The sequence below is a fragment of the Lepisosteus oculatus genome, chromosome 3 (assembly GCF_040954835.1).
Source record: "Lepisosteus oculatus isolate fLepOcu1 chromosome 3, fLepOcu1.hap2, whole genome shotgun sequence".
Classification (NCBI taxonomy): Eukaryota; Metazoa; Chordata; class Actinopteri; order Semionotiformes; family Lepisosteidae; genus Lepisosteus; species Lepisosteus oculatus.
The window spans coordinates 23,461,016-23,533,104 of record NC_090698.1 but is presented as its reverse complement, the minus strand read 5'-3'; the positions used below and the strand labels follow the sequence as shown (position 1 = coordinate 23,533,104).

Sequence of the window (72,089 nt, the reverse complement as noted above, 5' to 3'; positions counted from 1 at the left end):
ATTAAACAAATGTGTATTCAATATTTTAAAACATTCACCAACATACTGCTCAATTGATCATAATGATCTTTGGCCTACATATTGCTTTACATTCCTGTCACACTCCATTTAATAATGACATTGTACCGGTATTTCTACATTGTTCCTGGCACTATGTAAACTGTGTTACTGTACCCTGTAAGATACCGCATTATATTACAGCTTAACTGATTGGATTTCTGTGATTTTTTTGTGGACATGGTTTTGTGGGAGTGCTTTTAAACGTGAGAACAGGAAGCATTTCTTTACCTATCAGGTTTTGGAAGTGATCCATGTGATGCAGCAACGATCTTTAAATTAACCCTGCTGTGAGTCTTCAAGATCAGTAAGACACACACGAGATAGACACACATTAATTCAAAATAAATTCCATGAGAATGTAGCTGCTTGAAAACCTTTGCCTCACCCTTTTGTTTTGTTTCCACTCAGTTTTGAGGCTGTTTAGGGGTTATATGGATGATGACAAGGTCCCGTGGCCATCAAGCATCTTAGCTGAATTGTGGAATGTGTTACATGATACTTGGATACTGGACATTCCACAGTCACATTAATAAGCCACATGGTGCATGGAAACAAGTCAGGCTCTGTACAAAGCAAATGACTCACATACCAAATAATTACATGTCCAATCTCTTTGTTTTGTTTGTGCATATTTTCTAATATTGGATTTAATTTAAGGAAAAAAATGTTTGTGCAATTAATGTATATAATGACTATCTTTTTATTGTGCAGGCCTTCTGACATCACATTGTCACTGTACTGCAGCACTGGCATAACTATTAATGTCAAGGTCCTGTGTATGTCAATGATAGAGTGTGAAGACTTTTTTCCACACAACAATAAATGCAGTGAATTCTTCCCATCAGGAGAGCTTGTTTGCTTTTGCTTGCTTACTTCAGCAATAAGAACCATATTAGCAGGGGATTAAAAAACATCATTGCAACATTTAGGATACACAAAAGACTGCCAGAAAAAACACTGGAAAGTAATTTACTGACCTTGGTAGATTATGTCTGTAATCCACAGCCAACAGTAACTGTCAAGCTTTTACAACATCATTAAGAAAACGCAATTTGATGTTGTAAGAATCTCAATGCATTAAGTAAGCTAGACAGACACTAGTAATTCAGTCACATTTACTGTAGCTAAATGAAAGTTATAGCACGCATGATGGTTAATTACTTAATAACACTTAATGGTTTAATTTTCTGGTGTCTTGCAGACCAACGAAATAGTTAATAGCCCAAAATGTTTGCACTGTGAAGGTGTGAAAATGTGATAATATTTATTATTTATGAATTAATTGGTATCTTGCGAGTGAAGCTTGAGTGTCAGCAAGTACAGACATGGAATGCCATGCCTGCTTGAACAACTTGCTTGCTTAAAATTCTTGAGTGAGAATTAAAGTGCAACTGTCTTTAAGGTATTTTAACCCATATTTACAAAAGTTTGAACTTGCCACTGTTCTTTTGAATTTTACCATTTGAAAGGCATAGACACCAGCAATTTTGGGGAATTAAAGGTTAATTGTTCATACAATAAACTGTAAAAGAATGAAAAGAAAGAGGAAGTATACAAAGTAAATATCTGCAATAGATAAGGCCTTCCTTCCTGGTTGCAAATAAACTGTTTTTAATTTGTAGATAAGCAGAAATACTTCTGAACTAACCTAAAATTCCCTGGATAAAAAGGTTTTCATTTTCACTGTAACATCACAGATTATTATAACTTTCTTATGGCTCCATGAACTTCTCACACCAACTAGATGTTGCCACAGATGCTAAACTGACACCAGAAAAGTATCTTTGTAAGGACATGTACACTATTTATTTTCTCTTTTAATTTTCTATTCTTGTTACTCTTTCCATTTCTGTTTGTACAGTTTTCTCACAGCTAATTTTTGTGTTCCAGTTCAAACCCAATTTGGAAAGTATTAAAATGCCATTTGTACATGACTTCATGAGGGATTATTTTTAAAAGGCTATTGTAAGTATGATTCAGGTCACAAGCAGATACTTCACGTGTTGTATCCTGCTTACTAGGAGCAGACTACATTGTTTTTGTATATAAGTTCAAGGGATATGTGTTATGATTACCATCATATTTCCATTGTACCAGCTGGTTATTACATCAATGCAGGTCAGGAGCTGGACTGGGCAGTATGTTATCACAACACAGGGAACATACTTTTGATTCTATTTTAACTCTCAGTGACGTAGCTGTTGCAGATGTACTGTACAATTCACATTTGTTCTATTTTGATACAAGTGGACACTCAGTCGTTTTAAACCAAGGTTGGAAATGTAGGGAACATGAGCATGATATTCAATTTCATAAACATCTCTGCACCTGCAAAATAGTATCACACAAGTTTCTAAGCTCTGTTCCATCAAACAGCCTGTTCCTAAAGCATGAAGTAGTTGCTAATGTATTCCCTAGGAAAGGGACTGACCGTTTCCGGGCATAAACCAGAGCAATGAGATACAAAGATGTATTAGATCTGAATGTTCCCAATTCTACCTCTCCCAGCCACGATGGCATGGACGTTTCTTTATGGATCAAGTCAAATAAAGATCTTTAAACTAGGATCACACCTTGCCCAACTTCGAATGGGAATGATCGACTTCCTTCTCTGAAAATGTCCCCTCATTAGTAGATTTAAGCTTTCCACTCTTCCCCTGGAAATCTCCTCCTATATTTCAATCTCTTTGGATACCTTTTTCAACTTCTGCGACCATTCTCACATTCTCTTTTTTTCTCCTCCTTTACTGGCTAACTTGTCTTCTATTCCTCCTCTTACCATCATTTTCCCACAGACCTACTGTAAAGAAAGCTCCATAGATGGAAAACTGTGTTTTTTTCTTCCTTTCTACTTCTGAGAGAGGAATGAATCTCCTTTGTTCCTTGGCTGTGTGCATACTGCTGGAGCTCCCCACTCAAATCTCTTATGTAGTTATAAAAACTTCAGCTTTAAATTTGGGATCAATCCTTACCTTTTCTATAGCATTCAGTTATGATTTTAAGTGGTTAAAATAGTTAATGATGACTTTTAACCCAACTTATACAGACTCCTAAAAGTGAAGATGACCTTTTTTTAAAAAAAAAAGCTAGTTATATTTAAGGGTGTAGTTGTGACAGAACCACCATTCAATAGTGACCACAATTTGGTAAATGTTGGTGTATACTTTAAATCTGTAGAGCTTCAGACTAAAATTAAGGTTTATAATTTTAGAAAAGAGGCTGGGAGGGAATGAGGAAGAGTTCGTAACTGGTGAATTGAGAAAACAGATGGCGTTTTGGTTAATTCAGAGTCAATACAAGAAGGATGGTTATACTTATACAAAAATAGAAAATGAAAGTCTCAAAACGTATTCATCCCTAAAACAAATAAGTTCAAGCTGAAGAATGTATGGCCTGAATGGTTTAATGAAGAAATTTTAAAAAATCTAAAGGACTAAAGGACTCTACAAACAATAGTGTAAAAGATTGCCCAAGATTCTAAGATTAAAAAAGAGTCACAGAGAGCTACAACCACAGCTGTTGCAGAATGTCAGAATTACAATTGCAAAGAAAGAGACAGAAGCAAATATTACAGCTTTATATCATATGTAATATCTTAACTATATATAATATCCTCTTTTATTGCTTCCCCACTTTGTCTGTAGTAATACTGTATGTCTTTTCGTCTGTAGCTTCTTCAAGTGTTTCCTATTTTAAATTGATAGTTCATGTCTTTGTTATCTGCATGTAACACTTTGCATTTTTTTTAATCAAACACAATCTGCTAGTTCTCAAATTGTGTCTCAAATTTTGACTGTTTGAATGACTTGTCCTGTCTTTATAGTTTTGTGCTTACCTTGAAAGCTGAAATATTGGTATTTAATTAATTTGATAATCTTTCTATTTTTTCTTCTTTAGTCATTACACCAGAATCTACATCATTGAATTAAATAAAAAGAACTGCAGTCCTAATACAGATTCTTGAGGTACACCACTAATTACATAAAACCAATTTGAATATTGTCAGTCTGAATGTATCCATTACTACTGTGCTTGTTCAAAGAACGCTAACAAGGAGGTTAAGTAAGACTCACATTTTCTAAATCCATGGTAAGTATCCTACAAAATGTAATTATCATACAGATTATTTTATAGTTTAGTGTGAATTGTTGTTTCCATGACATGTACAGGTATATATAATAGAAGTAAAACATATTGGTCTACAAGTAATTGGTTGATTTTGTTACCTTTTTTAGATGCACACATTTTGTAGAAACAGGACCTCATTAGAAGTTTTCCAGTCAGTAGTTCTGATCCTTTATTCACATCACATCATTATCTGAGGCACCTTTCTTCATCTCTGGTTGCTCTTTTTCTGATGTACAGTAGTACTGAAAAAAAGTTTACTTACGTAGTTTAGTCTCCTTTGTGTTATTCTTTTCCACCTCTCTCTTGGCCTTTCTCATTTGTAACCTGGCTTGCAATTCAATTAACTTATTTTCTCCAACTGCATGTTGCTGTTTGCTTGCTCTCTCCTTAATTCAATCAATTTATGAACCCAATTTGGGGACATTTTCTATGCTTTGTTATGCTCTTTGAGGTGAGGAATCTGTTCTGTGCATCACGCAGAATCTTGCCATCTGAATGCTGTTATCCATTCTCCACTCATTTCTTATCTGTCTCATTCTGCATCTTTCAAACCGTGCCCCATTCCCTCTTAGTCTGCTTTCCTGAAATTTTCATTTATATGCTAGATTTTACCTGTATGTTCTAGATTGTACACTTCTAAAAACACTGTAGCCAATTTAATTTTTGCTGATGGCTTGGAGGAGGTAGCAGAAGGAGACAGACTGCAATACTCATCAAACAAAACTTTAAAACCCACAATTCCTACAGAGCAGTGCTAGTGACTAAGAATTGCAATCCTCCAACAAGGGGAAAATTAACTCTAGGTTTGGATCTCCACAGTCACATGTTGTGTATTTTATTTTAACGGTGAGACATGATGGATTAGTATTTAGTATTGCTGCTTTGCAGAGCTGGGGCCAGTTTCAGTTCCTGGGGTGCTGTCACTGTGGAGTTTGTGCGTTCTGTGTGTTCTGTGTTCTCCCTGTGTACACATTGGTTACCTCTAGGTCCTCTGCTTTTCTCCCACAGTCCAAAGACATGCTGATGAATTCATTTATTCCTGAGCCCTGGTGTGACTGTGTGCGTGTCTGTGTTTGTGTCAGTCTGTCTGCCCTATAATGGATTGGCATCCCATCCAGGCTGTATCCTACCTTGGGCCCATTGCTTGCCAGGATAAACCCCAGCTTCCCCATGTCCCTGTACTGAATAATGTGGTTAGAAGATAGATGGACGACATGTTAATGCAGTACTATACTGTTCTGTGTGTAGACTCTTTTGTAATTATCTTGTACTGCTCTTCTGGTAAGGGTGTATTACAATAGCATTCTTCTATCAAGGGCATGACTTGACATTTCACTCTTACTGTAAACTATTTCAACATAATGGGCAGTGTACTTTCTTGATGTAACTTTCATCCTATTTTCTGACTGAGCATCTCTCTCAAAATTGTGTAAAAGCATTGTGGTCACACCAGTCAAGGTTCATTAAATGATTTGCTAAAGTCTGCTTTGAATATAATTTTCTGCTAAATGGGAAAAAAAACTGCTGAATGGATTCTGTTTTGTGGAACATGATTTTGAGAATCCCATCTATTTTATTAATTATATGCACTTTTGGTAAATGCTCAAAGATGATATAATAATTTCATATTGAAAATTAAGGACATATTGTAACCCTTTTCATCTAATAAAAATATTCCCCTACACTCTTAACTAAGTTTCGATATTACTGTAGGTACTAGTAAAACATCTGGAGATGTTTGGTTTTAATTTGAAGCATTTGTGTTTGCAGGAAACATTACAATTTTAAGAACAATTGAAACAAAATGAGAACAAAGAAATAGCTTTTTGGCAACAGATAAAATCAGCCCATCTAAAGGATTAACTAGCATCCTTCGTTACACATCTTCACTCAGTCATAAGTTCAAATACTGTAACTGTCAACATTAATGTTTTTTCAATGGTTTTTGGTTTAATATGGCCATATTTCAAAGAACATAAGGGAAAGTCAAAGGTTTAAAAGTATATAAACATTATACGACTGAATAATTTATGTGTAGAATATTTATTTGTCCATATGCATATCACGGGGCATTAATTTTTTAGCAGACGAAAAACTGAAATGTCTTGCAGGACATAAAGGCATTGAGATTTGAAACAAAGTGTACATAGTCAAAGTGTACATAGTCACATAAAGAACCAAGTGAAGTGAGGCGATTGATGTGTTGGATTTTGGAACATGGTATTTTGGTATGTTTTGCTTCCAGCTGCTACAGAAAAAGCTCTGGGAAAGAAAAGGATTCAGGCCTGGGAGACCATGCCAGAGTAACATTGGGAGATTCCGCCATTAATGCGTGGTGAAGAGTTCCTGTACCTTCCATGTGGCTTGCAACAAAAGCTTTAACCTTGGTGTTTCATGGCATCAGAAGTGCATTTTGTGCCTGTAAGTCACAAGGAATGAGTAAAGAAAAGCAAACAAGTTGCATCTTTAGAAAATCATTTTTAACAGTACAGAGGTTTTTACAGTTCATGCCTAGCTTGCCAGCGACAGTACCTGATAATTTTACCTAACATAAAAAAAGACATATTTACAGCCAATGTGCTGTGGACTTACAATATAGCAGGATGAAGGCTACCCCAAAAATATAAAGGCAGTCTGGCTAACATCTACAGGGATTTGTTTGCTCAGGTGGACTGATTCCTTGCAGTAGTTTATCTTTATACTTCCAATCGTTACATAACTAGGACTGTAGTTCTAGACGTTTGTGCCTTCTGTTGGTTTTACAACTATTTTTTCTTAACGATTCAAAACCTCGTCACCGTCGATGTAGCTGCAAAAATGAACATATGTGGTATTTTGTCGCTCCAGGCAATAATAATCGCGAGAGTGCTGATGAACGTGAAACTGTACTTCATTGCAAAATTACCAGATTGCTCATCGTTATCTTCTGTCATGAAGCTCTAATCAGTGGCATGGTTGCGAGATTTCACTTGGGTGGTTGCAACGGCTCTGTTTCAACTGAAATATCACCTCTCCCCTCAGAATTTCAGACGCCCCCCTACAGAAGTTATTTGTATATGAAGAAGATTCATATACACTTCTGATTAATTGAGCTGTCTGATGTCATGGGTGGTGGTATTTCTTTGTGCTTACAAGTAGAATAAATATTCATAGACATTTATATGCGATCATTAATGATGTTGAAATCACATCAACAGTATGCAAATCTGTGTACTGCATATATAGGTGACACATTTTATTTTTGGTTCCAGCTGGGGTGGCACAGTGGTGCTATGATTGGCATTGCTTCCTTGCAGAGCCTGAGCCCAGTTCCTCAGGTTCACTTCCTGGGGTGATATCTGTGTGGAGTTTACATGGCCTCCCATGTTTGTGTGGGTTTCCTCCAGGTGCTTCATGTTCCACCGACGTATTGGGAAGTTAATTGGCTGTATTGTGTCAGTGTACCCTGCAATGGACTGGTGACACATCCAGGATGTATCTCTCCTTGTGCCCCTTGTTTGCTGGGAGAGGCTCCTACACCACCTTGAATTGGATGGATGATGGATTGATTGATTGATTGACGGATGAAGATGCAGCACCACCCCCTGAACCATAATGAACTCTGCTATGCCACAAGACCCCTCCTGCTGAGGGAGGATTCTCCACTGTTCAGGTTTCAAGGGAGAGACACCACTCTGTAACAGTTCACGACAACTGTGTTGTCAACCATTCAGGGCACCTCAAAGGCCAAAAAGTTTTCAAACATAATTTTGAGTAAATGCACCTCAAGGTCTCAGAATTGACCTCTTCTCCAGCCACCTCTGTTCACCTCAGTCCCAGATAAAATTATCTTGTTACAGTGGACATAATCAGCATCTTTGGACACAAGTCTCATTGATGGCATACAGTAGCTATAAACTGACATAAAAATATTTCGTTGTCAAATCATACTCTTTTCCATTGATAAACTGAGAGAACAGCAGTCACAGGAGATTCCATATTTATTTTTAGCATCCCCTTGTGCTGAAGTACTTTGCTTTGAGTCAGATGAAGGTGAAAGAAATCACAAGAAAATACAAGGCTGTTTCTTTTCATCATGCTGTGTGAACTGTCTGTGAGTGGCACAGAGGAGAAGACAATGAAGAAAACATTCTTGGGCTTCACTTGAAGAAATAAGGAGGTGGGGGTGGGAGTGACATACATGTTCTGCAATACGTCTTAGTTTTCGCTTGTAAAAGGGTTAATGGAGAATTTTAAATTTCCTCTTTCTTCTTCTTGTCTTGATTTAATTGATCTGCTCCCAAAAGGATAAAAATAACATGCCCAAACCTGCCATTCCCGTGGTAACAGTTGATTTAATGTGTTATAAACTATAGTGGAAACCTTTTATTTAGCACAACTCTGGCTCCTTTCCTGTCACATCAGGCAATGGGGATTGCATGTTTCCAAGTTTTTCAGAACCACATCCCAACTACAATTAATGCACAATTAATACACAGCAAAAATACTGTAGCAAAACATATTAATTAATGTTTATTTGTGGCATTTAAGGTAATTTGGGAGCTTTAAAAGTGGTTATGATCAATTATTTTTTACAAGAAATAACTTATTTCAAAATTAGGATTAGAACAATATGTGTGTCATCCTGCTGTTTTTTAAATGAGGATTGATTGCTGTTTATAACAACAAAATAACATGGCCAGTTTTAACAAACATAACATTATATTACAAAAATTATAATAATTCTAAACAAAAATAAGCTAACTAAGTTTAAAATAGAGCAATAGAGCAATATTTAACTGTTTTGTTTTCTTGTTCTTGTCTTTTTCCAGAAAAAAAACGCATTCTAAGTAGATGGAAACAGATGTCCTAGTAACACCAAATAAACATACTACACATTGACCCTTTTATTTTTTTTAAATTCCTTTAAGTTCTGTATATCTTTCACATCTTCTTTAGATAATTAGTAGTAACTGCATCTGTTTTTTGATTGAGGGTTCAGGCATCTCTTCAACCTGTAAAAACAGGCAACTTCTGTTGATAGTCTTCCTTTTAATGTGGAAAAGCTATTTGTACTTTGGAGCTGTAAGTTGAAATTGTTCCTCCAAAAGCAGCCCATTCAGTTTCAGATATCTATAGTACTTTTTAATTATGGTAACTTACTCAAATACACTTGCATGTCTTTTCTATTGGCACACCTGAGCAATCTCTGTTGATTTTACTTGTCAAGATGACAAAAAACTGAAACCTGTGAGACTCCAACTTTATCACCTATCTGTTACTGGCAGGGTTTCTTTGGTCAGCGTGCAGGAGAGAAAGAAGGCAGCAAAGATGGAGAAAGAAAAGTTCAGCTCTTGTCTCACAGAAGTGAATTCTCTTCACTTTGAACCATTTGTACAATTTGAGCAGACTAAATTATTCAAAAAGACCTGGAATCTTCATTCAGAAATTAAAAGGTACTGTACATGATTTTATCTCAAATTAACAATTAATGGCAGAGGGTGAAATCAACTACAGTACAGTTGTACTGTAAAAAACTGAAAAAAATAAAAAAGTACAAATGCATTTAGCATAACATGCAAGAGAACCTGAGAAGCTTTTCTCTTCTGTGACTCTGCACTTTCACTGCATGAGATTCTAGTAAGAGTAAACTAGTCAGGCTCCCAAATGATATCAAAATAGGGTGATTAGCAAACACTGTTCAGGGGACAAGGACAATTAAAAAAGGCTGAGACAAACACCTTGCAAAAAACATTTAATGGAGACAAGTGCAGAGCTTTACATGTATATAATAAATATACAGTAAATACGGGAAACACAGAGCTAAATAAATTTAAAATATCTTGTTCATCTTACATACAGTCACAGTATATAGTTAAAAGTGTAGAATTAAAATTAAATTGTACAATGCATTGATAAGACTTTGTATTGTTTATTCTGTTCAATTTTGGCCACCTCTTCACAAAGAACATATTGCTAGTATCAGTTCACAAACAAATAACAATAACAGGATACATTCCCAGGCTCAAAGGAATGTCCTATACTGTTAAACTGAAAGAATTGAACCTTTTTGTCTTAAACACAAAAGACAATTAAGTGGTCTGATTCAAGTATTCAAAATCAAAGGCATTGACAGTCAAGCTTCTTAAGAAGCAAAAATGAAACAGGCATCAGATGACACAAGTGGAAACTACAGGAAGGTGCATTTAAAAATAATAACTGGAGGCACTTTCTGAGCAAAATGCCTCCTTCTTCACAGCACTTTATGCACTTTGGAATGGCAGGTGATGTAACTTTTGTAACATCCTGAGCTTATGTCATTAAGCTCAGGCAGGAATATAGGGACTTCCAGCATAAAACCGATTGGGTTAACAACTATTAAAGGAAAAGTTATGCATACATCCAAGGATAAGGAATTTGGAAGGATGTCTAAGCAGTAAGTGTAATTGTTTTCGAACAGAAAATTGATTTCCACTTCAGTAGCATCAGAAAAAAAGTGAATTGTTCAGAATATTTTAGAAATGCCAGCTAGGTTTCCAGTTCAATAATTTTTTAGAGCAATATTTATGCGGTTGTCTGGCAAATACAGTAGAATTATCATTTATTGCGCTACACGGGAAAAAAAGAGTTTCTGAAAAAAAGGCTGAAAAAAAGAAGAAGAAAGAGAACACAACGTTTCGGCTGTGGAGCCTTCTTCTCACCTGAAGAAGGCTCCACAGCCGAAACGTTGTGTTCTCTTTCTTCTTCTTTTTTTCAGCATGGAATAAACCTATTACTTGTTCCTTTGCAGCCTACGCATGCTGACACAGCTACCCACCTGAACATATACCTGACTGATTGTAAATCAAATTAAACTGAATGTCCTGAATCCAGCACCTATTGTAGAAATTGTGTATCTGTTTTGAGAAATGTATTTTGTGTATAAATAAACCCTGTTTAATCCCTCAGTTGAAATTATTTTCTTTTTTAGCAGATACATATTGTGTTCTAGAATTCTACAATGCTATAATGTGCATCTCAAACTCTTTTTTTTCCCGTGTAGCGCAATTTAAAGATACTCGTGTCTCTGAAGATTTATAGTAACTGATAAATCTTTTCTTGCCCCTTTTGGCATTAAATGCCATATTGTTAAAAAGTAAGATATTTTAAATGGAGGCATAGACTTCATAAATGATGCCACACCTGAAGAAGGCTCCATAGCCGAAACGTTGTGTTCTCTTTCTTCTTCTTTTTTTCAGCATGGAATAAACCTATTACTTGTTCCAGTCAGGTATATGATCAGTGAAAGCATTCATATCTGTGTCCAAAATCACATCAAGTTTACTGAGTCTGGGGATTTGACTAAGAAACTAAAAAAATCTAGTTTGAATGCTGTTGGAGTATAACGATTTAAAACATGCCTACTTCCTTAGTTCTTGATCCCACACCATCTATTCATTATTTTTAAGCAACCTTTTTACCTAGAGTATAACAATCACATAACAATGGCAGGAAACAAGATGGTATGTCTGTCAACGTTGACACCTGAACACTGTGATGCCTAAAGAAGGCTCAGAAGCTGAAACGAGAGTTATTTAGCCAATATTAGCTTAATAACTGTATTCCGTTGTTTAAATATTTTAAGACTGAATGGAATATCTGAATATAAAAATTCTGTTGAATTACACTGTGAAAATTACATTGACTAAGCAAATTCTTTCAGGGGTTTTGTATAATATTAATATATATACATTTATACAAAAACTGCTTATTAATTCTAATGATTATGCTAACTCCTTTATATTGCATTTTTATAGTGCTGAATATATAAACCTTTTGTACTTGGGGACTTGGCATAAGTATTCAAAATCCTCCAAGCCACTGACAAAGTCAATTTTGTGGCCTTTCTTTAGAATGAACAGTGAAACACAAACCAGAGGACACAAGTTAAAACAGAACAGGAGGTACTTTTTTTTACTGTAGGGGTTGGGTTGTGGGAGCATGAAACTAGCTACCTTGTCATGCTGTTGCAGATTTAAAAAAAAATGGCTGGATGAGATCCATAGATCAATTAACCACTGGCTAACAAACAGATTAGAAGAGCCAATCGGCTACCTCACATTTGTAACTGTTTTTTGTTTATCCTAAAGGATCCCAAAGCACTTTTCTTGTAGCTGGGGACCCACATGGTAGTCCGCCTCCTATAAATAAAGTGGATGCCACTCTTTGGTGATGCCTTGCAGCTATAACATGCAAGAGGTCGGATTGAAGAAGTGAGGAACCAGAATAAAGAATAAAGGGGGCCTTAGATAGGTCAGATTTTACAATGTTCAGAGTGAAATTAAGATCACTTTATTAGCTATATACAATTTCTTGCATTAGGAATTTGTCTTTTTCACAGACCCCAGCTTGCTCTCCATGAGACACACAGACAGAGAAAAGCCTGGGGTCAGAGCACCAGGTCAGCCATTGTACAGCACCCCTGGAGCAGTTGGGTTAAGGGCCTTGCTCAGGAGCCCAACAGAGTAGAATTCCTCTGCCAGCTGTAGGAATTGAACCAGAAACCTTTCAACCACAGCCACAGATCCTTAGCCACAGAGCCACTGCACCACCTTAACTCCACCATTAAATCACAATGCTGGGATTAACACCCTTTCTTTGTTTTTATGAACTGTGGCATGGAATCTTTAATATCCAAGCAGTAAGGACCACCATTTACATCTCATTTGAAGGAAGGCACCTTGTATAGCACATTATCCGGAGGGAAGAGTGTCACTTACCAGTCTACAAACAGCAGTTGTAAAGGTTGCTTGAATTTCTTTACATTTTTCCCTATTTTAGTACTGAGCACACCCAGCATTGCTTCATTTTAAAGATCTGACGAGATCACTTTAGATGCTGCTATGACCTAAACAGCTAAACAAATTATTAATAAGTATTGCCATGAGTTTGTTTAGAATGCCATGAAAAGTAAACTAGATAATGTTGAAATGTATGTCTCCATATAAAACAAACTAAAAAATGAATGATCAGATCTGTTCATGTGATCCTGCACATTAAAATGCTACTTAATATTACTTGTGTACAAAAACATATATTTGAAGGTAATGAATCTTATTACCATATTTCTGTGCAAGTTCCACAGAGAAATGTCAAAATAGAGATAAAAAGAATTCAGTGTTTTCACAGGGATGAATAATGCGTGTGACCAGAAATTAGCATCACAAAACCACAGCTGAAGAATGTCTCCTTACAGCACTATAGCAGCCTGATGCATACATTAGGAAGGTTTTAATGAGGTTTTTTTTACTGCACTTACATTTAAACTTTAATTTGGAAATACTATAGATGGGCAAGTGATTTCATTTTAATTTTCAGGAAGTGGCAATGACAAACAATAAATAAAAAAATAAATTCTTTGAGACATATAAATGTTAGTAGATTTTCATTTCTGTAATAATAAACATCCAGTAAACCGAGTTCATGCACTTTCCTTAGTTACATGCAAAAAGGTTTGCCAGAAGATTCTTTCTGCAATATTCAATATCTGTTAGAAGGTATATACATTTTAAACAGAATAAACCATAAACAATTATCTTTGAGTATCTTTTTGATAAGAAAATCAACGGTAAGTTCTCAAAGTGATTACTAATAACCACTATACTGATACAGTATGATGAATTTGTTAAAATAGTTGACCCACATTTACCTTTTGTTTTACTTTGAGCACAGGCTTTATTTTAAAAATATTGAGTGAGTTTAAAAATAAAGGAAGTCAACAGCACTTCCCTATGTTAATTGCTGCTTGCACTATTGCTGTTGTTTTTTCTACACCATTACATTGTTATTTCCAGCTGGAGTTGTGTTTGCCATACTAATGAACTATACTATTGTTAGAACTATACTAAAGTATTGTTAGTGCAGTTTACTTGAGGAATGTATATCGAGTGTATCGAGGAAGCCAAAGAGGAATTATCATGTTAATTACAAGTTCTGGAAAAGCCTTCTGAAGAACATTTTTAAAACTGATTCCAGAAATGCGTGAAGTGAAAAGTAATTAGGGATGAACAATTTGAATGTAACTGGGGAAAGGCACATTGTCCAGTGAAGCTTGGCTTCATCTGCTCAGCACCAACAACAGCCAGTTAGCACTGACAATAATATGTCTAGTATGTACATAAACACAGTGAATCACTCAGCAAAATAAAAGGTGCCACAGGATGTGAATGAAGAATAAAGTACCAGAAAGAGCAGAGGTTCAATGTCTAATCGCAGAGGGACACAATCTCCTGATGGCTCCTGAACTACTGTTGATAGGGGCTACAGCATTGCATTTCATACCATGCATGATCTGTAGAACTCTTTGGAGCCTGGACAGGAGAATTAAATTAATCTTGTTCATTCAGGTATTTGGACTACATAGATGAAAACATGGTTGGAACACAGGTAAAGAGGCACTGTCAGACACCCCTGCTGCATATTACCCCTAGAATGCAACTTGTCTAGAATTACCCCTAGAATGCAACACCTCTTGTCTGTAGCTGTTTACTGGTCTAGAGGTATAATAAGAGAAGGGTTTAATCCCATTTTCATGACTAAATTCCACTCTGGACTTGCAAAAGTTTGCCTACCTCAGTCACCGCTCACTTAAAATCAGTTAAGAGTTTTGTTTATTCATCTGATCTGCTGTGTGTTGGGGCTCCTCCAGGTATGCAATGCACTGCAGCTGAGACTGAAATGGTCCCCTCCGATGTATAAAACATTTTGGAGACCTTTGTCTCCAAATGTACCGATGTACAGAATAAATAGGAGTTTTGAATCTGTGATATTTAGTAAAGGATATAAATGTTGAAACAGTATACAGCACATAAAAGAAATTATATTGAGACAAGCATTTTCACCTAATTTAAACCACAGTCTTTAAGCAAAATGCTGACATGTCTGAAAAGACACCATACTTTATATTACAAATATAACAGAGACAACAAACAACAAGCCTTCTCTTCAGCAAAATGACAACTTAACATGCTAAATGGAATGACTCTGCCCCTGTGAAAGGCATTAATAGGACACAGAAATATCTGTTACCATATAAACGTCTCCTGTTTCGTATCACCTAAAAGTGTTAAATACCAGTTTTTTCCATTGCACTTCACAGAACGTTGTGTGCTCTACACTACAGTATGTGCTCTTGAAGTATTATATTCAACACTTCTGAAAGCTGAAATTCACATACTTAGGCCTGGGCAATAAATGAAAGTGAAAGATTGAAAAGGTAAATCGCTGATAAAATTCCAGTGAGTTTAGAAAATCATAATAGTAACCCCATAAAAACATGATTGTAATGTACTTCCTGAATGTGTCATTCCTTATTTAAATCTGCTGTCCTCAGGGTTTCTTCTGTGCTTCGTTGTTTTTCCTTTCAGTTTGCAACTGCAAATGATTGGAATAAGCCACCAGGAAAGTTAAAATTCGACCAATCCATCTCTGTGGATTCTTTTAGTCATAGGCTTGACTCGTTGATGGTTGATATTTGCTCTTAGGAAAAACTTCTTATGAATGTTTTCTGTCTGTTTTAAGATTGTATTTTCCCTTGTTTAGTTTTACTGGGCCATGTTTGTTTCCCTGTCCCTTATTGTCACAGTAAATAGTGAACAAAGCCACTGAGGTTGGGGAAATATTTTCCCTTTGTTTAAACCCCATTGCTAATAAAGTCCAGTTGTTCTCAGTTGACTGATCTAGTTAAATAAAGGATTGACAGGGTACAAATGCCTTCAGCAATGCAAAGCATTTATAATCTTTTAACAGTGAGTACATACATTTTGTATCGGAAACAGCTAAGAAGGCTTTTTTACTAGGATACTGATGTCGAAACTATGAATGTTTTACGTAGTTTTATACCTCTTGAATCTTGGGAGAAATTTCCACAGATCTAATTTCTTCAGCATTAATCATGTGATGCCAATGATGTAGCATTGATGATAGGAGTTCATTAAAAAAATTGCAGTTCCCAGTTTGTTTAATTTAGGTTTTATTTTAGAATTCCAGTAATCGCTTTGACCTGAGTTTTAGAACTGCTTGGCATTTTCCCACTGGATTTCTTGGAAAATGTAGCAGTTCCAAGTAGTTCATTTCTGGTATTTTTCATCAGGTGTTTTCAAAGCAAGAGGTTCTATACCCTGACCCTGAAGTACCCCTGTGTCTTCTGATTTGTATTCCACCGAAGCTCTCAATTTAAAGTACTGATCTTAAGTTAATTAGTAGGACTCTGTAGAAGCTGTATAGGGTTAGTCACTAGTTGATCTGATCAGATCTGAACCTATTTCCTGCAATCTCACCTACAGTACCAACAGGTCTGGGTAATGTAGGTAATTCCACCCCTGCAGAATAAACTGTAAAAGGGCTTTTGTTGTGGAAGTGTTTAATACAGTATTATTCTGATCTGTGTATACTAAGAGCTTAATTGGTTTGAAAACTGGAAGAACCAGCTGAGTTCTGAGCCTATATTATTTTATATGAGAGTAAACTACAAAGTAAACTCCCATTTTGTGGTCTTTTTGGCTTGCATTAAGCTAGTATTTAAAGTGCGATTGTGTGGTTATGCCAGAAATGTTGTTTGTTTAGAATGTTGATGGAAGTCTGGGATATGTGTTTGACTTTGACTATATTTCTCAAGTATGTGCACACACATTTCTAATCACTGCTGAGATTGAGATATTTGAATTTACCATACACAGTAGTGACCCATGTGGTTACTTGAAGTGCATTACTATTCAAAACAATGCATTGATTTTCAATGTTAGTCTATGTTTTTGAACTTCTGACATAAATAAATGTTTCTCTGTATCTAGCTGATACTGAAACTTGAGTGAATCTTGTAAAGCAGCAGGGTATTAGCAACCTAGAGATTTTTAACGCATTATGTTTTTATTTTAACCTTTATAAAAGTTTCCATAAAGTAGTTTTGCATTGTGGTGATGAATTAAATTCCACTGAAGTTGAATTAGCAGATATAACAGTTGTAAAAAATAAAACTCTAAAGTTCAAATGTGACAGGCCAGTTTGCCAGTTTCTCTGTTCTGTTGTCAAAGGGCCAATAAAAAAAAGTTTATCATTAACCCCAGATGAAGCAGGTTTCGCATTGATTCTGATTCCATCATTTTGGTTGATAATGAGGGTGATCTGGATTAAGCATTTATCTTCCAGAAGTTTTCAAATTGTGTAAATTTCAATCTTTGTTTTCTGTATACCCCGATCTTCAATTTTGTATTGGAAAGCAACTTACAATAAGTAAGAGAAAAAATATTTATATCTTCATATTTTTAATTATATAATATGCATATAATTCACAGCAAAACCTATGGCTGTTTTTGAACTATAAACATCACCTTTTGCTGTAGCAGTAAGTAACTTCTCCAAAATTTTAAATTTAATATCTACTTCTTTTTATCATGGCCATAGGTTGACACTAATCATCATTACCTTACTTTCAACATGCAGTAAAAAGACAATGAGACCAGAACATACTGTATATATGTGGACAGGTTAAAGAAAGGGATTATTAGTTTTGATAACAAAGACTTTGATTAAATGTATCTGTGGCAATTAAACCCTGAAAGTGACAGACAAAATCAAACATTCTTCTAATACAGAACTCAACATGGCAAACAGAAATTAAATGTAAACTTGCGATACATAAAGGACTGAGAAAGGAAGGAAAAACTGTAGAAATAGAGCTTCTTCCCCATCTCTCCCCTTTCAACTAAAGCTTAAAAATCATTGTGAGCTAATTCAACAGCATTAATTAATGGCAAAAAAAGTGTTTCAGACATACACTCTGGTGCCTTGACAGTGTGTTTAACAGTCTTTTTGACCTAATTCTTCAGCTAAAAAATGAACTGAATGACTGGTTAGCAATGGGGTATTTGTTTTGCTCAGTTCATTGCTATAAATAATGTGAGCCTCAATAACAAAAGCGGTCTTTTAAAAAGCAGGCATAGCAGCCAGTCAATCTCACCCACCCAGGCCCTTCACAGTTTTCATGGGCTGTTAACATTTTGATAACAGCTCTTACGCTTTCTAGAACTTTCATGGTAAACTAATACCACAGGGGAAATTTGTCTTGGTTGCCACCTCTGAAAACCTTCCATGACACATCATGAAGTGATGATCAAGGGTTGAGTAATTTTCAATGAGCAAACTTTTCAGATAATGATACTTCCAAGGACAATGTGACAATTCAACAGACATTGACTATTTCAGATTATACTATAGAATAGTAAGGTAGCATTTTAAAAAATGTGAGAGTTTAGGGTACAAAAGAGCTTAATGGAAGTTTGATTTCTAAATTAATTTAAGGGTGATGTAGGTGCATTACAGAGCAATTATTTTTAAAGTAGCTATAAAGTTACTTTTCCAATGTTGTTGCTGATCTTATTTGCATACTTAATAAATATTATTAGCATTTGGGGCGGGTATGAAAATGCTTAATAGCAACTGTTTTAGGCCTTTTAGTTTCATTTTCTAAATAGCAAATCAAAACACTGGAAAAGGTAGTTTAGAATTCATTGTGAGTCTATATAAAATTCCCCAACAAATCCATTTGAAATCTGCTGAAAATGTCAGGATTGCTCATCTCTATAGCCACATTAGAACATTAGACACTTTCTACTGTTGCATCTCATGAATCTGAAGAAAACAAGGAATATCCATGAAATGTTCTGCTGTCACAACAAGAGTTTGCAAAAGAGGTCTTACATTGCAAGAGCCTTATCTACTTTTGATTTTTTTAGTAATTGGATGTGCTTTTTAAACGACTATTCCTTGATGTTTATTGCACTGTACGCTAGTGGTTTTTGTATGTTCCAAATTTTTAGAAGGATTGTCACGAATGACTGTAAACCGTGGTGACTGTCAGCTTGATAACTCTGCCTTTTGTGAACAGATGACCTAAATCCTCAGTGAACATTCAAAGTCTCGCGCATAGATGAGAATACAAAAAAAAAGACACTTCAAAGATACTGTCATCATAGTTTTGAGGAAATCTCTCCAGTAGAAGCGTTATGTCCTTGTACAACACTTGCGTCTTGATGGAAACCAGCACAATGGTGCGCTGCAGGGTAGGGTGAGGTCCTGCCTGGTGGATTCAGATTCTCAACCCAGGTGCGTGATGCAAGACTAATTTATCTACCATTATCAACACCCACATCTTGTCGAGCACTTGCAGCTGCATCACTGGCTTAGTGCCAGTTACAGAATAACTTTCGCATAAGCATTGCAACCAAGATGAAGTGATTCATGCCTTCTACTAACATCTGGACATGATGATAGGTTTCCTATTGCAAAAGGGGATTTCCATATGAACAGAGCCTTTCAAATTAGAAATTAGAAGTGCAAAAAGGAACACAATAGAAACTAAATATAACTTAATTCTGCAATATTGCAATTGTAGCAATAATTTAGGCATTAAAAATGCACTTTGATCTATAAAGAGCAGACTAAGGGACCTAGGTGAGCTTGACCAGTAAATGCAGAGATCAGAAAGCAGGTGGATCCAGGCTGGAATCATGGAAGCAGCCAACCTCAAGAGAAAATCCCTTAACGCACATAAATTCCACCAAGCACCCACAACAATACATGTGGTGCACCTGCAGTGAAGTCACAGAGAAATCTGCTGCTCCTCCAATACATTGAATCTCTCCCGTCAGGCAATGAGAAGCATGCAATGCCTCAGTAGCAGGTGGGTGTATATGACGAGCAGGTCTGCCAGTCCTTACCTTCCTCTGCAGCACAGGAATTGCTGCCAGAAAGTGATCTTAAACAGGAAATTCCAAAATGGGTTTTTATACAACCTATACAAGGTTAGTTTTCCAGTGTTCAGTATTGGGTATAGTCACCATAGTTCCCAAATAAAAAAAGGAATTAAAATAACTGATTATAAACAAGTGACAAATTTATTATTTCCACAAAAGATATGTACAACGTTCATCTCGCAAATAAGTTACAGTACATGACCTATACTCCACTTATGGTAAGTGAAAATTAAACTGTCGTGATGTCACAATACTAACCCAGTCAAATTGTGGCATCTTGCAAATACATTGTATTCACATATTATACCATTTGTGCTTTCATTCTTTTTTTTAAAAAAAAAGAAACAAGAACAATTTTGCTTATACCTCTTGCACCTTGTTCAGATGTACATCTCCATATACTGGGGTCCTTCATTTCACAGTGCTTTTGCTTTTTATAATTTACCAGGTACAAGTTACTACCCACTGATCAGTACAAATCAATTAGTGCCCGTGCTTATGCAGATTATGTGGGGATGGTTTGGCAAAATGGTAGTTCAATCAGTTCTGTAAACATTTGACACCAGCCATCATTTCCATCCCGTCCATCCCTTGCCATGGTCTCAAGGTGACTTTCCTTCACTTTCATGTGTGCTATTAAAATTCCCTTCATAAGTGCTCTTGTGGAATGAGCTCTTTCTGGCTTTTGATCTTGGGTCTCCTCAGTCTTGTAGCTCCAGGTCCCCCCCCCCAAAGTGCATTTACATATGCAATCTGCAATAAATAAAAAATATAGATGCATCAGAAATCTTATCGAAGAATCCTTCATGAATCGGTTATGCTGTACTCTTAAGAGTTAAGTCCAGCATGACTCAAGTGTTATTAGTTGTCCTAAGAGTTCAGATGACTATTTAAAAGTCATTGGATTTCTAGAAATCCAAGTGCTATACAGCAATTTTATCAGTAAAGTGCCATACTTACATTATGTAGTACACATCTCCATTTAGAGATGAAACAGTTTGTTACAAGTATCTGAATAACCCTTGAACGTAACTTTCAGTCATATTTCATAGATGAAAGTCAGCAATGATCTAGAAGGTGCCTCCTTCCTGGAGGGATCTTCAAATTTACCTTTTTCGTGGTTTGACTTCCCACCCATCTCGACACTTCAAAAAATTAATCTCGTTCCCCGGGGAGATCTTGGTAAGATCAGGATCTTGAGCACAGAATGTGAACCTGCATGGGGGCATTTTATTTTTAGGCATAGCTAGTCACAATTCAATTCATTTTTACATAGCGCCTTTCACAACAAGGTTGCCCCAAGGCACTTAAAGCTGTGTGGCAGTAAATGACATTACAAAACAGAAAGAGAAAAGGCCATAAGGCCAAGCTTTTGGTGTAAAAAAGCCCAGTCGACTTTTAACCCATGTACGTGTGCATTTCTAGATTAAATTTATTCAAGGTGGGGGGTGGGCAACAAGCACTTTCAAACCATTTAGCTACAAGATGCAACGTGTTTGGAGTCAATATATAAAGGAATTTTTCACAGATGGCGTTAAAATACCAGCAGGATCCAAGTGTCACCATATACACCAGCTGGAATCTAAAGTTTGAAGTAAGACTAAATCTTTCTTCATTATAATGAGGGTGGGTAAAACTGTCAAAGTACTAGTGATAAGATAAAACTGCCTTCCCTCTAGGCCTGGAACTCCCTTCCAAATATTTGAGAGTAAAAAAAAAAGAAAAAAGACACCAAGTCTCACTCACTTCTTTTGCGTTTCTCCACATTTCACACGGATTCGCCGAACCATCAACACTTGGTCTTGGGCAGGATTTCTCCAGGTCAACCAGCTTTTAAAGAACGTTGACCAGGACTTGGATGTATCCTCCCAAGTGAGCTTAATTTTCAAAAGGTCCCCAATGTCCTCTTCAGTAAATGCCAGGAAAGTGTTGGTGAAATTCAGGCCAAGCTTTCCAGGTCTATGATAACAGAAATAAAAGTAACAATGTTACACAATATGAAGAAAGAGTCATGAGCGGTAAGTGTGATCTGGTTTTCCAAAAAGGATCAAAAGGCAGTTACGTTGAAATTGAATTACATTAGGAAATGTCAATAAGTCTCTATGGTGAGGGAAATTCTGAAATGATGGAAAGCAAAGGAAGTTGCTGGAGAATGGGATGTGGTGCAATATGCCCATCCCAGATGCTTTGTTTGTAGTAAAACCTATTACAACATGCCTATATTGTCTGGAATGGTGCCACACCTTGGTTAAAATACACTCTAGTACAGACACTCTGTACTTTCTAGCAGGTGTGTAAAAGAAACAATAAATAGGAAGTAAATTTACTCCATGCACCATCCTTCTCTACTAATAGAATCCTGCAGTCTAGTCTTTAATGTTGAACATTAAAGGGAATCCATATATTGGAACAGTAAAAAGAAGCTTTAGTCACACAAAGCACAGTTAACATTACTTTATGGAGATGCTAATGGTTCTATTAGGCCTTAATGAGCACAGAAGAATGTCATTTTCCAAAATTGGATTCACCATTTCAAGAACAAAGTTATTTCCTGACCACTTACAGTTCAACAAGTATGTCCTCAGAGTCGTTACTGGCACCATACAGCTTAACATGAAGTGTAGGGTCTATATCCTCGGCATCTGTTTTGCTGAACACATGCATCTTCATCTGGTAATGGTACCCTTGTAAGAGAATTTAAATTAATCTTCCAAGCTAGCTACCAATATTTTCTGAACAAGAAACTAGTTACTACAAGTTGCTCCAAAAAGGAAAACAAATACAGCTGGTCTTTCTTGACATTTTAATTATACATGAAGATCATACAGGTTTTAAAGTCACTCAGCTGTGGAAATTCAAGTCACAGATTCTCTTTGAAGTTTTAAGACTGCTACTTGAGCTGTGGGGGACATCTAGAAGTCATGCTGTCCTACGTCCTTACCGTTCCATTAAAAAAAAATAGTTACCTCCAAAAGGAGTGTCAGCTCGGGTTTTAAGGTACATCTTGCAGCTCCTCCTTTTACGCATCTTCTTGGCATTGTAACCCAGGTTGTTACAGCGGTTCTTCCTGCAGCTCAGACAGATCCCCTTCTTAAAGCGGCCTGGGTCAGTGCACTGATAGGCAAAGCTCTTGTGATCTTTGTTCAACAGGGAGTCGACAAACAGATGCACTGAACGCTCATGCTCGCACTTCACCACATCCCCAATACCTGAAAGACCACAGCATCCATCAGTGCTACTGCAGACAAGCAAACCTACATTGGTTCAAGTGCCAAATTTGTTTTGCCATAGGGCCACAGCTACAACTAGGAACATGAATGTTAATTCTCACCTGACCCATCCCCCCCACCCCCCCAAAAAATGGATTTAGACCTTGATCGCACTAAGATTTAAGAAGCACTCACCACCATAGGCCATGGTGCTCAGCATTTCACTTAATCCACAGCCTGGCTGGAAGTCTCCTCCATTGGGATAGATGTCTATGTGCCCAACCGGCTGCTGGATGCCAATGCTAACTCCCAGGGCCTCCCTGGTGTAGGTATGAAGGACATCTACAAAGTCAGCATCATCTGGAGACAAGCGATGATCGGACTCCACACCTTCAAACATGGGGCCGGCTGGGTCCAGACCTGCGGGCAAGTAGAATCCAGTTATCCATCTGGGAAAGGCACTCTTGTCATTCTAGGTTTTCAGAAAGCTGAGCTGTTCCCCCTCCAATAAAGGGAGATTTGTGAAACTTTAAACTGACCTTTGTGCTTATTCTTATCTTTCCTTGTACAGAATATCCCCCAAAAAGGTCATTTGTGACAGGATTTCAAGCAATATTAAGGCTTTTAAAAATGTCACATAACCAAGAATACAGACATTCTTTTTATAACATGAGTGTACCTCAGATGACCTTTCGGAATAACATACCAAGGCTACACTCCAAAATCTTAAAGATAGGCTGAAGATCTGCTATTCAGCTGAATTACAGCTTTCGAACTTGTCTGTCAATCAACAAATCCATTCTAGCAAAGAAAAAGAAAACCTTATGAGTGGTAAAACAATACTTGAGGCAAGAAAGTCCAGCAGACATTCTCCCTTTTTTAATCGAAAACAACATCACACTACCTGTTATCCTGCCAACTGTTCCTTGTACAAAGGTCCCAGCGAACCCAGCAACATGGGCACCCAGGCTGTAGCCAATCATGTGCACGTTTTCAAGAGGAAGCGTCAGCTCCTTCTGCAAAAACATGTGTTAAAGAAATGTGTTAAAGATGCAGATAGTGGTGACCGATGACTATTCAAAACTGGAACCAAGTAATACATTTTGGGGGGAAAAAAAAAAAATCAAGGTCAGATAACCAGTTTAATAAACAGTTTTGTTAATTATAATTTACATTTAAATTGAACCTTAAACTTAAACTCATGCAACAGAAATCGGGTGGAATGCTTGGGATTGCAGCCACCATTTAAAGCAACACTGCTGTGAACTCCCATGCCCTGCACAATATAAAATCACTACCTTTAGAACCTACTGCAATGAACAGTTCTAAACTTGCTGTCTCTTTATCGAGGACTTTGTCAGTCTTGGGATAAATACTAGCTACAGATTATTACTTCAACATTTTACATGTTGTGTCTATAGTCTAGAATACCTGAGCATCAGAAAAAGATGCTAAAGGCTACAGAAGAGTCTTGTAATGAATCAGCAGAGAAAAATCCAAATACAAAACCAAAGTACCTTCAGCCACTCCAGTAACTTTGCAATGTCGTGTCCAACTATTCTGGTATTATTTACAGCATCTGGGTATAGCCGGTGGGCAAGAGTGAGCCAGTCTACCACAATAACATTGGCATCTTGTTCTCGTTTCTGCAGGGCGAATACTAGGTCATAGAGCCAGCTTTCAAACATACCACTCATCTGCAAGAGAAGCATAAGGAACAGCAATTATTCACAGAGGCATTTTTTGCCTTAGATTTCCCCAAACATGAGTAATGTTTTAGTTAGCCTTCAACTGCAACAAGCCATTCAGATCTTAAAAAGATCTCACAGACTAATACGAGAGGCAATGATTCAACACCTGGATAATTTCATAAATACCCCATGTTTTCTGAAAATTGCACTTGTTTGGCTACGAAAAGCCAATGCTCCTCTATCCAAACAGGCCATTAAAGTAACTTAAAGCCCTGATATCCACCTGAATATAAATCAATAAATCAAGGGTTAGCGTTTTTTTCCAGACAATAGTGGATACACAAAACCCCCCCTACAAGAAGGGAGCCTCATGTAACTAAACATTCAAAGCAAAAAGCTCCATTTAATCATCTTTACGTGAAGCTCTGTATACAGCTCAGGACAACTCAGTTCCTGAAGTAAGAAAGTTTCTGAACATTTTGAAAGCCAGTATGGATGAAGACCATCAGCTTGGGATGTAATTCACGCCAGAAGTGAAATGTCTTTATCCAAGGTACAGAATAATTTCCTTTTTACTCAAAGAAAGCTTTACGCTCTTTTGCAAGTAATTCTCAATGTACCGTCTCTTATCCAGGTATTGTAGGGATTTCCCCACTATCCACTTTAATTCTTAAATTGATTAATTAAAAGAAAACATTAACAAAGATAAGGTTTTTATTTACCTATACGAGAAGCTGGAGGTGGGAGAGCTCCCTGTACAGTGTATAGAGCTTAATTCAAAGTTGTCAAACTGTTCTAAGATGAATGGGAAGTTCTACATAAGGACCAAACTGGATCATTCTGAACCACAAGTCCATTCCATCAAGCACACAAAAGGCAAGATTTCCCATGTAGTTCCAGCTAAAAGTTTTGGAATTGCGGCCGAGCAGCAGTTTTTTCTTTGTGGTCAAAAAGGACGGCTTTGCAGTTTCCTTCACAACAATCTTGTAAAACATTCAAAAAAGGGATACAAGCTGCATTTCTGGATTGCAAAAGCATTTCAAAGCTGTTGATACAACAGCTTTTCGTTATAATGATTGCCACATTGTACAATTTAATGGATATTCTCGGCTTTTGTCTTTTCATTCATCAGTTTTTTTTTTCCCCCATTATACTTTAAGGTGGGGTTCATGGGCCTATATGAAACAGTTTCAGAATGCACTGTATCATTATAATGTTACTACATCCTTGGAGCCTAACCCAACAGGTAAAGGACACAAGGACCTGAATGGGTCTTCAATCCTGATCAAGGCACAGACATTTGAGCAGGAAGTTTAGAGGTGCAAATTACCTGGAGAGCACATTTCTGGACTGTGGGAGTTAACAGGAAGACCCAGAGAGACCCACATGGATAAAATGAGAACATACCATCTACACAAGAGATGCTCCACCCTACAATCAAACCCAGAACTCAAGAGCAGTGCAGGATTTGCCAGTTCAACAGCTGATTAAACAGGAAAGGGGAAAGGCAATGTGCCTCCCTGGGTCTCAGGTCTATAGCACGATTGACAATACTCACAGTCCACCCATGGATGACAAAGAATGTCTTGGCTGTAGCATTGAAGCCACACTCCTGTAGACTGGCTTTTCCCAGGTGGATAAAGCAACCTTCGTCGTCAAGTCCCAGGGACGTTCGCATATTAAACTTCACTTGGGGGTTGCCAGTATCATGACTGCCATTTTCATCTTTCAGCAGGTCAGCGATTGCACCATCTGCAAGTTAAAAACAGTTAATTTCACTCGGTGAAACTTCCAAATTTAAAGCAGAGGTGTACCTGACAAATGCTGATTTTAAAATCTGCAAAGCCTTCATTAAAAGTTATAACTTTGGTGAACAACAGAAAAACATGGTATAAAGCCAAACTGACCTTAACAATAACCAAAATGATTACCTGTGATTGGACTCAATATAAAATCAATTCTTAAAGAGTTATCTTATCCTTGCATTACAATGTTAACAAAATACCAGCTTCTGCTATTACAATAAGCAGCAAGTTATGGCAAAAAAAAAAAAAAAAAAAACACATAAAAGGTCCTCCCAAATGCTTGATAAAGCCGTATCATAGAGGTCACACACAGGTTAGGTGTGTAGGTCAAACAAGAGGAAACGCTGTACACAAGACTTCTCAGACTACAACCGTTTCATACAGAGAATGGACGTCAGGTCGTTGGCTTGGAGCCGACCACACAGGCTACTTTTCTACAGCTGCAGGACACATGCAGTATCACATTAAAAAATGTTAAAACTCGTGTGAAACTGTATTCTGGATCATTTTGACGTCAACTTCCCCCTGTTTGAGCGACAAAAAAAAAGCTATTTTCCCCCATCATTCAAACCTGTTCACCAATATTTCTACAAGAACAATCTTTACAGAAGGTGACAAGTCCGTGTTAATGGAAAAGTTTCTATGATACCAAATAATTGCAAGGACGGCATGCAGCACAAAGTCTTCTAGTTGTCTTGTGCGAGGAGTTACGTGAACTGCATATAATTTATTTTAAACTTACTAAAGCAAGTCACATCCACTTAAGTCCATGGCATGCGGCTTTCAGATGGTTAGAAGATTCTCTATTGACAGAAATTAGAATACAATGAAATGTGTTCCATTGGTGCGTTCTTGGAATATGTAAAAAGTTCCCCGATTTAGACGAGTGAACATATGTATACAGATATCGCTAGAAGTGTGCACAATGTAACAATGTACTGCACATACAGCTGTAGTCCCAAGCGCTTATAGCGCCGCCTAAGGTCACTTGTATACAGTGTGGGAAAATACCCACAGAACAAAAGCACTCCAAGTGCGAAGAAACGGAGCGTTCTAGAAAAAACAGATAACCGATTCAAAAGACAGGAGGGTTACATTGATTTGCTGCTGCCACAGTCTTTTGGCAAAACCCTGACACAGTATTCCATATTAATTGATTGGTTTATTGTTCCATAGCAAACCAGCGTTAGGTAAAGTGATACTCATGGACACCTGCACTTTAGATGTCGGATTTAGTTCTCTTCGCTGCTGAAAGTATGCCCCGTCGCCTTCCGGACAAGCAAGAACAAATCGACAGTGGCGTGGCGCCTTAGGAATGTAACCACGGAACATCTTGAAGGAGCCTGTGGTGAAGTTTGCCACATGCGTCAAAACTCAGCGCTTCTACAAGTTCAGTCTCCAGGCAACTACACAAACTGAAGGAATCCTCTGGCGCGCATCAATTATTTTACAAACTCCCTTACCATCCCTCTGCTGGCACCGAGTATTTGAGTTTCGGGTTGAGGTTCATTACTGTGCATGTGAACACGTGCGTAAGCAGCTACTTAACGTTACAATATATAGTTAGTATATGAATAAGTGTTGAGTGTTGTAAACGAGACTTCATGATAAATTTGTACAACTTAAAGGGTTATAGAGAGCCATGAGTTATTATCTATGTGAAAGCTTTTATAGTGACATTTTACTAGGAGAGAAATTTACATCTTAAGTAGAAGGAAGCTGAAACAACATCAATTTAGCGCTTAAAAAAAGCCGAGAGCAATCAATGAGCCATTTAACATAAATTGGTCTAAAACAGTTTAGAAAACGTTAAGGGTGCAAAGCGTATCATTAAATTGTTAATGTCAAGGATGTACACGTATTCGTTGACACGACAGCTAACATTACAACGGATTCGACACGACTCGTTACAATCCATCGACATCAGGTTTATAAATCGGCAAAGCTACACCTATAAGTTGAATAATTAAGCATGCAATTTGTTACGTTGAGAATTGAGGAATAAACGATTTCAAACTATGAAGAACAACTTTTAACTCAGATCTACATATTATAAAAAGTAGATCATTTCCAAAACTTTGGACAAGGACAGTCAGCGTGATGACTTATCACACGAACCCTCTGACTTACCTTTAAAAAGTCCCTCTTTCTCAAGATCAGACGCAAGAACAACAGACGACAATACCAAAATCCACAGAGGTATAACTGTATTTTTCATTTCGCTACCTGATTTACAAATGCTAAAACAGGGGAATTCCTATTTTAAAAGTCCCAGAAAATTCCACAGGAACAATTAATATGCCTTTGTCAGTGTGAGATCCTCTCAGTTTGAAATGGTACCAGTCCTTTTGAAAGCTTTGCATTGGGTTTTTCATTGGAGTTTTTAAATAGAGATTCTTTTAGTCATCTGATCATCGGCCGATCCGATCCTATTGGTCAAGCCCCCGAAATTTACGATTTGGAGGCGGGGAGACAAAAACCTTGAATGAAGTTGTAGTACTAGCAAGCTTTTCAGAAGCAATTGCAGTTCATTTCTATAGAATTTTAAGCACATTGTTTTAAAAACCACTTTTGTATTTAGGTTTCGATCAGAAAAAGTAGGCAAAACAGAAGATGACTATGCACTAAAGACATGTTGGAAAGCGCTCTATATGCTAATTAAACATCGAATGATCTTGCGGTGACGGCTCTTAAAACCAAGACCAATATTTTTTTTGTCTTGCTGAAATGGGAAATGCAATTTGAACAGTGTGTATTCTTCTATTCTGAGCGCAATAAAGTATAAGTCCCCCAACACAGCATCCTCTTCCTGCAAAATGACAGCATTGACTGAGGTGTACACGTATACTGCTTAACTTTTTTTTTTTTAATCGGCGAGACTAAGCTAGCTAAATGACTTTGAAAGATGATTATCGTGTTCTTGCTAAACACGAAAAACTCGTTTTTGTTTGAAGGACTCGTTGCTGAACTACAAAAGGAGTACTTACGTTTCAAACACTTTGGAAGGAAGACTTGAGGCACAACATTTCGCTTCGCTTTGATTCGAACTTCTTCATCTCATACACTGTATGAGTGAAGTTTGGATTTCGTTTAAAGGATTACATGCCCTACAAAATTTCATTACCTACAAATTACTCATGGTATTCCACATTTATTTAGTTTTATCAAGAAACATAATCTTATACTGCTACGAATTCCCTGTGAAACTGTGTGTGAATTCCAGTCTGTTGACCGACAGTTACCTCATTTCAACCTCGTTGACTGCAGAAGTTTAGCTTAGGTTTCTGAAGCTGGCTTACAGCCACATTGTAGAGTTCACTCGCATACACTGTTTAACATATGGAGCGGGAATCTAACCCATCCTATTCATAGACGACTGTTTTGTCTACAAAAATGTATCCTAACGATTTTGTCTCTGAAGTGAGAAGGACCTACACCTTCAAAGAAAGAGCCAGCGTGTAGGATCACCCCATCACATGACTGCAAGTTCAAACAAGTCATTACAAGGACAACGCATATGGACGAAAACCGTCGTATGCATGCATATTTGCAAGACAAAAATGTCTGTACCTGCTCAAGGGCTGAACCAGACAGACAACTCTAATAACTATAACAGGTGTAGTCCAGCAAAATATTGATTGGTAATATTTTAACGTTTGTTAATTATTTTCTAGAAATTGTACTTTCTGGATTATTAACCAATTAATGCAGCAGTTATATCACAAAAATATTTCCATGCATAATAATTTAAATACTGTACATATAGCTATAGTATAATTATCAATCTTCAGTCCAAAGTTACTATGAACGTCGGTAATGAGTTATGCTTCTCAAACATACTCAAGTAAACATTGACGTTATCGAGTGTTTTTTCACTTCCTTGATCTAACAGTGAATGAACAATTCTACGCCATAATCACTTAGGCATCAGCCTGTAATATTTTGTCACAGTTTATGAAATCTTATTTATGATTTCAGTCTTTCTTTAATACAGATATAGTCCTATAGACTAAACGTTTATACGAGAAGGATAATTTTCAAGAATGCAAAAGTAATCGCTACACAACAATGGTCTGTAGAATAAACGGGAAGATTCTGGATTTAAAGAACACTGATCAATTATTTCAATAATAAAGAATGTCGTTGTAAAAACATGAAAAAGAACATCATGGAACGGGTGCTGCGAAACTATCCATTTAAATCTTGAAAAACAACATTTCGTTAAACCTCTTTATGATTACACCGCTTGATCCAATAAAACGAACTTTTTTGGGTCTTGCTTTTGAAGCGGTCTGAAAGTGCTTACTGTATGTGTCATGTGAAATTGCTCTCCCTGACCATCATTCATATCACAGCACACAGGCAGAAGAGCAAGTTACCTTAGCCAAAGGACCAATAATTGAACCCAACAGGTGTGCTACAGTATCACTTAGACATCAGAGGGCTACATCACTGAAACACTCAATAATTCCGTAGCTTTCTCATTAACTGATATCATCAGACGTCATGGCATCAGACATCCAAGAGGCATCACCAATGTCACATTTGGGGTATATTATATTGTAACGCATACGGCCATCAGGGTGTGTAAGATCCGGCTTACTAGAGCGGTGACGTCATGCTCTTCTCTGTGATAGCAGGACCACAGCCCTGCTATCAGATCTCTCTTTAGCTCACCGGGCTGGGTCCCTGTTGAGTGACGCGGGAGTCCCGGGTTCGAGCCCCCGACGGTGGGGGGGGCGACCTTATGCGCCAAGGGCGCCCACCTGAACCCCCGTTGCGTTACAATATATATCCAGGATTCACTTCACCATCATTCAGTAGACACTTGCCAGAACTTCAAAACCCTACTCTGCAGACAGAAAAGGTGAAGAAATCCCGGTAAAGGACACCCCTTTGTGTGACACAGGTACAGTGCAATATTACTTTCACATCACGGCATGAAACAACACTGAACACAGCAAACCTAGAATCTACAACTGAATCAATCTAAAGCCTTAGCAGCAAATCTCCACCCCTCCCATTTTGGTGGAGCTGAAAGAAAAAAGTGCAGAAACTCCATCTACAAGATTTTTTTAAAGATTTAATTGATTGTTATACAGTATATGCAAGCAATAACATATTCAACACAGAGCCATACAAATATGATCACCTATAATATATTGCTTTTACCTTTTCCTCACTGTAATGCATTTTATGAATATAATGTTCACAGTAATCCAAAATATCGCATTGTTATTCAACTCTATGAATTAAGGTCTGTATGTGTAAAGTAATGCACAAATTAAAACATATTGTGTTGACATCTGTTCAATTTCTATACAATTGTACTTTTTATTTGCTATGCAGTATACTGTATTTGACCCAGATTTCAAATGGGGTCTCATATGGGAATTTAATTGTGATGCACCATCATAGGGTCTCTAAAGCACTGTGTAAAAGATAAAGAAACAGTACCTCTGAGGAAACAACTGCTTCTAGCCACAGGGTCCAACATCTCAACACAAACTATGAGAAATTGTCTGCACTCTGCAAATGTTAAATGTTGTGTTACAGACTCGGGAAAGCATAATTAGACAGGTGTAACATAATGAAATAAAAAAACTCACACAGTGGGTCTAAAAATTAGGCTACCATATTTGTGTACTATCAAGAAAGTGCCATTTAATCTCATGTCATGCCCATTGTTCACAGTAATGGTGGAAGACTGTTTTTTGCAGATTACAATGCCACAGCTGAATATGCTATTATCGAGCACTTGAATAATGTTTGTGACACTTGAAGCACTATCTTTTAGTCAGAAACGACCCTGGGCCTGTTGCCTATAGAAGATGTTTGGGATGTCTATGAGGTTTCCAACAGAATTTATTCTGAATAACAGGAGATAGTCTTATCTCTCCCTGTACAACTTGATGGTATCCTGAGATGTCACTCCAATGACAGACCAGCTGATGATCCAATACCATGTGAAAAATCACTTGCTGCACATGTAGCGTGATGTCTTGGTGGGATGTTTGAAATTTTGTAAATGATGGCTTTGGTGTTCCTACTCTGTTGTCCCTGTGGACGCATGACATAAGACCGTGTCCCCAAAACAGGTGACATGCTGTAAATCATCCTCCAAGATTAGAAACTACATACTGGCAATGTGTGGGTGGGTTTAATACAACTTTGCTTTGATTTATTCGTGCAGCATATGAGTTGTATGCATAACATCAGCAATCCCAGTGTATTTCATCCCAGGACTACAGTATGTTTGTGCATAAAACCAAAGCATTGTATGAGACTGTCATTCACCCCATGCCACATGCCATGCAGTTGCTATAAGATATAGATAATCAAATACATTTAGCGTAATAAGGATAACAATTGCTTTCTGCAGTCTCTGAGGAGGAAAGGCATCCTAATCCACCTTACTGAGAATAAAAATACTTTTTTTCTACATTTCATCAGTCCAAATACCTGAGTTTTTCTGCTTTCATCCTACAGTACGTCTAAACGTGGTATGACATCTCACTTCATCTTCTTATACTTGTTGTATTTGTTTATGTGGTACCATGACACATTTATGCTGCTTTCACAATATATAAAAAAGTTTAAAAATGAGAGGGGCTCATTCTGGATTATTTAGATTATTTAATAATCTAAATAATCCAAAAAATATTTAATTAATTTGATGATCGTATCCAGACTGTTGAAAGAAGCCAGGGCATTAACTTTGAAAACATGGCAGTGTAACTTTGTTCAAATTCCTATATCCTTTTTTTTTATAAAAAGCTGCCTCACGTTATCAGTCTGAAGTGCACTTCCTCATAGTTTCCATTTACTGTATCTCCTCTGATTCATACCTTTCAAACTTTCATCTGTTCAGGATCTGTAAGAATTCAAACTGCATTAAAATTAGATTAATATAACCTAAAAATGTTTTGACACAATACAATAGACTAGAATGAATTTACCTGTGCATTAAACCTTAATACTGTATTGAAGCATATTTCCATTGTACAGTATAAGCTCCACAGGTACTTTACTACAGTATGTTATTTTGTGACTCCCTATCTTTTGTCATGCTTGGTCCAAAACTTCCTACTCTTTTTGTGCTTCCAAAGTTCTAAAGATTACACTTACACAAATTTCCGTTTATGGTTATTTAATTATTGTAGTTCTATTTTTCTTATTGCATTCTTCCACCTAATGACTAAAACAGCAATTCTGTCAATGTGAGCAGAAGATTGACTGGCAAGGCTGGAATTTTCTCTGTTTAATGAGCCTGGCTAGGTATAACAACACTGCATGATTGAATAGATTCCCTATATTGCTTCAGACATTGTGCTGTGAAGTATCAGCAACCTGTATATTTTTATTAAAATTCACCGTAGACAGGTACTCTCAATTGCACCAGTAAAGTGCTCCATCTACTGGAAAATGTAAGGAATTGCACAAACGTTCAAGTGCCATAAAGTAGAACTACTTTAACCTTCTGGGGCCAGTTAGCTGTGCTCACTTTTCAGGTGACAATGGACGGTTTTAATTAGTGTTAATCAGAAGTCTGTTTTTTATTTTTGATTAGTGCACCTGCTGCTGTGTTTTTAATACTCTGTAAGATTTATATTTGTATTTTCTTTTCCATTTAAAAAGTATATGCAAGTAAACAGTTTTTGTTTGTGGACCTGTGTTTGAGAACAAGAGTTCTATCAGCTAAAAAACAACAGGACTAGATCTCATGCAAGTGACAGAGTGGGAGTAGAGAAAGTGACTAAAAAGCTGTGCTATGAACTCCTGATTTGTATTTTGTTGTTATTAGTTTAACTGTATATTTGTTCAGACTGAGAAGAAATTAAACCCTTTACTGGAACCCCAAATCTTATGGGTTCCAGTCACACTTTTTGTTTTCATTTTCCCCCCAAACAACTTGGATGTTAAAGACATTTACTAAGTTGAGTGCAAGCCATTCTGTTTCATTTATTTTATAAGACTTGATCAGCGACAGAGTTACATGACTCGACTCAATGAAAACTAGAGGTTCCACATCTAGTATAAATGTGTTCTGTCGTTTGAAGCCTCTCTCTGGTGCAAAAAGTTTTCCATAAAATCATTTAATGAAGTCATATTTTAAAATCTTCTGTCTTTCTGAGGTGCATATTTTAGGCATTTACAGTGCCTTGTGAAAGTATTCGGCCCCCTTGAACTTTTCAACCTTTTGCCACATTTCAGGCTTCAAACATAAAGATATAAATTTTTTATTTTATGTGAAGAATCACCAACAAGTGGGACACAATTGTGAAGTGGAACGAAATCTATTGGATTTTTGAAACTTTTTTAACTAATAAAAAAATGAAAAGTGGGGCGTGCAAAATTATTCGGCCCCTTTACTTTCAGTGCAGCAAACACTCCAGAAGTTCAGCGAGGATCTCTGAATGATCCAATGTTGTCCTAAATGACTGATGGTGATAAATAGAATCCACCTGTGTGTAATCAAGTCTCTGTATAAATGCACCTGCTCTGTGATAGTCTCAAGGTTCTGTTGAAAGTGCAGAGAGCATCATGAAGACCAAGGAACACACCAGGCAGGTCCGTAATACTGTTGTGGAGAAGTTTAAAGCCGGATTTGGATACAAAAAGATTTCCCAAGCTTCAAACATCCCAAGGAGCACTGTGCAAGCGATCATCTTGAAATGGAAGGAGTATCAGACCACTGCAAATCTACCAAGACCTGGCCGTCCCTCTAAACTTTCAGCTCAGACAAGGAGAAGACTGATCAGAGATGCAGCCAAGAGGCCCATGATCACTCTGGATGAACTGCAGAGAACTACAGCTGAGGTGGGAGAGTCTGTCCATAGGACAACAATCAGTCTTACACTGCACAAATCTGGCCTTTATGGAAGAGTGGCAAGAAGAAAGCCATTTCTCAAAGATATCCATAAAAAGTCTCGTCTAAAGTTTGCCACAAGCCACCTGGGAGACACCCCAAACATGTGGAAGAAGGTGCTCTGGTCAGATGAAACCAAAATCGAACTTTTTGCCCACAATGCAAAACGATATGTTTGGCGTAAAAGCAACACAGCTCATCACCCTCAACACACCATCCCCACTGTCAAACATGGTGGTGGCAGCATCATGGTTTGGGCCTGCTTTTCTTCAGCAGGGACAGGGAAGATGGTTAAAATTGAGGGGAAGATGGATGCAGCCAAATACAGGACCATTCTGGATGAAAACCTGTTGGAGTCTGCAAAAGACCTGAAACTGGGACGGAGATTTATCTTCCAACAAGACAATGATCCCAAACATACAGCAAAATCTAAAAAGGAATGGTTCACAAATAAACGTATCCAGGTGTTTGAATGGCCAAGTCAAAGTCCAGACCTGAATCCAATCGAGAATCTGTGGAAAGAGCTGAAAACTGCTGTTCACAAACGCTCTCCATCCAACCTCACTGAGCTCGAGCTGTTTTGCAAGGAAGAATGGGCAAGAATTTCAGTCTCTCGATGTGCAAAACTGATAGAGACATACCCCAAGCGACTTGCAGCTGTAATCGCAGCAAAAGGTGGCTCTACAAAGTATTAACGCAAGGGGGCCGAATAATTTTGCACGCCCCACTTTTCATTTTTTTATTAGTTAAAGTTTCAAAAATCCAATAGATTTCGTTCCACTTCACAATTGTGTCCCACTTGTTGGTGATTCTTCACATAAAATAAAAAATTTATATCTTTATGTTTGAAGCCTGAAATGTGGCAAAAGGTTGAAAAGTTCAAGGGGGCCGAATACTTTCGCAAGGCACTGTATATTACTACATTATCAATGCATAAAAAACATTTAAGAACAGCTTTGACTGTTGCTGCTGAAAATGAAAGCACTGCATTATATTGATTAAAAGCTAGGATTGGACTTCTCAGTTAGAACTGTAGTGGTATTTCCAAAATGATTTACTGCCAGTTACACCATTTGAAATGTAACCAAGACCCAAGAGCCACATTAAGTGCCTTTAATGAACATCAGTCTTATTCATGGAGATTTCAGCTATGGAAGCAGCTAAGGCTAATCACAATGTAATTAGCGATGAACAAAAAAATGATGTACCCTGAAAAACTGTGATAAACTTTCATCTTTCTCTAATGTTCTGTTCTTTGGTTTAGTCTTAGGCACAGGAAATAGTGTCCTGATTTGAACAGTGACCTTTCATTTGAAAAATGTCATTTGCTAAAATCATTTTGCTCAGTCGGTGGTTATTAAATTAAACTGACTAATTTAATTTTTTACGGTGATTACACAGATTTATTCAAGTTAGTAGTAGTAGCAGCAATCATGTCTATAGTAAATTAGATGATAAAGTGTCAAATTTATATTTTCTATTTTTACTATTCCATGCAAAAAAGAAGTAGAATTTTATTTTCACTTTACTTGCTCCTTTGCAGAAAATGCATACTGACAATATGCATTCAGATTTTATTATTGCTCAAATTTTATGATTTATGTACAACAACATCATCTCCATTAATTTATTATATAATTTTATAATAGTTTACATGTGCAATAGCATCCAAAATATGTTTCCAACCTAAAAAACAATAATGGTTATATTTGAAGGAATTGCACAATATTAACAATGTTTTAGAACTGATTTGAAATTATATATAATGTTCAACAGGCTGTGTGGGTCACGTAATGAGTGGTTGTACTGTCTACACCTTAATGTTTGTAGAAACTTTCAGAAAGGTAATTTCCTAATGTATCTGAAGTTATGAAATCTAACCAGTGGTGTTACAAATACTGCCGGTAATTACAATAATTACAAAGAAATTGCTAATTCTTATAGCTAGAAAAATTGAGCAAGAATGTTTGCTTGTGTTAAGATCCAGTGATGTGTTACTACTGTACATGCTGATCCCCAGTTGATGTGTCAGGTCTTTAGTGAGCCTTGCTGTGTGTAGTTGAACATGATTGAGATGGTGGGCCCTAAACAATGTGCTCAACATACAGTAAATGTTTGCCTAGAGATCACCACTGATAAGTAGAAGCCAACTCCTAATATCCACACCCAAGTTCCCCAACACTGTAATTCTTTGCTAAGTTTTATCAGTGTGCTCTTTCATTGCTAAATGAGACACCAAACCACAAATAATCTGAAAACACTTACCTTTGCCAGCATACAGTGGGATTTCACCCATGTTGATGCACAAATTGAAGTTGGGCAGCACAGCAATATTGAGAAGAGGTGTAGTAATTATAGGGGTTCTTGATAACTGTGATGGGATTATGAGTCTCCTATGATGCCTAATTGTGTCAGCAGCTGTAGTGGTATTTCCTATTCTGTCAGTTCTATTGATGGGTTTTACCCAGTACTAATAGGAGAACTCTCTCATAGAAAGAAAAAGTAAAGCCGTTATTTTTACAGAAAAGAGTGACATCTGGTGGTAATTTCAAGAACTGATTAATATTGTATTGCTTAGTATTCCTTTATTTCCTAGGGCGCAGTCTGCTTGGTGTGTGTATGCTCTGCCTGTTTTTGCATGGGTTTCCTCTGGCTGCTCCGGATTACATTACAAAGACATACTGGTAGGTTAAATAGCTTCTGGGGAAATTGGCCTTGGTGTGAGTGTGTGCGTGTCTGTGTTTGTGCGTGCCCTCTGATGTTGTGTTTTTTTTAAATATTTGTGTCTTGCATAATCATACTTGCTTTATGCCTGTTTGTCTTCTGAGACAGGCTCCACCTCCCCTCTTTCCCTGTATTGGATAAAGCAGCCAGAAAATGAATGGATGGGTGTGTAGAACTCACAAGCCTGACGTCATGCCACCACAGGCAAATTGATCTGATACACTGAACTGAAAAGGAAGTTAGTCTTAGCAGGTTTAAATTATGACAGTCCAAGGCCATCACAGACACAGAGTTAGATTCTTCTTCTTAACAGTAACTCCTGTTTTCCCATGGTATGGTAGACAGAGTGCAACCATGTAATGTTTTGTACCTAGAAGAAACACCCAAAGATTGCACTGATCAGGTCTGGCACTGATGTGCTGCTGCTATTTGTTCCATGGTGCCTGGCATTTTCCAGATATTGCTCTTGAGGTCTTGACTGAGTCAGGGGAAATGAAAGCTTCCTCTGCATCAGTGGTGGCAACATGGCTCAGGGTGTGACATGCACATCACTGGTAATTTGGCAAGCAATGGGCTTCCACTGCTGTATCCAAGTAATAAAGGACATTTCTTAAATCCTGAAACAACTTTTCTTTCATTTCATTGCTCTTAATTTCTTGCACTGCAAAGAAGCGGACCCTATGTTAAAAATGTAAGTACTTAAGTCATTGAGAGCAAAATGGAGATGTACAGTACCAGTAGTGCTTTACAATGGGAAGGTGGAAGTATGTTTCCTTCAGCTCGTGTTCATGGACACAAACAAATTCCTACTAGGAACTGATTAAAGGTCTCCATGCACAATTCTATTACTTTCAGGTCGATATTGAAGCACTTGTGTCAATGATCAGATGGGAGGAACTATAATTCTTGGGTATCAAGAAATGAGCTGTTTAGAATTTCTTACCAACAAGGAATCCACTTCCTTCCACAAGGTGCTGTAGTAAGGTCTGTTATTAAGGGAAGTCTACAGGATGCCCATGAATATGTGAGCGTCTTCATGAAAATATCTTTGTGGAGCAGGCGATTTAGAATAACAAACCCACATATCAGCATGTCTTTGTGAGGTGAACACAGACTGAAGCACCAGGAGTAAACCCATGCAGAGAACATGTACACTCCACACAGAAGGCACCCCAGCCCATAAATGAGCAGAGAATTCTAGAGCCATGAGGCCCTAATGACCATCACCACACTACTATGCCATAGTGCATAAAGGTATCTGATGAATAATTACAACGAACAACCAGTTGGATATACTCAGCCTTACCACTACTAGACCAAGTAGCCTTCAAGCAGAAATCCGAACTAGTGGGTACATGTGGAAATTACATGGAAGCAATTTAAAACCAAGAACATGATGCACTTCTTTACCCAAAGGGTTGTATGGAACAAGCAGTTCAGCCACGTTTTTTTATAGCTGATAACGTGAAAGAAATCAGGGCATTAATTAACTATTACCAGTTTAAACAGGCTAGATAAACAAGCTTATGTTCTAAAACAGGACAAACACAAACATATACTGTACGACAAGTTGTTGTTGTTTTTTTTTCACATGGGGCCTAGGAGTTGCTCATGTAAATAGTAGATATTTATGCTACATGCTTTAGGATTACAATACTGATTAAAAGGTCTGGAAGTATGAGATGAGTCTTAGAATATACGATTGCATACAGTATGTGTATAAAAAAAAGTTTAAAGAAGCGACATATCATCATATTTTTTTGTGTTGCGTAGCAATGTTATGTAAAGGAGACGAACAAAAAAGCACACAAAAAATACTCATCCGCGCAACGCGGTAAAATAAACTTCTGTCCCTGAGAGATATAAGCACACAGAACATACAAAATAGTTTTCACAAGGATTTATGGGTTATTATTAATCTTGATACATAATGACTTCCATAGACTGAAAAATCTAAATTTGTAAGACGAAATATAAAGTGTAATGACAATAAAATATATTTTTCTTCAATGTATTCATGGGTAGCAATTTAATTCAGGAGTGCATTTTAACCAACTTCTACTAAAACTTTCTGATGTTATTGAAAAATGTAAGTACGGCGCTGTTGGTGCTTTGTAATTTTTCAGTTCACTGAATAAAGTTTTGTTAAAAAAAATGACAGATTGTAGCCAGTTCCGCGCTGCTCCGGACTCGTTCAGTAAAGAGCAGCCAGCTCGCCTTGTCCAGGTCAGTAGGGAAGCATGGGGCGAGGCGCGCCCTCTAGCGTTTCGATCGGAGTCCTCCAGCGCTCCGGCAGCACAGCAGTGACAGACTGCGAGGGGGAGGCAGAGAGCTGGGTGCTCCGGATCCATCTTCATGAGAAAAGAGGCGAGAGAGAGCGAGTCCCGGCTTCACTTCTCAAAAGCGGCATCTTCTTGTGTGATCCGTGCCAGGGAGCCCAAGGAGGGGGCTGTGTCAGCGTCTGTAGGATGTCCCGACATGAAGGTAAGCGGGGAAAAATGGGTGCCATAAAGAGGGAGACGGACGAAGACGGCGGCGCTCGGCGGAGGGGGTTGCCATGTTTTGTATTGAAATGCATTGGAAGAGGCGCATGATGGCGGCCGCCATGAAAATTTGCCACTTTTTTTTCCCAACCCCCCTCTCTCTCGGGCTGTAACTAGCCGGAGCCTGACTGCGCCGAGTAAGCGCAAGGACGAGCCTCCAAATAAATCTCCTTCGGGTCGAAACCGGCAGAGCCCCGGCCCTGCTGGGAGGCAGAGCACGGAAACGAGCGAACTGCGAGCTTTCGGAGAAGGCCCAGGTAGTGCCTCTTCGGATGTCGCTACGGGGGTGAAATCGTGGATTTTTCCGAGCCTCCCCCCCCACCCCTGGACTCCCGGCCACTGAGGTGCTGATTGCACTGTCATCAAGGTGGCCGATGCAAGGATGAGGCCTGTCAGAGGCCTACTACTCCGAGAGCAGACAGGGCACGGTGCGTCTTTGAGCCACCGCTTTGAATTTGTCAAGGAAATATCGAGACCGCTTTACTGCTTGGGTGTTGCTTTATTGTGCCTTTTCGGGTTTCATTTTGTCGAATACCGACTCTGGGAAAAAACAAAATATTAAGGCTGGGTTTCAACAAGAGATTGCCTGTTCTGGACTGTTGGGGAGTTTTAAGTTACTTCTGGTTATGGTGTTGTGTTTTACTGCTCATAATTTAATCTTCTTTCTCAATAGGCTGTCGATATTTACTGATTACGTATCAAGAAAAGGTGAATTTCGTTTAAGAGTTAATAGCGCATTGACATGTTTTTATATATATACTTCACAAGTAATATACGTATCAGATGAGTTTTTAACTTAGGTATTGGCTGTCTTGTTACATAATCAGCTGTACAAGCAGTTTACTACCATCTGAATCCTTTGCCTTTCTCAAAATTATAAGCCCCCTTAAACATTGTGTTCTTTATTTTGGGGGTTGCAGTGACGATACTGATAGTTTATAATCGCTGTGATATTGCAGGGTAACTTTTGGAGGAAGAGGAATTATATTTTACTAAGCATGTTACAGTAAATCGTAGCTCACAAGGAGGAATCTGTGTTTAAACCTTAGCCAAATCTGAAAAAAATAAACCTTAATGAATGTAGTTCCGGTTATTCAGCGTTTCATGTGTGTGTGTGCAGTGCTGTTTCATGCTATGAAATATTTGGAAGACTGGGTAGTGGGAGAGACCTAGATATATCTGCGGGGTAGGCGTGTTTGCAACCGAAATCCAGCGTTTGCACATGTAAATGGTTTCTGAAGAACTGCATGAGCCACATCAGTGAACGGTTTTTGACTAATCCAGAAAAGCAAAGAGTTGATCAAGTTGTTCAGAGTTCTTTTTTTTTTACCAGCCTCAGTGCAATGGGTGACATAAAAAATTAATAAGCATTGATCCTGGGTTTAGACTGCTGCTTTGCTTATGTATAGGTTGAAAGTGGTAATTTATGAACGAAAAAGACACCACTTGATGCGAAAACATCCAAGTGGTATTTAATTTGGTATCCAGACCAGTTTTATCTGTGCACCTTAAATCAAGGAATTACAGGAGGCATTGGCCATTATGATTGAATGACTCAGCTGCTCAATTTGTATTTAATTATAGATTTTAGTGAATTAAAGATCTACTAAACTGATTAAGATTTTGTGTTCACCAGGATTCACAGCTCTGAAATTAAGAACTTTAGTTTAACCCAGGTTTTTACTGAACTTCCGTTATATTAAAGATTGAATCCCTTCCACATTTTTGAAGAAGTTCTTCCAATAATCTCTGCTTCGTTAATATACTTAATTTGCCTCATTACTGAATTTGTTCTCTTTCAGATTTTGGGTAAATGGCACTGTTTACCATGAAACGATGACTTGCAGACCTTAGTCAGAGTGATCAACCACTGTAGAATATATGTGGGTTGTGATGCAAAAAAACCCCAATAGGCACAGTGGTAGAGATGTAGAAATAAGTACTGTAATTTAACCCCTTTTATAAAGGACACAAGCTAAGTCTGAGCTTGTTTGCTTGTTTTCAGTGCAATATGGCCCAAAGCACAAATGTTGTGAAAGTGGAAAGATATTCTAAAATAAGTTTCATCCCTATTGCAATGCTTGAAACGTCCCAATTACATTGCAGCTTTCTGGAAGGAGGTCTGATTTCTGAAACTTGTTTTATACAATCCTAACTTTGCTAGCTCACAGCTCTTTCATCACAAACAGTACTATTATGGTCCTCAACAGCATTCTGTATCTGTGGTAGATTTGTTGTTTGTCACAGTAAAAATTCCTTTGCTTTTGTGTCAGTGCTTTCTTAAATTCAGTTAAGGAGTGTATTTGATTCTGGCTATTGGGGAAGAATATCTGGAAAGGCAAAAAATGCAACACTTTTGCCAACATTTCTGTTGAGACAACATGAAAGGGTGCTTTTAAATGCTGGAAGAAGGAATACATCAAAGTGCCAGGCTGATTTTAGAAAAACTTTTTGTTTTTCTCCAAGCCTGATTTATTGCAACTTGTTCCCAAGTTGTACTAAAATTATATGGGTTGTCAGTAAATCAGTTTACTTTTTTGTGCTTTTTACAACTTAGTGTATATATTATTTAGATATCTTACTAAAGAGGTGTGGGAGCGTTTTTTCTTATGCTTTTCTTAATATTGATGCTGGCGATTGTGTACACTTTAATTGTTGGGAAGTAGCTTTATAAATCAGTTATTGGAGTTATAGATGTCCAAAAGCCCCATTTTTAGTATATGTTTAAATACTTTGAAGAACTGGGTGCAGTATCATATTTCTTAGTTCAGGATAATTGTGCATTGATGAATGGAGCAAAGTTTAATATTTTACTGTCAAAATAAATCTACAATTCTAATACTACAGAGGATTTGTCCACATGGTATCCTATACTTTCACTGACCGTCTTTAAGTGAAGTTAATTGAAGACTTTTAAGTTTTTTTCCGATAGTATTTTTGCTTGAACATTCACACATGCAATGCCTCTCAGTTTACTGAAATATGGTATATATTTTAAATTTAGACAAAGTAGATAATACCTTCGTTGTAAAAAAATATAGTCCTTAGAAAGCATTCAGTCTTTGAATAGCATGTGCTTAATTTGTAGTAATTCCAGCTGATAGTCAAGTGTTTTACATTTTTTTTCTTAATAGCTTTTTCTAGGATGTGTTGAACATTCTTTTCAGGTTTTAAAAGCATCATCTTCAGTTGGCTGTGTTTTGCAGTCACAATACAGATTTACTTGTTAACTGTATAAAGGATGAGTTAAAGATCTGTCATGCACACTCCCTATCTTTGTCTCATAACGTCTACGAGAGAACAGCGTGGTTTATCTCCTCAAGTTTTATTTTTGTGATTTTTTTTGTACATTGTTGAAGATATTAGGAGGTGATCAATTTTATATATCAGCTTGAAGGTTCATTCTGCACGGTTTTCAGAAATTGCAAGGTATTCTAGACTGAAAAACCATTGTATGTTTTCATATAATTGTGCCAATAACATTGCGATTTAATATCAAGCAAAATTACTATGATAGTGTATTAAAGCAGTATTATTGAGCAAAACAAAGTCTGGGGTAGGTTGCACAGAGACTGGATAGATGCCATGCTAAATAGTGGAGCAGTGCCCAGTAACACAAAACCGTGAAGTATCGTTTCTGTGTGAATCTTGGTACTTAGCTGAATTTCTTTTCTTCAGGAAGGTTTCATGTCAGAATAGCTAAAGCAGGCCCACCCTGTGATGCAGGCACAGCCATGCTACTTGGGAGCAATTAAAATTCTGCATTAAACTTGTCCGTGTGCACTTTGTTGTTGTCTTAAAGGTAGGCTATACACCCTGGATTTTTTTATGTTGATGTTCCTGCCAAGCTTAGCTATAGTTCCATAGCTGGTAGTTCTTGCAACATCTTCTGAGTCTTTAATTGCTTAATTGAATTATGTGTTTGAAGTGACATTGGTACCAGGTCTTTAAAACCTGCATGGCTAGTTTGTAAGTTTGGGAGCAAAATCAGAAGCCTTGAGTTCTTCCAGATCTCTGAAGCAGTTAGACTTTGCTTTTTTATAACGTTCTTGCTTACCTACAGAAACGGTTGTAGAGTTCTGTGGTATACATTTTAATCTGTGGAAGCATTTCTTCATAAAACCTTTCCAACTCAGAAATCAGGTTTGTCATTTAATTGCTTGAATTTTAGTAGTTTTTCCATCTATTTGTAGAAGTACAGAGTTTTCTTTCTTTTATTCCAAAAGTACCCAAACATGTTTGACATGCTTGTACAGTATCTAGTCTGTATCCCACTAATGAAACCAGTGGTTTTAATTTAAATGGAAGGCAGTAAAAGGAAATGATCTAGGTGTATTTCGACTAAAGTAAAACTCAAGAGTGTGTAAAATTCTTTATGGCTTTTTAATGACTGCTGCAGTGTTGCAGGGAACACTGTAAACATTTTGCATGGCGGTGGTGCACTCTGTCATGTTCCCTTTCTCATTGACTTTTAGTTGTAGTTCTGCTTTTTATGAAACATTTAATGGCACTTTTGCTGCAGATTAACATCTTTAATAGATGTTAAATTGGGCACGGGAGAGGTCAGCTGACAGAAGCACTGTGGTTTCTTGTGTGGTATGTCCTGGCAGTATATACTGTATGGCACTCCACAATCCAATACAGTGAATTGCTGGAACAGTTTTGAGAAAGCATCAAATTCAGAACTTTGCTCAGTCGTGTCTTGGAGCTCTCTGGATCTTCTCACACAGAAACAGTCAACTCTGTGTTGACATGTACCCACCTCACCCCACCCCCCATCCCCTGGTTCCTCTGCCACCACATTCAATGACTTGGACTGTGCAACTACACTGAAATGCTTGCTGAAATTTACTGGTTACTAAGACCCCAAGGAGTTGCAAACAGAGGTCTGGGCAACAGGAAAAACTGTGATACAACAGCAATTTGATGCGTTTGAAGTGTTAGTATTTATTGTGTATCCTCCGGCTGCTTCATAACGACACTGTTGCTATTGTTGGCCCAGAGGATCATGGTTTAAATGTCCACATTTCATGTCCGTTTGGCCCATCTCCCTTTTCATTTTCTCAGGGTTAATCTCGCAAAAACAAGCTTTTCTTTCTTATTTCTTGCTTTAGAAGCTTTTAAAAGCCTGCGTTCTAAACTCTTAATTTGAGGTTCCTGCAGTTCTCTAGAGAGCTCTGTTTGCATGGTCTAATGAGTAGAGATGTTTTTAAATGCTATTCTGCACCAATTGTTAGGAATGATATGTTGATGACTACCACATTGTTCCGATCCTTCCTGTGCAGAACCATTTCATCTGCTTTCTAGTTAGGATCTGGGAGAAGCTGTGGGCTGTGTGTGCCTCATTTGGTTCATTAATCTATGGGCTCCACCCACAGGTTCTGGTTCTTGTTACTGTTGCAAGGTCCGACACAAATGTCAGTGCGGTCTGCACTTAACATTAACATTTTTGCCACACTTTCTTCACATTTTCCCTGCTTCTGCTACAGAATAGATTGCAAGTTTTTTTGGTAGGTCCCGTACTTGGTGTGCAGTGAAAGACATCCACTAGATTGTAGTTGCTGATTAAATAAACCCTTTCTAGGAGATGCCTCGTTTCCTCTCAAGTTCCTGGAGCAGATTTTTCACCTCAGGGAAGTGATCTAATTAGATGACTATTATAGCACGAATGTTATTGGATTATTTGCCAACTTTTGTTCTAAATGGAATTATACGTAGTTGGATCATAAATGCTTCTTTTAAGCCTGTGTATTCCGCAGGATGTAGACGCCTATACACTATACATTTTTGACGTTGTCTAACCCTTTTCCATGTGTCATTGACTGACAGTTGTTTTCAAAGGAAAGCAGATATAACTTGATCATCCTCCTCAAGATGGGTAAAGCTCGTCATTCTGCTGAGCTGTCTCATCAGCATATTTAATTGAATTATGAGGAAAGCTGTGGAACAAGTCTTCCGTCTTAATGCTTAATCCGATTGAAGCTGCTCTCCCAGTGAAAAATTGCTGCATATCTAATAGTGTTTATTTCTTATTCTAGAACTTTTATACATATAGTTGTTTTTTAATTTACTGTAATAGTACCGTAGCTTCTACCCCTGTGCAGATATGCTTTGCTTGACTTTGCTATTAACTTGTTGGCAGTAGGGAGTTCGAGGTGTGATCGACGAAGACTAGAAAGCGCCAAGAAAAATCAAATACATATGTCGTGTTTATCATGTGACCTTCATGTACCTGTGTCCCTACAATCAGTGTTAAATCTTTTTCTCATCAATTTCCCTACGGGATTAATAAAGTATTATCTATCTTTTAATTTTGAGGAGCGTTTTGTCTGGACAGTTAATTTCAGTTTAGGCATACCAATTTCTCGCATTGATTAATGTTTAATGAATGCATAAAGAAACCAAAAGCAATTTAAATCGTATAAGGATAAGGATTCTGTTGCTGTGAAGTTAAAAATTCTCTTATTGCAAAGTGACATTTGCTTTAAGGTTATGATTATATAATGTTATAAAACACAATATACTTTTTTTATAATAAGGATTAAGGTCAGTAGAACTGCCAGTAAAGTGATTACAAATGCAATATTAGTGTTGGTGTTACATGCAATAAATGTCTGTCACCCCAGTGCAGGGCTCTGTATTATACTTTTGCAATAATTTGGGAAAAGGAAATGAATTTATACTTGAGTCTTGTCCACGTTCACTTTGTTTTGAATTTTTTCAGTGGAACGTGCAATGTATTATACACATTTTATCACAAATGATCACGAATCTCAACTGAAACCAACCTGTAGTTTATCAAGAAAATTTCAGTTTTTTGTAGTAAGCGCACTGACATTTAAATGAACAGACATGACCCAAGAAACTTGATTGTGCTGATTAGCACTTGCCATCGACAGTGTTGATCAACAGGAGGGCTGTTTGTGAAAGTCACAGTCTGGTAGCTTGTGTGGCCAGCGTTGAAAATGATGCAAGCTGTGTAGCTGTGACACATGCTTTGTGTTGGGCAGCAGACGCAGTCTTCTGTGATCCTGCCCCTTTCCGATGCTCGCGAGTGGCGAATAGCTCACTCTCTTCCTTCAAGGAAGACACTGTTGCCTGAGCAGCACGAGGGAAGGCGTTGTCACATCAGGAGGAGAAACAGGGATTGCAGCGAGTGAGGTCCCAGGACTTTTTTCCAGTGTTGCTCCATGCAGTCTGATTGATACCGGTCCTTCCGAATGGAAGTCCTGTAGCAAGTAGACACTGACCATCACACTCTGACCCCCCATCAGTTTGTATGATTAGCTATTGCCGGTGCCACACTTTCTACCACACTCGCTGTTGTCCATCAGGGTGGTCTGCACAAAACCTTTGCTCATCATTAAAGAGGATTTGGCTCCACTGCATGGAGAGCTGAGTTTGCTTAGTCCAGCCTCCAACATACTAATGGCATGAAGACACTTGTCCATCTTATCCCCTTGATAAGTGACTATACTGGTTCCTCTCTGAGTTAAAGTTGATTGCTTTACGGTTGGTTAAACATCTCATGCCTGTGCCCAATCAACACACTCAATTGAGGTGATGTAGTGCTAATATAACAACAGTAATTTCTATCAAATATTTGATACCAAAAATGTTTAATCGCATCGAGAATCCATTACTTCATTTGTTGTTTGATTCGCTCTTTAATTTAACATGAGAACGTTTCTCAAAAAGCATTCCTGATACGTCAACAGCAAAGACATTGAAATGCACCACTGTTAAATAAAAATTATGAAGGAGCTCTTCTTTGAAATGTTAAGTTGATGTCCTGACTACGCGGTGATTAAAAATCCTGTCGTACCTTTCACAATATTAGGTGTGGTAACTGACTCAATTCCATTTTGGACTAAATTATCTGACTTACCTAAAGTTCCCATTATTGGTGAAGCAATTTCTAACTTCTCTACCTGAACGGCTGTGCTGGTAAATACTTGGGTGGATGCTGTTTTTCAGTAATGGTTGAAGTGGGTCTTCTTTCTATATGTAAAGCAAATTGAGATCCTTGGGTCTATATATCCAATGAATTATTAATAATGATTATTAAATAGTTGCTTACATCAGTTAAAGCAGAAAGGGATAAGAAAATGATGGGACCTTTTTCCTATGCACATTATAATTTTGTATAGATTCTAAACTGTGTGTTTTAGTGCACAAGTATGCTAGCATACAGTTCCCCTGCTTTCCTGGTTTATACAAAACATGAAGGAATAAGTCTTGATAGCTTTTCTTTCCAGATAACATTATTTTTTAATATCGGCGTGATGTACAGCTTCAGTATAGTATTTCTTTCCATTGAAAGTGCGTCAGAGCCTGTGATGCAAAACACCTCCTGTTCCATCTTTATTACAAAAACGGTATTAATATGTACACTTTAGTTTGTAAATGATACCCTTTTCTTGTTGGTCGTCTTAATCACTACTGCTATATTAGTGGCGGTTTTCTATTTTGACATCAACACTGTAGTATGAATGTATAATGGTTGCTTAATTGGCATCACTGTGTTTGTGACGGCACTCAAACAATGAATTCTCACATTTTAATTCTATAATTTAGGACACAGTAAGGGGAACTGGCGAAAAAAACAGTGCAGCAGCATCAGCTGAAGGTGTTGGAGCAGGGAGATGCAGTCCACGTGCTGACTTTTCCACCTCCAGCCCTCCCAGTGCAGAACGTTCTTTTTCACAAGACGCGTCCGTTGTGGAGAATCATTTCTGTGTATGCGTGCGCTGTCCGTGTAAGTACCCAAGCAGCAGTAGCAGTGTTATAACACCTGTAGTCTTATGATGTTATAAACTGTGTTGAGTTGAGTAAAGAAACAAGAATCACCGTTAACTGTGACAACCGGGTTCATCTCACAGCAGACCTTCATCCCAGTTTCGCCAGATTGTCCCCCAGAGATATTCGCAGATCATTGGCAGTGTTTCTTGGAAACATATTAAACAAGGTACAACTATTGACGTTTATTTGTATTGATAATTAATCATCATGTAGTTTGTAATTATTTATATATACATGATCATGTGTTGGCTTATTCTGGTGTGCATATACTCTATTTAAATAAGTCATTCACTTTAAAAGACACTTAACTTTATTCCCCAGGAGACCAAACAGATATGTAGCTGCTGTCTTTATTACCACCCTCCAACAAAGGTGAATACCATGTTGGTACCAGTCATTGAATACTTATTTTGCTAGTTCTCACTGGCTAACCACTGTTGATACAGTGGAGACTGAACACAATAAGGCTTCCATTTGCTAGGAAGTTCTCGTTGGGCTTGTTAAAGCTATTTTTACTGTAGAGCTGTTTAGGAGTGAGGCTTGCCTTCTGACATCTGGGGCTTTTGTTCCAGTGATGTTTTAATATTGTTCGCAAGTTGTTGTTTTTTTTTTTGTGAGAGAACTCTGAATGCCTTCATGCACTCAAGATGGGAGAAGGATGATGTCGATGCTTGAAGGATCTTTTCTCAAAGGAAAAGTACAAAGTGAAAATGTCGGAGCCTTGCCACTGCTAGCTTATCGATTATGAGCCAGATTACCATATCACTGGGAAGTTTCACAAACATTCCAGCAGTATTCAATATGTATACATGTATTTCAGATATATTGCTATATATAGTAATATTCCAGTATTACACAATAACACAGCTATGTACCTTACATCTGTGTTAAGGTGTTTCCTGCCTGCTTCCACTTGCTGTATTTCTAGGTATTTATTTTGGCATCATCTTTGCAGGCACTGTGGGGTATATTTGTTTTTATCATTCCCTTCCAAGCTTTAGAACAATTCAGTGAAATATCCGCAGATGCTTGTGATCCGTTTCCACGATGCACGTCGGCAAATTTGGTGTCATCCTACAGATTTTGGTGTTGGCGCCATGACTTTCTTGCTCAGCAGTGAGTTTTGTGAAATTGAATTATTTCGGTACTGTGATAGATTAATTGTTTTGAATTTAGCACTTGTTAATATATAACTGAGCAGTCCGGTGTGCTGAATGACTTCTGCATTTTTTAGTAAATGAAAAATTGGAAAGTGAACATCATGGTTTAATGCAATATACACTATTTATCAGATATTTAAATCCCTATGTAATGGTTGAAACTAACCAAAAAAGGTTGAATACCAGTCCAATGAGGATCTGGCCTGTTCAGTATAGGAAGACTCTTCTTTAACGTTAAAAATTGTTTATAGTCCCAAGCAGGGATTTGAGATGAAATTGTTAGATTGCGATAACTAAAATGTAAGACCGTTAAATTTATTTTCTAAAGTCTCTGTATAAATACGTTAGTAAACGTTTTTCAAAGACAAACCACATTTGGGAAAGGTCAGATTGAATTCCAATTCCAATTTGTGGCGTTTGTTGTGCCACAGTTTGGTGGATTTAAAACCCTGTGCTGTCTTCACATGTTTCAAGAAGATATGACTTGCTTTTGTTTGTGCAGTGAGCTTCAGCTGGAGCATGCCCTTTCTCCATTATCTTCTTTCATCGGTTGGTTTGAAAATGGGTCTGTCTGCTTTTCTGCCATAATTGACAGAAATACCCAGGAGTAATGTTTACATCTTTGGAAGGCACTGCACCTGAATTCAGATAAATGAGTATGTCTGCTTAGTAGCATTAAGAACTCTTTTGAAACTCTACATTTTGCTGCACCTTGCAGTGTTCTGTATTGAGCTGTCAGCTTAGTCCCTTCTCCGTCGCTTCAAGCTCCTGCTCTTGGACCAAAGTGTAAATTCTGCGATAGTCGTGCACGGTTGATCACCTGTCTGTTTTCCGTCGCTTGCTTCTGTGGCTTCAGCGAGGTTTGCTGGATTTGAGGAAGCTATGCGCCTTAGATGCTGAACTCATCTTAAGCTACTGTCCATGCTATTTGCCCCCTTACTTTAAACTTATTAGCATGAGTGTATTTGTACAACTACGTACGGCTTGATTATTAATGTTATCGTAGTTGCACATTGCTTTTTACTTGTCAAATGTCGCTTAACAAGGTGTGTCGCTCATAATAATTGGAATGGTCACTTAAATTAAAATGTGGACTAAAAGAACTAGAACACAGTGTTATATGATATGATATGAATCAGGTGGTATTTAAAGCTGACGAGTTCTCATTGTGTTGGAAGAAATTAAGGAGGCACTGGGGAGTACTGCCGGACTGTAGCACAAGACTGTAAGAAAGGTCACAGTGAGAGGAGGCCATTTGGCCCACCTTGTCGATTGTTAGATGCTCATAGCCTCACCAGGGCTTAACCTTTCATCTCTGGGCTACATGGCCCAGCTTGCCTGCCAAGCAGATGCCTTTAGTACTTTAACCTGGGTATCCCACAGTGTGTATGTGAGGAACAGGCCAGCTTTGCTGATGAGATGCTGATATTGACTCATTTATCAACTTGCTTATTTGGGCAAAGAGGGCGCTTGTTTTGACAAAATAATTGCACTGAGCTTGCCCAGCTCAAATCTGACATAAGCCCCAAGAGGGTTATGTTTTTAGTATGGTTGTCATAATTCCTGAAAGCTCCTCCTTTGTTGTTTATTATGCTGATAGGTTCTTTTCCGTTTCCATTCTGGTGAAACCTGTTAAAAACATAATCACAAGCTCGTGTTAAATGTTAAAACGTCAAGTTACCAAATAGAAACTCCACACAAGTGTATCTGTTTTGCTTTTCCATGCCCTTTCAGTGCTCTAAATGTGAAAACATGCAATACTCGGCTATTGAAGGATCCTACAATAAATAAACCTTGAATGTTTTCAGAGGTAAGTCTTTGCTGGTTTAGTTCCAGCATAATCAAATATTTTATAGCCTGTTGTGAGAGAGAACTGAAGTTGCAGAACAGCACAGACAGCTGTGGTATGACTGTGCTCAAGTCCCAGCTACTACGCTAAAGAGAATTTTAGAGATTTAAACAATGACTAATGTAAACCTTCGACGGATGTAAGTGGCGTCAGTTACTTCCTAGCTCCCTTTTTGCAAAGAATATTTTATTTGTTCGTTAAAAGAATAAAAGGGATAGTTTCTCGGTGACTGGAGCTGGCAGTGCTGTGAAAATCCCCAGGCCTCCCAAGAGAAAAATTAAATGATGGCCAAGTCACTTTAGCTGAGATCTGTTTCCACCCACTCGGTGGAAGTGGCAGTTTGACCTTTTTGTATTTTAATAACCACCTGCGTTTCCTTATAATAGGTGGTTTGGACATAAATGTTCTGGCATCTTCATTTCCTTAAAATGTGAACATATGGGAAGAAAACTGAATGCCACACTGAACATGTGATGGAATCTGGAAAATCCTTTGCAATTTCTAACAGTTTAAATAGAATTAATGGGAGTAATTTAAGAGTCATTTCTATTTATGCAGTTACCAGGGTGCTCAGACATGCTTCATGTACAAAATCAGTTCATTTACTATGTATGTAACTGAGACGTAACAGACTGGAATTTGTCATTTACAAAGCAAAGTATTCAAATTTGAAGAAAGCATGTTGATAACCTCTGGTTCTTTAGGTTAGACATGCAACTGTGTATGTTACCATGAGTCTATGTAATGATATTAAGACCATCTACCATTTGGTGGTAAATTAGGTTACCCTGGAGAGTTCTCTTCTCTAATTTGCATTCATAGTTTACAGGAGAACCTTTGCTGGTATAAAGTAGAGATGTCCAGCCCTACTCCTGGAGCTGTGTGTTGGTGGGTTTTCATTCCAGTTCTCTCTAAGCCAATTGGCTTCTGGCATCACCCAACCAATTTTAACAGCTTCTTCCAGCTCTTCAGGTGCTGCTACGTTACAGAGTCCTTAAAAATCTCTGGACACACTTGGGCTGCCGGAGCAGGATTGGACACTCCAGGATTGGTTCAGGGTGTTGAAAGCAGTATTTTACAACTTTAAATATGAGAATGAGAGTTTCTTGCCTTTTTTAAAATGCTGCATGAGTGCTTTTCGGGTTCACTTCGGCTGTGTTTGCAGTTCTAGGATAGCGAGTCCATATATCAATTTATCTGAAAGCCATGTATTTTGGTCACAGCAGTATAGCCTCTCCTGGCAGCACAGGACACAATATAAGACTACTTGGGTGACAGAACACCAGTCCATTGCAGGTCATGCACCCAAAGACAGTTAAGAGACATCAGTTAGCTTAGCCAGCGTGTTTTTGGATGGTGGAGGGAATCCAGAGTACATGGAGAAAACCAATGAGAACATTAGGCGAGTATGCAGGCTCCACACAGAAGGTACCTCAAGTTCAGAAGGGGCTCCAGGTCTCATGAGCCATAAGGCATCAGCACTGTGCCACCTAGAAAAAACAATCTTTTCTATTTTTGCAGCCTTCTCTGTTGCACAGAAATGCTGGAGTGACTTCCTGTCATTGAGATGGAAAAGTACATTTAAAGAAGGTCACCTACATCAGTGTTGACCAGAAGAAAGTGAATGTTCTTGAGTGCTCCAGTCAAAGTCCTGACTTGAATCCAATAGACAATTTAGAGACTTCCAAGATTGAGGTCTATTTATTATCCCCAACGGATCTGACAGAACTGGACCAATTTTGCCAGGACGAATCTGTGAACAGGACACCTTTTCACTGGGAAAAGCTGGTGCAGATCTATCCGAAACAATTTCCAGTGGCATCTGTTGACAAACTTGCTTCTCCCAACTCCTGACTTAAAGAGGGAAATTAAGGGAACCCGGCTCTTCAGCAATCTGTAAATTTCACTTTGTAATTTGTCTTTACTGTTATATAACAGTGTTCAGTTTGTCCATGACAGTTTTGAATATAATGCTAATTTGAAGTAATTTGTAAATATTTGTAATTCACAAGAATATAACTATTGGTGATAGATTGAATACCTTTGCAAGGCACTGTATAATGTATGTAACTACTCTTTGTATTTTCAGTGTATTTTTAATCACGTGACATTTATTTAAGTTGGTTCTATTTCCCTGCTGTAAAAACTACTGCTCAACTAAACATGAAACTAGGCGGGCAGATTTTCACTTAATATTACAGCCGCTGAGTGTTTTGCCTCATAAGTCCCTCAGGCACAATTCACAGGTGACGCTTGTCTCTAATCCCAGAGCCTGTTTAACCTGCATTTCAGTCCTGCAGTTTCACAATTTAACTTTGTTACAAAGTTTTTTGTAACATTTAATTTTGCTGGCAGTTAAGAAGAATAGAATTACTGTGTGTGGCGTTTAATATTGTTATAGTTACTACTAATAAAAAAATATCCTAAATACTGAATGAATATGTATTTGGTTGGGATCTAGTGAAAGAAATGTGTGCTGATTACTATTTAATGGGAGATGACATTAAAAACTCTGAAATAGTGACAGGTTTATGATATAGTAATCTGGAACTTACATTCTAGGTGATCTTGCAAAATATATTTTATTTCCTGTCTCTATTCTGTATAGTACATAGATCACATTTGGTTGGCAAGTCAATAATGCAAGGAGGAAAATATACAAATTGTTTTTTTTTAATCAAATCTATAGTGACCACCAAAATTATGCGTAGGCTTACTGTAATTTTAAGTGAGAAGAAAAGCTCAGGATTTGAATAAACTGTTGTACAAGAGCACTGGTAGATCCCTACCAGACTTTAGAATTCTGTCAAACATGTTGGTTTCTGAGGCACCCAAACTCTTTCACTCATCATTTATTTCAAAACTGTTTTCTCAGTTTAGGATTGTCATATTTCTTGTCATTGTTACTGCACTGTTGGCATATCTATATGTTTCATGAAAAAAAAACAGAAAAAACAGTACATATTTAACATATGTCAAAAATGGAACAAATGCCGTATGTCCTTTATTCTTAAATCTGTGAATATTTGGTTGAAACAAACCTAGAATTGTCTAGGGCTTACGTATAGAATGCTGTTATCACTTCTAAATGTATATTGTGATCACCAGAATTCAAGAGCCAATTTAAATCTAGTTTCCTTTTAAACAATGCAAAAGGCTTCAGTTTGTATTGTTTGAATAACCTTATTGTGCATCCAAAGAAACTGTCTCATGATGGGGGAAATTCCAGCAGAAGGCATATTACATCTTACTTCAGCAAGCTCCTAACCACGCACTTACAGGATTTGCTTCTCTAGACAAAAGAACTCGGACAAGTTTTGCTTGAAATCAGCCTGTCTGTTTGTAGTATTTAAAGCAGATCCTACATGTAACTTATGTCTCCTGAAGATTCAAAAAGAGCGTTATTCTAATAATCAACTAAAACTGATGTATTTTGAAGCAAAGTTTTGGCTTTGCTTTTCCATTTTATTTCAGTAAGTTCTGCCCTGATCCATTTTGAAATCCGTTTTGTGCAAGGTATTTTCAGTGAAACAAGAAATGAAAATTTATATTCATGGTCATTTATAACATTCATTCTGCTCAGCCTTTTATTTAGATTGAAAGATTTCGGGTCTAAAAGTTATTCAAAAATAGACATTCATCCAGGTCTGTTCCATACAAATACTCGCCCTGGTCTGCTTCTTTTTGTGTTTTTGATAATACTTTCAGTTTATAAATAACTTGTGCTTTTACTCATTTTACCATCAGCAGTTTAAAAAATATTCAGCAGTTTGCTACTGAGCAAAGTTCTACATATTCCTAACGTGTGACTGGCACCCAGTGGTTTAATCCTTTTAAAAGTTTTTTTTTCCCCGAGAGGTGCATGAAGAGGCAGATGCTTAAACGCATTTTTGTAACAATTAAGTGAACGTTTTACTTGCTTAAATTTTTCATGTGTATTAGAAGCCATAATAATGTGTGCACCTATGTAAATATGCGACAGACCTAAATAATGCATTTTCAACCATTAAACGTTTAATCAAATGGCATTTCTGTATTTTTAGAGTTGTCAGAACCAACTTAATATTGCATAATGTAGCGATTAACAGATTTTAACATGTTTAATTTTGTTTTTAACATGTAAGAGATAAACATGTTTTTATTGTGTTAAATGTTCATATAGACTATGGTGATTTTTCCAGGCATCGGATTGATTTGTTTTGCACATGAAGTCGTTAATGCTAGAAAGCATGCCCGATTCTAGTCTAGCCAGGTGAATAGTACAGAGTGATCTTTTGAGTTTTTATGGGCTGGCAGTGATGCACTTCATCTGTTGGACACTACTAAACCACAGTATTCTCTAAAACTCTTCTCATCTCGGCAGCAGTGACAGGAACCTGAACCACACAGCTTTGCATTTCCTTTCTAAGCGGGCAGAATCCGGGGGGCCTCTCATGAGAAATAACCATCTTGTGCCTACACGTGCTGTAGACTCTCTGCTCTATCAGCTGTTGAAACCATCCAAGGCTGATGGAAGCTGTGCTTTCACCCAGCAGCCTCCTTTTCCAGCCATGTCGGGGGCTGTCAGAATGTGCTTGGCTGAATCGGATCAGGAGGACCTTGCAGTACATGGAGAATAGCGGGGGCGGGAGAAACTACATTACTAAAGAAGAGGCTGTTTTAGTCATTGGGTTGACCTTCACGTTGGGGGATTTTACCAAAGCAGAGTTACAAGAGTGTCATTTTTTTCCTGCAATTAGTTCCGTTAATGGGGAAGCCTGTAAAAAGCCAATCGCATCTCTCTGACTCTGAGTAGTTGAGAGTGTGATGTGTAGGGATCTTTGCCCACAGATTTACACCAGCTCAAGTGAAGCTCTGTGGTTAATTATGAGAATGTCAGAGTCACTCATTGAATGAAACAAGTGGACCCTTTTCTGTTGGGTATTTAAAAAAAAATGCTCAGCTCAATATGAGAGGACATTATACTTTTATAATAAATTGGGGGAAAGGGTGGATATTAATTTCTTGACTCTTGTCCACATTTACGTTGTTTTGAAGCGTTTCCTAGTGTAAGAAAACCGGCTCAGGGACGCCAAATATGTAATCATAGCCAAAATGTAAATGTAGTGGCTCTCTGAAGGCACCAGTTCTGTAGGGTTTGGGCATTTACTGAGACAATTATTAATTGTAGCAGTAAATCACAAAGTTGATTCATTTAATGGCTTTAGAATCCAACCATGCGACATAACTCAAACAACGCACACATACAGGTACTAATACACGAGGATACATTTATTTATACATAGAATATGGATGTAAACCTAACAGATCTTATCGAGAGGGTTATCAGAATACAAAAGGTATATTCGGTCAGTTACAAAGAGTTACACATATCAAGAGGACATACATTCAGTATATCATTCATTAAGACCGTTTCTTAAATGAACTTGGTTATAACTTCTACATTAGATACTCAAAACAAGTACATAACTCTTAAGAATTAAATTGATATCAACTGGTTGGGATAACAATTGAATTCTCGAGCTGTAATGCATTGAAGTTGAATACTCATCCAATTTCTGGGGATTCAGATCTCCTGCGGGCACAAAGAAACAGTTGCAGGCTGTTGCTGTCCAATCCGCGCTCTCTGGCTCCGTGCCAGGCTGTGCTGTGCGGCTTGCGACAGTGCGCTGCTGATGCTCACTGTTGGCTTTAACTAGCAAAGTTTGTGCACAGGAGAAAAGATGACTGTGGGTCCCAACAAGTCAGGAAGAGGACCGGTTCGTTCCTGATGAAGAGCTAGTTCTGAATAGTGATTCAGCTGTCCACAGTTCCGACCTGTTCATGAGGCCTGCTGCTGGTGCTAACCTCGGGTTGATCCTCTGGTTACTCTCTGGCAACCTCCACTCTAGACTCTTAGAACAAAGGAAAGTTCTGGCACTCGGACACACTGGCCATTCCGTGGTTGTCCGGGGTGAGTCTCAGGATGGTCAGGAGGCGTGCTGCGAGAATGTCCTGCCCTTGGGAGCCTTCTGCTCCTGGGCCGTCCTGCCCTGGAATTCTCCTTTGAATTCCGTTTAGAACAGTCCACAGAATCCTCTCCAGAATCTTACTGAATCTCTCAGGCTCTCTGTGTTGCCTGTTTTTACCTGGAGGAACTTCAGCTCATTGATTGGCTGAAAGTTCCATGGGCATCAGAGTCCCACGTGGGTTACTCGGCCCTACCAGTCCCTGATTGGTTGATCAAGGTGAGATATGAGTCACTTACTCCTGACACTTAGGAATGCAGTCCAGATGTCCAACTGGCACTCCCTAGACAGATAGGCACCAATGGATGACCATTGATCATGATAGCCAGGCTTAGCTAAGTGCATCCCCCTTTGGGAGCTTGTTTCTTATCAAAAGAAAACATCTTAAATCAGCCTGCATGAATAGTTTCTCCGTGGCTGCACCACAGAGATGAACAGAGAGATGAGGCCTAATTTGGGAAAGCTCAGAAACACTTAATTCTTTCTTATTAATAAGCCTCGTCGCTAAACTAGGAATGTGCGGTATATTACACATCTTTTCGCAAATTATAATTTATCACAAGTCACAACTGCAACCAATTCTCAGTTATTAGGAAAAGGGGGACCTTTTTGTAGCAGGTGCACCAGCATTCTGTAATAAATTGATTATAACTTGTCATCCACAGTGTTGATTCATTTTGCACCACGTTTCAAATGGTGTCTTGTGGAATTCATTTGCATTCCTTTTGTATGGCCTAGACAATCATATGCCAATTAAGTAGCTTCCTGTATATCTGTCACATTTTTCTCTCCCAAGAAAGCTATCATTGAGCTAAGCTCTGAGCAGTCTAAGGGGCAGTTTTCCAGACCCTGCAGGAATCAAAGTGATTTGGATCATTACTGCACTGTGCTGTCAGATTGTTGTCAGCCACCACAATTTGGGCTTTTAGTGACTAGATGTTCTGCTAAGATCTTCACACTTGGACATCCCCATCGGTATATCCGTTTACTGCAAACTGTAGCATATCATTGTGCACGCCTGCCTCACACTTGCTGACGTCCATCAGTGTTGTCCACTTGGGATGTTGGCATATCTATGCTGATGGCACAAAGACAATGTTGTCTTGATAAGCAGGGTATATCGGTTCCTTTCTCTGCTTCACTGTTCACCAAGCTTGACATTCAACAGGTTAAATCATCTAAACATCTGTGCCCATTCAACTCTTTCACTAATGATGTGATTTTGAGCTCACACAACAGTCTGAATCACTTAAATCATGAATGATTAAGTTTATCAAATTGACACCAAAACATTGTATCCAAAACTGCATACTTTGGTTTTATAAAAACATGCACAAAGCAATCTTGTGGTTTAGTTTTATATGTCATGTGAATGTATTTGGTATTTGTCTTCCAAGCTTTATCTTTAACCATCAGACCTTATGTTTTGTTTCATATTCGGTATTAATATAGCTAATTATATTAATGTGGATGGAAGTATCTTTACAGGACAGTAAACGTAATATACACAGAGAACTAAAGTTAAGTAGTGTCATGAAGTTTAGGAAAGTCCGCCTGTTTACCTGATACCATACATGGAGCTGACAAAATGAGTATTTATGGAAGGGAGCAGCAGATTTACTGTTAATTTTCAGAACAGCAGTCCTGGTCTGTGCGATTGCATCACTTTTCTGGTAAGTCTTCATGAGTCTTAGGAAATGGGTTTCCTGGAAGTGTTCTACTGGGATTGGCCAAGATATTTGTTTATTGAAAAACATAATTTAAAGGGTGATTTATCAATAGTTTTTTTGTTTCCTTGTGCAGAGGAAAGGTAGAGCCCTAATGGGGTAACATGGGCATTAATCAGCGATCTGGTGCCTCCTGCATCTTGCTGGGCTTTGTTAGAGATGTGCCACTTCTTCAGTCACTGGTATCACAACTGTAAGGCTCAGTGGAGCTTGAACCATGTCAGAAGATGAATGGCTCTAGCTGCTGGACATGTCTGCCACCGTTCTTCCCAGTCCTTGCCCCAGCCTTAATGCTTTGACTGTGCTTGCTAACACGTCTCCAAAACGTGTGGGTTTTTTTCACTGCTTCACTGTACACGTTTCTATGAAACTTGTTCATCATAGCATTGGTTGTGATTTTTACCTAGAAAAAAAAAACTGTAGGTGAGTGAGAAATGGCAAGAGAAGGAAATTTCCATGAGAGAGGAGAGTGATCAGCTGTTACCGTGCTGAGGAGTTTGTCAAATCTGCCGCTGAAGATTTTGAGGGGTAGGGAAATGTAAATCAATTGCAGCCAACTTGTAAAGCCACTATGGCGGTAACACAATTAAGTCTGCTTTTTTTTCTAAAGAAAGGTTTTCTGTTCAAGTTGATGTTTTGCATTAACATATTTGCTTCAGATCAGAGCTCATTCAGAGCTCGGGAGGGATTGTACTAGTTGATTTTGAGCAGCTGGCCGTTCAAAACTGATTTCTCATGGGTTTCCCTGTTCTGTGTTTTGCAGGTGTCAGCTGTGATGCATGTTTGAAAGGTAACTTCAGAGGTCGGAGATACAAGTGCTTAATCTGCTACGACTACGACCTGTGCGCATCGTGTTACGAGAGTGGAGCAACCACAACAAGACACACAACAGAGCATCCCATGCAGTGTATATTAACAAGGGTAGATTTTGGTAGGTATCCAGCTGTTTTGCCTCCAGATATCCATTTAGTAAGCACTGCATCAGCATGGCATTACCTTATATGGACCTTATAATTTGTATTTAAAATCTAAAAAGATTGTAAAGGCTGAAAAATGTGCACTGTCCCAGAAATGGCAACAGCTGATTCAACACAACTATATTTGTTCTTCCGATGTTTAAGACCTTGGCTGTTTTTTTGTATAAAGAGCAGATGCCTTTTCTCTTATGCTGTCTACTGTGCCCTATCCAAGTAAGGAAAATGCTTAAAACAGTGAAAGGCTTTTCACTTTTCTGAAGCAAAGTGTGGCAGTTAGCAAGTAGCATGTGAAATGTTACCAAATACCCATTTGTTTAGGATAGAGTATTTAGGAGACTGATTATTAATTATCTTTAGTTTCCTCTCTTCCTGCAGATTTGTATTATGGTGGGGAAGCTTTCTCAGTAGAGCAGCCCCAGTCTTTTACTTGTCCTTATTGTGGGAAAATGGGTTATACAGAGACATCCCTACAAGAACACGTCACTTCAGAACATGCAGAAACGTCAACAGAAGTGGTGAGTTTCCTGTGCAAAGTAAACATTATTAAAATAGTTCAGTATTTCAGACAAAGCCTTAATTAACTTGATTTTATTATTCGTATTTACATTTTCATTCATTTTTACATAGTCTGAACGAAGGACAGTTTGATGGCCCTCTTAAACTTCATTACAGGTTAATAATAACTTTTTAATAGGTAAAAGCTGGATAAACAGACTAATTGGGAGCATTCTGTGCTTCGTACATGAAAGCACATTTGCAAAGCTAAATGTTGTAGCCAGGGTTGCCAACATGATTTTTTCTGCCAAACCGAATGGACTGTAATTTGTAGTTTAGTGACCGCACACCACATATTATCTTTACTATGGGCTGTTTGACATGGATTGTAATTTGGATTGAGTGGAAATTTAAGAACAAGTTTTTTGTTTTTCTTGTGTGTATAGGGTTTGGCTCTCAAATGAATGGTTTGTACAGAACCTGTGTTTGTCAACATCCGTGAAACTAGACCTCCCATAGTACAGTCCATCAAAGTTATAATGCAGTGGGTTTATGGGCTTTTACCCCAGTGCCCTTTTCAGCATATGCTTAACCTGGCATTACAGCTGTTCACAGTTCTGAATGCAAGCAGCAGGATAAGACCAGTGACTCAGTAAGCTGGGGTTCCCCACTGAAATGTCAGAGTAATACCATGTTGCATACAGTCCTCCCATTGGTCCCTCTGGGTTTGCAATTAAAAAAGCTTATTGTGCTCTCGCAAAATATATTAAGAGGTTAATTTCCCAATCAAGAGTGTTCAATTTATGGAACACGGCCCTGTATTTGCTCATTGTGTCTGCTGTATCATCCGGTTTTCATCAACCTTTTTTCAAATGCAGCTAATGACTAACAGAAAACAGAAATGCACAAAGCATCACAGGTGTGAAATGTCTATATTAATGTATTTACAGCGCACTTAAGTGATTTAAAAAGGTTATGAATAAATAGGGCGTTGTATATTTTTTGGGATTCAATATGAGTGGACAAGTGACTCTATTGCATTACTTTGAGTCACCCACTAGGTGGCAGTATGTCCCTGCTTTTGTGATGTGCTCTGGGATCACTTATGTTTTAACTATACCTTGATTGTCAAAGAGATCAGTAAATTGATATTTTGTTTGGGCTTCATCAGAAATATTGAAAACAAAGATGATGGTTGTGGTTAAACATTTCATCTCAAGTTTCCCTTTTCCTCTTGGAGGCCATGAAAGGGCCTGGCCTTCTTGTAAATGGCTGTTCAGAACTAGGTTTAAAAAGTTACATGGGTGCACAGGCTTCTTGTTATGAAAACTGGCAATGGAAGTATGGTTCAGAAAGAGGGGCCAAATCCAGTCTTGGATTTCAAAATAGACACCTGCATCTGAATAGGTTTGTTGTGGCCAGTTTACTTCAAACTTCCCACACCTAACGATTGATAGTGGATTTCAGAATTTCGGCATAAAGCTTCGTTCCACCTTAGGTACCTCTGTTTCTTATTAAGGCTTTTTTAAATTTCTTATTAAGGCTTTTCTTTAAATAGGTGGAAATATCTTCCCACTAGCTATTCACCTTTAGACTCTGTGCAGCCTTGTCCTCCTCTACAGTTATGCCTCGTTCCATTTGAATGCAGGGCTCTTATTAAGCTGTTAAGTGTCCTAAATGTCGCGTGACGCCTCCTGCGTTAGTAATCAGGCTGTTTTATTTTGGTGGTAGCAGATGTCTTTTTCTTAACTCCTTCCTGTGGTATGGATTAGTTTTAGCGCCCAGGCCAACAACAAATTGTATAGCTTTTTTTTGTGGTGCATGTTCATTTCTTTCATTTTCTGTTTTATATATATGTTATATACTTTGAGCCTTTCACTGTTGAGATATAAGCAGCAATCACAGATTCATTAAAAAAATCAAGGATTAGGTTTTACACTATGTGAAATTGTAAAAGTTTTTGGACGATTTTAACCGTTAATATTTTTTAGTTAATTGTTTGATGATTTGAAAATAAAATTGTATGTTGTAAAATACAGAGACCGAGTTATTTTAGATTTTTAATATGTATGATAGTCAGTGACTTAACTTTCACTGCCTTTTCTTCTACCGTTTTATTACTGTCCACGAAGGAAATCATCGGAAGTCACATCCTTATTTATTGGGTAGCCGAGAAACAGTTTGCCTAAACCATGTTTAAAAATAAGTAACTAAAGCCCATCTCACCAAGTCTTCGATTGCTCAAAAGACTTATTGTTCCATAGTCACAAGCATTCAAAGTGAGATCATGTTAACTGAAGGAATTTGAATTAATTTAAAGTAGGTAGTGTTGCTGCTTTTTGTTTTCCTTCATTTCTAATTGAGTAATTTCTGTTTTTTTTTCTTACAGATCTGTCCAATATGTGCAGCATTGCCTGGAGGCGACCCCAATCATGTTACAGATGATTTTGCAGCTCATCTTACACTTGAACACAGAGCACCTAGAGATTTAATATCCTTTCAGTGACATTCATCATTGTGAAGCTGTTGAATCCCCCAAAATATACCAGTACAGCATTTTGTAGTTTGCTTTTCTGGTGCCTCAGAAGTCATTTTTGATGTTGATTGTTTCATCTGCGTCACATGGTTATTTCTCTTTGTTGTTGCAGGGAACTTTTCAGTCTTATGGATTCAAGTCGTGCTTTAGAGTTTATTTAATCTGTGTTCAGTAATTAAGATAATTCTTGGAACACAAAAACCATATGACTGTAAATTTATTTTGAGCTGTATACGCTTTTTATCGGTAGTGTTCTCAGAGTAATCCGATTTTATCACAATTTTCTCAACAGAAATCATCTCTTTTTTAACAAAAATATCGGTGGTGTGGAATAGATGAAAAAGGGTTGAGGAACGTATCAGAATTTATATTGTCGTCTTTTAGTTGCATAATTGTTAGATAAAATCAAAAATATTGTTCAAATGAGTTAAAAGAAGGTCTGTCACTCTTCAAAAAAGCCTCAGAATCCCTATTTTTCTCATCCTCCGATATCTAAAAGGAAGGCAGAGCTGTATGTAAGTGGTTAAGTTTCTTATGTAGCAGCATTTTCACATCTGGTTCAAAATAAATGCAGCTGAGTTTGCCTGTGATTTGTTACGTCTTCTGCAGTGTCTGACTAGAAACAAACTGCTGTATTTGAAAGGCATGTTTTTCAAGAAGAGGTGCATGGAAGTTGAAAGTTATGAGTCGTTCTCAGAGCGTGATGTTAACAATGGCGCCCTTTCGAATGTTTGGCTGTCTCTCATCTTTCCTTAACGAAGTGCTTACGATGAATCCAGTGGTGTCCGACATGTACGTAGGATGTTTCACCCTGGGCGAGGGTTAGGAGGTCCTCGTGCCCGCAGATCAAACATGCACTTTACTAGCAGTTCCACTGGTGGGCTCTCATCTTCACAGAGCTCATCATATTCTCCAAGCAATAGGGAAGCCATGGATCCCATAGCTGGTAAGTCCTATATCATTCACAACAATTGTCTTGGCACCTTTTTCTTTGCAAGGAAAAGGCTCTAATTTGAACGCACCAAAGTACCAGTCAGTGCCCCTGTAGGCATTCTTTCTGTAAATATTTTCCATATCATTCTTTTTAAAGGCAGAGGAAGTAGCAAGCGCTGACTAGTGTCCTTGTCCAGTTGCTTTATTTTCATCTTCCGTTAACGGCTCCATTTGAAGCTCTAACGCCAAGGCATGTGTGTGTTAATACTGCAGGATGCAAGGATATCCTCCTGTTCAGTTCATAAGGTAATTGAAGTTCACTTGTGAAATTAATTGGACGCTATCCATTTGGACACTACACTGTAGCGTGTGCCGTCTTTCGGATGAGATGTTAAACTGAAGTCCTGACTCTCGGTGGTCAATAAAGATCCCCGGGCATCTCTTGATAAGAGTAGGGAGTCCCGGCCCAATTTCCCCCCTCAGCCTTTACCTTGGCCTCCAAATTGTCCCCATGTATGATTGGCTTGCACTTGCTCTGTGATGGACTGGCGCCCCGTCCAGGGTGTACCCTGCCTTGTGCTCGTAGCTTGCCGGGTAGGCTCCAGCTTCCCGCGATCTTTGAGGTGATGGCACATGAATTGAAAAAGATGAATTCCAGTTGTATTTATTGTATCACCGTTAGATAAGTGATAAAGGCACGTGTTTAAAGATGCGTGCACTGTGTGCACCCTGGCTTGTTGGTAATGTAAAACTAAGTAAGGGATTTACATTTGGAGCACTGTTTGATAATCTGAAACTGCACTCAAAGTACAAAATACAGACTGCAAAACCAAATGAAATTAATAAATCCACTTGACATATAGTTTTATAATGAGCAGTTTACAAAGATATAATGTGTCCTTAGCACACTGGTGCTGCTGCGAGCTGCATGCCGTCTTAATCCGTTTTCCATTTATATTCACATGATGGAAGTCATTCATAAAGGAGTTTAATTTAACCTTAACCTGCTGTGCTTAAAAGGTAGACATCCCCTGATTACAAGCTTGGTATGTCAATGAATATAAAGCTTATCAAGCGTTAATGAAGCAAATTAAACCTAAGGGCACAGTTCAAAACATGCATTTCAGACTAATATATGTAGAGTATTAAATATTGTATAGTCGTCTTCAACTTAGGGCTCAGAGTACTTTAACTTTTCAGAACCTGTTGTCTTCTGTTTTAGTAGTGTGTTGCAGCCTTCCTTAATCATTTGTTGCGGATACCAGCAGCAACACAAGAAATATTATATTCAAAAAGAATTGGTCAAAATCATGTACAATTTCCTTGAATTTCAGACTTAGATCTGCCTGAACAAAACCGTATTGTTTAAATTTCTAGGAATTATATAAAACAATATGTAATGAACACATTTATGAGTTGTACCTCTGATTGGAGTATGGAAATCTATGAATGCTGGCAGCATGTCTTCTTCCACATGTCGGTATCCACATTAGAAAATGTCTTTGCAGTCGATGCAATTTTGGTCCTCCAAAGTAAGCTTCTTGGAATTGTTTGGACACCTTTGTCCTATTTTTTGATATGATCATGTTCCAGTCACAGGTCTTTGCACATTTGCTTTAGGTTTAGAGCAGATATAAGGATTAACACAACAAGAGATAAGAATCTTTAGTAAATGTAAATATTAACAAGTAGCTTCTCAGGTTTTCACAAGGGATCTTAATCTGTAATACGTGGATGATACCAATATGTAAATAAAATGGAGTCAAGAACGGGGAGTTTTAAACCCTCTTTAATGTCAACTGTAAAACAGATTTTGGGTGTATTTTTATATTTTTGAAATGAAGGAAGACATTAAAGTTGCCATCTTATACCATCAAAGATGGCATTTCTGACCCTTTATTAAAGGAATTTACTCTGCACTCTCAGTGGGCAACGCTATAATTGGACATTGTTTTCCCCTCTTGCTTAATTTTTTAAGGCATTTTAAATAAAGGAAAATCAAGCATTAATTAAAAGTTAATGAGTATTTCCCTTTGCAGTTTAACAAGAACACTCATCCAGGTTCTAAAAATAGTTTTCTTAGCATGTAATGACTAAAGACTTTGGGGGGCAAGATGGGATTATGGCCATTTCCTCCATGGTTTCTTTCATACCCGCTGTGATGGACCATTAACCACAAACAGCGAAGCTGAAAGACTTACTGCAGAGGTTTTCTGATGGGGAGAGTTATCCTGCTTTGACAAGTCCTTGAAGTTGGCAGTAATATCCTCAGCTCTGGCACAGTGTGGATAACAAGGTGCAGACAGAGGTTAAACAGTTTTTGATGTAAAATACTGTTGGCCTTTTCCGTTCATTATTGAATGCATAGTCAGACTTTATACACTGTCAATACTGGTAATGTGCAACAGCTGTTTTATATCCCTGTCATCTAAACTCACTGTTTTGTGACGGCATTCACTTCAGGATTACCTGGAATCAAGGAGACATTATTGCCACTATGAATTTAATATATTTCATGTCTTAAGAAAGCAATAGCAGTGTTTCTTTGAGTGATTCAACTTGTGCCAGTGGGTAGGTTAGGTTATTTCTGAGTTCTCATGTCTTTTGGAGTGCCTCATGTCAGGTTTCCTTTGATGTACTCAGAAAGGTGCTTGCTATACTGTTGCTGGAACAAAATACAACTGGCTTATAGTTACCTTGAATAAAAAAAACAGTCATATCGGAAAGTGCTATCCGTTTGTGACGGTGTTCTAGTAATGCCTTTCTGTGATCTTTGCAGAGCTTCTATCTCAGTTGTCAGGGGTGAGACGCTCGGCAGGGGGGCAGCTGAATTCTTCCGGCCCCTCAGCCTCTCAGTTACAGCAACTGCAGATGCAGCTGCAGCTGGAGAGACAGCAGGCGCAGGCGGCACGGCAACAGCTGGAGTCGGCGCGGAACGCGACGAGGCGCACCAACACGAGCAACATCACCACCACCATCACGCAGTCCACGGCAACGACAAACACCACCACCACGGAAAACAATCAGCAGGCCACCCAGAATTCTCAGTTTCTCCTCACAAGGTAATTTGCGTCTGGCGCACACGCAGCACCAAGGAAAACGATTTTGCCAAGAGTGTGAATATCCAAGTCTGAAACCCTTTAGTCGCAGTCTGGTTAAATAAATCTTTTTGCGTTCAGTGTACAGTGGTATTTACTTGCTTACCCTCTCCATAATATCGATTGTCCTTAAACCTGTCATGAATTGATGCTAATTATCATGGAAAATTGAATACAAGCGTGTTACTTTCGTGTGTCCAACTATACGTAGTTTTTTCCATTTTTCTGTTCCACTGTGCCGTAAAATGAGCATTGCTGCACATACACATTTTTCAGTTCCCTTTCAATAGCAAGATTTAGACATTACCTCCCTGAGAAGTAAAGTAGTAAACGCATATATAAAAGCTGCCCGCTGTGCCAGAGCAGTCTCATCATTCTAGTAGAATACTACGTGAAGTACAGCTCTTGCTGTAGGTTTTTTCTTCAAATCGCAAGAGACACAATGTTTACTTGACTTGATTACTGCATCTCCTCTGCCAGACTTTCTCTTCTCTTTTTCCCCAATTCCAGAGCCTTATTTGTCCAGGCTAGCTCGGCCCTGGTTCCTCAGTGGTGGTATGATATCCCCATTGAAATCAGAACTGCTCAGTCCCCGGTCATAATTTCATGTCTCCTTAAGACTTATCCTTTTTTAGCCAGTACCTGCAATTCATCTCACGTTGTGGTGAGCTTTAACCGATACTGCACTCTGTTGAACGGCCCTCCTTTTTTTACTGCAATTATGATTCTTGCCTGATTTACTGATTTTAGATTTTTACTCTGTGCTACACAGGCATTGTGCTTCAAACAAATCTGCCTCTCTTTTCTTCTTGGTTCTTGTATTTTTACAGACAACGGCAGATCAACAGTTTCCCCTGCGTTTCTGTCGCCTCTTGAATTAATCAAGAAACAATTTAGGCTCGTTGTTTGTTAGTTTGTAAATGTCTGGCTTCCATTCGTTCATCAGGTAGTTAACAGATCTTCCTCAGGATAGCTGTGGACAGTGCTTGGCATGCCTGGGTCTATAACATGCCCAGCAAGCACTGCTTTGTGATTTCTGCTTAGCTTATGGTACATTCTTGCAGAGATTTTTCTCTTTGATGAGCATTTTATGTCAGTCTCTGTGCCTTTCCTAGCCAGAGGTGAATGTCAACTGGACGGAGTCCAGCTATCTTTGCAGGCCCCAAACGTGTCAGCCTTGTACCCCTGAACCCCCTCCCAGAAGTATGTCCTGGCCTACAACACTTCCTCTCAGAGCTGAAAGGAGCTAATGTAGCAGAGCTAGTTCGGATATGGTGGTGTCGGCGCCCTCACTGCGCATAGCAGGGACGTCAGCTACCTGGGCTGAGGGAGGTCTCCTTTAGCTCATGTGGCTGGTTCCCTGTTGCATTACGCCGGAGACCCAGGTTCGCGCCCCAGGTGCTGCGGGACGGAATGGGTGGCGGAGGGGACGAGCCGCGCGGAACCAATATGGTCACACTAATATGCACAGCCATCAATGTAGTGACTTATTTAAACCATCCAGAAGGTCTGCAATCCCAAATCAAATCAAGTAAAAATAATATCCAGAGAGATTAAGCCAGTGGCTTAGAAGATAAAGATTTAATAAAAGATACTCAGAAGTCGAGCAGATTAAATTAAACAGCATGGTGTTGATAGGGGTCTTCTTGTCCCATGTCCTCTAGGTTGAACGACCCGAAGATGACGGAAGCAGATCGCCAGTCCCTGGAAAGTGAACGGGCAGATCGCAGTCTGTTTGTCCAGGAGCTTCTCCTCTCCACTTTGATGCGGGAAGAAAGTTCCTCCTCAGACGAGGACGAACGGGGGGAATTCGCCGACTTCGGCGCTATGGGATGTGTAGATATTATGCCTTTAGATGTTGCTTTAGAAAACCTAAATTTAAAAGAAAGTAATAAAGGAAACGAGCCTCCACCACCTCCTCTTTGATGACATCCCACTCCGCAGACAATGTCCTCTGTGCTGTAACTGCCAATGAAAGTGGACAACAACTATTTTTGGGTTTGTTTTGGTGATTGTAATTTCAGGTCTGTCACTCTTGTTACATTGTGTACATTCATAAAGGAGCGAGAGAGGAAAAAAAATGAAATATATATATATAAAAAGATAATCAGTTCCACATAACTAATTTTTACTTCTAGCAGGTAAACTTAGGTAGCAGTGCCAGAGGCAGATTCTGCTTCCTGTTCCTTGACATGCAAAAGGCTCTCCTAATAAATACTCCACATTCAAACTGAAGAGGAAACAAAAAATTGAAAAAAAATCTCTAATGAAGCTGCTGTGTGTATTTATGAATATTAATGAATAAAAACTGCTTGGATGGTTTACCATAACTACTGCATGAGGTTTTTTGCAGAGTGCATGAGTTTTAATGACTTTGTCATTAAAAAAAAAGGAAATAATCCCAAAGCTTTCTTTAACTATTTTTTAAGGGTTCCCTGCAAAGGATTTTGAAACAAACCTAGCAAAAACAAATTGAGGGACATTTTGATGGTGTTTATTTTCCCAACCTGCAGTAAGCTTAAAGAGGAGCAATGCAATGCATTTGTTTTACAGCACGTTTCTAAGGCGAGCTTCTGTGTCCTTTTTCTTCAGTGTAACATTTGTTGTGTGACTGCTTTTCTCCGACGTTAGTCCCAGAACATGTACGTCAGTTCTTTCAGCGCTTCTGTTCGCCAGCTGAGGATCTGTATTTTTGGGGGGGAGGAGGCATCAATGGTTGACCTGAGAACTGCTGCAGAAATCCCCTCTGGAGGCCATAGAAGAAATCTCCTACGCATTTGAAAAAAGCAACTTGCTTCTGATATACTTTTTTCTTATATTGTGATGTTTTAGTGATATCAAGCTGTTTGAACACCGGGTGTAGTTTTACTCATTTATGCACTGTACAGAAGACGAGACCTCTGAATATTATTCATCTTGTTAGTTTTTTTTAACTTGTTTCCTGACTTCCTGCCTCTCCTCAGATGCATACACACATTGTTTAGGTTTCTTTTCTGTGTTGTGGAGTTTGTTTTTCATATCAGGAGAGCCTGAGATTTAAACTACAACCATTGTGTTCTTTATATTCTAAAAAAAATGTTCTGATTTACTCTATGCTAACATTAGCACCTTTTTATTTATTCTGATTTTCTTTTTGAAGTGAGTTTTTTAAGCCTTTTGTTGGAATCATGCCACCTACATGCCTATACTATTAATCCTTTATGTAAAATACAATGAGATGTATATTAAATTTGTGCGTAAACTTTCATAATGGTTCTAGAACAAGGGCGGACTTTTTTTTAATGTAAATTTAGAGTTCAACAATAAAAACTGCGCACAGCTTTTGATGAAATTATCACAAGACCTGTTATCGTGTTTCTCACCGTGTCTGCTTTGCTTTTTCCCAGTGCCTGTAGTCATGCCATGTGATGATTTTCTGAGAAGGTCGGCAGTTTTACTCTTCAGTTAATCGACTCTGCACACAGCCGCTCTTTTTTAAAGCATTAATGTTGCTCAGTGGTACTTATTGTGTGGAGTTTCTTTAAAACTGCTACAATGAATTTTGTAAGCGATTGGCACTATTTTGATTCAAGATGTTTCCTCAGTTCACATCTGCTATGAATACATTGACTCAGTAAGATGAACATCAAAAAGGTGTTTGTCTTTTGTATGTTCTGAACATCTAAAGTAGGTACAGCAAGGGCAGTTTTGCCACACTTTTCGATA

General features: G+C 38.2%; 2 protein-coding genes across 4 annotated transcripts; one reads left to right on the top strand and one right to left on the bottom strand.

The window, feature by feature from the left end:
• Positions 1 to 20,077: 20,077 nt before the first annotated feature.
• On the bottom strand, positions 20,078 to 29,225 carry lipg (lipase, endothelial). Of its 3 annotated transcripts, none has more exons than XM_015340191.2 (10): positions 28,794 to 29,225; positions 26,417 to 26,610; positions 24,685 to 24,864; positions 24,072 to 24,183; positions 23,363 to 23,587; positions 22,925 to 23,167; positions 22,522 to 22,642; positions 21,705 to 21,917; positions 21,069 to 21,173; positions 20,078 to 20,711 (listed from the first exon to the last, which is right to left on the bottom strand). In XM_015340191.2, exons 1-10 carry the CDS (start codon positions 28,879 to 28,881, stop codon positions 20,699 to 20,701), a joined length of 1,494 nt encoding a protein of 497 aa, XP_015195677.1. In that variant the 5' UTR covers positions 28,882 to 29,225; the 3' UTR covers positions 20,078 to 20,698. The 3 variants fall into 3 exon arrangements, with proteins under 3 accessions (XP_015195677.1, XP_015195679.1, XP_015195678.1); XM_015340193.2 differs by lacking the exon at positions 28,794 to 29,225 and adding an exon at positions 28,127 to 28,194; XM_015340192.2 differs by lacking the exon at positions 28,794 to 29,225 and adding an exon at positions 27,406 to 27,565.
• Positions 29,226 to 40,481: 11,256 nt separating this feature from the next.
• On the top strand, positions 40,482 to 71,718 carry kcmf1 (potassium channel modulatory factor 1). The gene is made up of 7 exons (XM_015340170.2): positions 40,482 to 40,740; positions 61,109 to 61,276; positions 61,698 to 61,837; positions 64,207 to 64,308; positions 65,122 to 65,299; positions 68,066 to 68,348; positions 70,049 to 71,718. Exons 1-7 carry the CDS (start codon positions 40,497 to 40,499, stop codon positions 70,308 to 70,310), a joined length of 1,377 nt encoding a protein of 458 aa, XP_015195656.2. The 5' UTR covers positions 40,482 to 40,496; the 3' UTR covers positions 70,311 to 71,718.
• The last annotated feature ends 371 nt before the right edge of the window (positions 71,719 to 72,089 follow it).

Coding starts and splice junctions, on each gene's coding strand:
- lipg (XM_015340191.2), bottom strand. CDS start 28,881: ATGAAAAATACAGTTATACCTCTGTGGATTTTGGTATTGTCGTCTGTT. Junction 22,643..22,924: donor AGCTGACACTCCTTTTGGAG/GTAACTATTTTT, acceptor TTCTCTTACAAG/GGTACCATTACCAGATGAAG. Junction 21,918..22,521: donor GAGGACATACTTGTTGAACT/GTAAGTGGTCAG, acceptor CTGTTATCATAG/ACCTGGAAAGCTTGGCCTGA.
- kcmf1 (XM_015340170.2), top strand. CDS start 40,497: ATGGGGCGAGGCGCGCCCTCTAGCGTTTCGATCGGAGTCCTCCAGCGC. Junction 40,741..61,108: donor TAGGATGTCCCGACATGAAG/GTAAGCGGGGAA, acceptor TGTGTTTTGCAG/GTGTCAGCTGTGATGCATGT. Junction 65,300..68,065: donor AGCCATGGATCCCATAGCTG/GTAAGTCCTATA, acceptor TGATCTTTGCAG/AGCTTCTATCTCAGTTGTCA.